Raw genomic sequence first — 72,089 nt, forward strand, 5'->3', positions numbered from 1 at the left:
TAAAGGTTCTTGATGTTGTGAGCAAATTAGGACTATGGTTGACATGAACGACTTTAGGTCATGAGGTATGGGCTCTGGATGCTATGTAAAGATTACAGCTGTTGATGACATGAACAACTCTAAGTCCTGAGCTCAAGGCCTTTGATGCTATAAGCAACTTAGGGTTATGGTTCAAATGAATTGATTACTACTCAAAAAGTGCTCTTTTATAGCTTGTTATAAACTCTTTCAAACACTTTTGAGTAGTATCTATTACCTTTAACTCAATTGGCACATTAAGGACTCTTGCAAGTGTTACTGATCAGTTTTTGGCAAGTTTTGGTGTTTTGATAGCTTTTTTATCATTAAAACAAGCCAAGAATGAGGGAGAACTTTGTGTAGTCCATTGCAAAGCAAGTTAAAGCTCAAACACATGAAGACTCCAAGTTTTGGAGAGCCTCATAGCCTTTGACAAATCAATCAAGTATGCAAGGAAGAGAATCAAAAAAGAAATCTAGCAACCAGCAATTTCGCATGGCTATGTGAAATTTTCGCAAAACATGCGAAATGCCCAAAAGGAGTACAAGCTGCAGGACAGAGAGCAAGGCTATGAATAATGAATTTCGCACCCTTGCAAAATTTCGCAAGCCTTGCGAAACTGAGGAAAATGAATGTCGTACCTTGTGCGAAATTTCATAAACCTTGCGAAAATCCTCCTGTGTAATTTTCAGATATTTTTGCACCGACTTCGTTAGATTTTTATCTCTAGATATTTTATGTAATTACCAATTTTCTCCTTGTAATCAGCTAAAGATATTTTTAGATATTTAGGAAATCTAGATGAGGGGTTAAAAATATCTCTATATATGTCTTAAAATATCTCACTTGTAAATTATTTCAGAATCTCAAAAGAAATTCCGAATAACACTTGTAAATTCTTTTTAGTAAGAAATACACAGAGTTTTTGCTCTGCCTTACCTATTCATTTTGTTTTGTTTTTCTTTCTAGCCAAACAACCTCTGAGGATGTTTTCTCAGAGGATGAGTGGCTAGGTTTTTTCGTTTCTTGGATTGAAGGAAGCTAGGTAAGGGATCCGGATACAAAAGTGGGAGTTTTCCTTGTTTTTAATGAGGAAAGTTGTGACCCTTTAATGGTTTTTATTTTTTAGTTTAACTTAAAATCACTTGAGCCAACACTTGGTAAGCTTTTCGGACTCCTTGGAGGTCCATTAGTTATCTCTTGCGAGCCTTTGGGAGGTGGTTTAAAGGTAGGATTACCTAGAATGGCCCACACTTGGTAAGCTTTTTAGACTCCTTGGAGATCCATTAGTTATCTCTTACGAGCCTTTGAAGGGTAATCCAAGATTAGGATCACCTTGAATGACCAATACATGGTAAGCTTTTCGCAGTGAGAGGTGATTAGTTATCTCTTACGAGCCATTGAATGATGATTCACAGTGAGAGGTCTTTAGTGTTTGAAACCATTAATGGGAAGCAACTGCAGTCTTTCATGGACCAGTGGGATAAAAACTTGATTGCTAAATACACACTAGTTCAGGAGATAACCATTCTTTATGTTATTATCCCCAACGCGAGGAAAAGATCTGGAATCCCCCAATTTTGTCTAAGGAACCTGAACCTAGTGACCTAAAACTCCAAGAAACCTTTTCTTTATAATTAATCTCAGTTACTATTTTTGGTTAACTTAAAACCAACATTTTTCAACCAAAGATTATGTTTTCTTTTAAAGCTAAGTCATAAAATAAAAAGCACCATTTCAGTACTTTAACTAATATCACGTATGATATGAAAACCCATCCCTGTGGACAATCCTAGAACCACTATACTATGCTAGCTATGCTACCCTAGCATATGGTGAAATAGGTTTATAGATTTTGTTGATAACTCTCATATGAGGATTGAATTAAATAGAACACCAATTGGGGACAAATCAAATGGCGTCGTTGTCGGGGATGGTGCCACTTTACAGTGATATGATCTTTTCAAAACACTTGTGATCTTCATCACAAGTTTGGTGATTTTTCTTTTCTTTTACTAACTCTTTTTATTTGTTTCTATTTTTAGTTTATCTTTTATCTAGTTTTAGTTAACCTTATTTTTTTCTAGAATTGTTTTTCTTTTTGTTTTCTTTCTGTTTGTTTCAATTATTGCTAGTTGTGTATGCCCTATTGGATGCGAGACAGTGAGGGAAGACTTGTGAAAATCGAAACTCCTCACAAAACAGAGTTGGAGTTGTGCGTGGAATTTCAACGCATATCGATCCATAAGCGACCGCATGGATCCACCTCGTATGAGTAAGAATCTGGAGGAAGCCATGGATTTCTTGAGTTATGTGGCTGAAGTTTCAAGAGGATGGGATGAGCCGAATGCCAAAGAAGTGGGGAGAATGAAGTCTCAACCTAATGCTCCTAATGCTAAGGTTGGGATGTATACTGTGAATGAAGACATCGATATGAAAGCAAAAGTTGCAGCTATGGTAAGAAGATTGGAGGTGTTAGAAATAAAGAAGATACGAGAAGTGCAGGCCATTTCTGAAACACCAATGCAAGCTATGTCGTGTTCCATTTGTCAATCTTTTGAGCACTTGGTGAAGGAGTGTCTTACGATTCCAGATGTGAGAGAAATGTTTGGGGATCAAGCAAATGTTATTGGACAATTTAAGCCCAATAACAACGCTTCATATGACAACACCTACACTTCAAATTGGAGGAACCATCCAAATTTCTCTTGGAAACCAAGGGCACCTCAGTACACGCAACCTAGCCAAGCACTTCCGCAAGCCTCAAATCTTGAACAAGCCATTGTGAATCTTAGCAAGGTAGTGGGAGACTTTGTTGGAGACCAGAAATCCATCAATGCTCAGCTCAATCAAAAAATTGACAGTGTAGACAAAAGGATGGATAGGATGCAAAATGATCTATCTCAAAAGATAGATAATCTCTAGTACTTGATCTCAAGGCTCACCAATCTCAACACAGTGGAAGAGAAAGGAAATTTTCCTTTTCAGCCTCATCAGAATCCCAAGGGTATCCATGAAGTGGACGCTCAGGAGGGAGAATCTTTACATGTGAGGGAAGTCAAAGCAGTGATCACTCTAAGGAGTGGTAAAGAGGTTGATCTACCTACGTCCAAGAAAGAGCATGAACTAGAGAGTGAAGGAGAGAAAGAGAAGAAGGAGGAAATCAAAGGAAAGAGAAAAGGGAACAATGCAAAGAATGAGGACCTTGAATCTATTGTGAATGAAGTATCGGAGATGACCATCAAACAAGAAGATATGATGAAGAAACACATGCCTCCACTTTTCCCCCAAGCTTTGCATGGAAAAAAGGGAATCAATAATGCATCAGAAATTCTTGAAGTGTTGAGGCAAATGAAAGTTAACATCTCTTTGCTAGACATGATCAAACAAGTTTCGACTTATGCAAAATTCCTGAAGAACTTATGCACTATAAAAAGAGGGTTGAATGTGAATAAGAAAGCCTTCTTGACTTAGCAAGTAAGTGCCATTATACAGTGCAAGTCTCCGGTGAAATACAAAGATCCGGAATCTCCCCCTTTTGTCTAAGGAACCTGAACCTGGTGACCTAAAACTCCAAAAAACCTTTTTTTTGTAATTAATCTCAGTTACTATTTTTGGTTAACTTAAAACCAACCTTTTTCAACCAAAGATTATGTTTTCTTTTAAAGCTAACTCATAAAATAAAAAACACCATTTCAGTACTTTAACTAATATCACGTGTGATATGAAAACCCATCCCTGTGGACAATCTTAGAACCACTATACTATGCTAGCCATGCTACCCTAGTATATGGTGAAATGGGTTTATAAATTTTGTTGATAAATCCTGTCTGAGAACCGAATTAAATAGAACACCAATTGGAAGTAAGTGTGAATTTGCTACCCTACTCTGTCTACCAGCAATTGGGACTAGGAGAGTTAAAGCCAACATCAATCACTTGATCTCTAGCAGATAGATTTGTGAAGATTTCAAGAGGCATGGTTGAAAATGTCCTAGTTCAAGTTGAGAAATTCTACTACCCAGTGGATTTTGTTGTTATTAATACGGACCCAATTGCCAAAGGAACTAACTGTGTTCCTATTATACTTGGAAGACCATTCCTAGCTACATCAAATGTTATCATCAATTGTAGGAATGAAGTCATGCAACTTATGTTTGGCAACATGACGATAGAGCTCAACATCTTTTATTTATGCAAGAAACAATTCTATCCGAGAGAAAAAAAAGGACCAGAAGAGGTGTACATGATTGACAACTTAGTGGAGGAGCATTGTGATCAGAAAAGGCTCAAAGATTTGAACGAGAGTCTTGGGGATCTTGATGAAGGGTTACTTGAACCCTCATATTTGCTCGCTACTCTACTGATTACTACTCAAAAAGTGTTATTTTATAGCTTGTAATTAACTCTTTTAAACACTTTTGAGTAGTAGTTATTGCCTTTTAACCCAATTGGCATGTTAAGGACCCTTGTAATCAATTCTAATCAAATTGTGTTAAGTTTTGGTATTTTGATAGCTTTTTTATCACCAAAGCAATCCAAGATTGAGGAGAGTTCTTTGGAATCCATGGCAAAGCAATGGAAAGCTCAGAAAAATGAAGAACAGAAGCTTTAAAGTCCTTTGCCATAAGCAAATCCAGAATGCAAGGAGGGGAAGCAAAGAGAAATCTGCCATGAAGCATTCTTGATGACAGTTGTGTAAGCCACTTTTGGAGCACTTCCTGAAGTCCAATTTATGCATTCTATATGTTTTTTTGAAGCTCAGGAAGTCAAAAATCCACTGCTTCAAACGGTACACGATTCGGAGTTGAAATGAAGGAGTTACAGCCATTGCAAGCAGATCACTACAAGTTAAAGGCAGAATGTTGCACGGTTGCGAAATCAGCCTTTGCCATGGCTCATGCTTCTTACTTAGCATTTGCCATTCAAGGTGATCTTTAACCTTGGATTACCCATCAAAAGCTCATAAGAGATAACTAATGGATGTCTCCTTGGAGTCCAAAAGCTTACCAAGTGTTGGCTATTCTAGAAAATCCTACCTCTAAACCACCTCCCAAAGGCTCGCAAGAGATAAACAAGTGCATCTCAATGGATGGAGATCACTTGCTTTATCAAGTGTTGGCCCAGGTGAGTTAAAGGTGTTTTAAGTTAACTAAAAAGATAAAAACCATTAACTGGTCACACTTTCTCTTCATTCAAAACTAAAACAACAAAACTTCCAATTTATGCATGAGGAAACTTACCCGGCTTTCTTTACTCCAAGAGACAAAGAACCTAGCCTCTCATTCTCTGAGGAAAAATCCTCAGAGTTTGATTGGCTAGAAAAAAAACTAACAAGAAAACAAAAATATGAAGGAAAAATAGAGCAAGTGCTCTGTTCATCGATTTCATATATATTATGATCGATTATCTTCGATGTTTTCTGTAAAGGAAATTACAAACTATATATAAGGGGATATTCACCCTTTGTTCTTGCTTAAAGAATAAGAAATCCTATTATAGGTGGGTTACAAGGAGAGTTTGGGGATTTAGATATCAAATATCTAGAGCAAAATATCTCAAAATGTCTGTCGGAAATATTGGGAAGCTTCAGGAGAACATCGCAGCACTGTGCAAAATGGCTCCGGGTAAGCTGAAATGTCGGCCGCGGATGCTCTCCGGGTAAGCGCTTATCAGAGGATCCGGATGTGTCTAACCAGACAGGATTCCGGATGTGAGTTATCCGGAGAAGGTGAAACGTCGCTCATCTCCCATCCTGCGTCAGGCGCCGAATGTGAAATATCCGATCAGAGGATCCAGACATGTCTGACCGGACAGGATTCTGGATGTGAGTTATCCGAAGAAGGTGAAACGTCGCACGTCGTAAGGGGGACTGTATGCGTGTGCAAGGTGTAAGGACCCTTCCCCCTGATGACATAGAGCACGCATTGCTATCCAACGCAACTCCATCCGGATTCCCTAAGAGGACATGCGCTGCAATGCTATCCAGAGCAACTTCATCCGGATTCTCTCGGAGAGGACATGCGCCGCAATGCTATCCGGAGCAACTTCATCTGGATTCCCTCGGGGAGGACATGCGCCACAATGCTATCCGGACTCTCTCAGGGAGAAGCACACGGCACTCGTGAACATCACACTCTAGATGATAGCATATCCTATCCCGATATGTTGTCCGAATGGAAAATATTGACTAAAATGAGCAAGCCTTGCTACCTCATTCCGAAAGCCGGCCACAGCTCACATTCCGCCGCCCTCCGATGGTGTGTCCGGACACCCTGTCCGGACATCTTTTGCCATGGATTCCTAAAGAACTCTCCTCAATCTCGGATTGCTTTGGTGATCAAAAGGTTATCAAAACACCAAAACTTAACACAATTTTATTAGAATTGATTGCAAGGGTCCTTAATATGTTAATTGGGTTAAAAGGTGATAACTACTACTCAAAAGTATTTAAAAGAGTTAATTACAAGCTATGAAATAACACTTTTTGAGTAGTAATCAAATAACCTCTTATATATAGTTTTGTAATTTTATTTACAAAAAAAATCGATCTCAGGAGCTTGTTCTCAGAGACAACCTTTTGTATAAGTAATATATCTACAGAGCACTTGCTCTGATTTTCATATATATTTGTTAAGTTTTGGTGTTTTGATAGCTTTTTGATCACCAAAGCAATCCAAGATTGAGGAGAGTTCTTTGGAATCCATGGAAAAGCAATGGAAAGCTCAGAAACATGAAGAACTGAAGCTTTAAAGTCCTTTGCCATAAGCAAATCCGGAATGCAAGGAGGGGAAGCAAAGAGAAATCTGCCATGAAGCATTCTTGATGATAGTCATGTAAGCCACTTTTAGAGCACTTCCTGAATTCTAATTTATGCATACTATATGTCGTTTCGAAGCTCAGGAATTCAACAATCCAATGCTTGAAACGGTACATGATTCGGAGTCGAAATGAAGGAGTTACAACCACTGCAAGCAGATCACTCCAAGTTGAAGGTAGAATGTTGCATGGCTGCGAAATCAGCCTTTGGCTGCTAAAATGTTGTCTTTTGCTGCGAAATTTTCGCAACCATTTTCCACAGTGCCGCGGTGTTCTCCTGAAGCTTTCCGACCGACATTTTGAGATTTTTTGCTTTAGATATTTGATGTCTAAATCCCCAAACTCTCCTTGTAACCCACCTATCACAAGATTCCTTAGTCTTTAAGTAAGAACAAAGGGTGAATAACCTCTTATATATAGTTTTGTAATTTTCTTTACAAAAAAAATCTATCTCGGGAGCTTGTTCTCAGAGACAACCTTTTGTATAAGTAATATATCTACAGAGCACTTGCTCTGCTTTTCATATATATTTGTTAAGTTTTAGTGTTTTGATAGCTTTTTGATCACCAAAGCAATCCAAGATTGAGGAGAGTTCTTTGGAATCCTTGGAAAAGCAATGGAAAGCTCAGAAACATGAAGAACTGAAGCTTTAAAGTCCTTTGCCATAAGCAAATCCGGAATGCAAGGAGGGGAAGCAAAGAGAAATATGCCATGAAGCATTCTTGATGATAGTCGTGTAAGCCACTTTTGGAGCACTTCTTGAAGTCCAATTTATGCATGATATATGTCGTTTCAAAGCTCAGGAAGTCAACAATCCAATGCTTCAAATGGTGCATGATTTGGAGTTGAAATGAAGGAGTTACAGCCATTGTAAGCAGATCACTCCAAGCTGAAGGCACAATGTTGCACAACTGCGAAATCAGCCTTTGGCTGCGAAAATGTTGTCCTTTTGTTACGAAATTTTCGTAGCCATTTTGCAAAGTGCCTTAGTGTTCTCTTGAAGCTTCCCGACCGACATTTTGAGATTTTTTGCTTTAGATATTTGATGTCTAAATCCCCAAACCCTCCTTGTAACCCTCCTATCATAGGATTCCTTAGTCTTTAAGTAAGAACAAAGGGTGAATAACCTCTTATATATAGTTTTGTAATTTTCTTTACAAAATGAATCGATCTCAGGAGCTTGTTCTCAGAGACAACCTTTTGTATAAGTAATATATCTACAGAGCACTTACTCTGCTTTTCATATATATATATTTGTTTTCTTGTTATTTTTCTTTCTAGCCAATCAAACTCTGAGGATTTTTCCTCAGAGGATGAGAGGCTAGGCTCTTCGTCTCTTGGAGTGAAGAAAGCCGGGTAAGTTCCCTCATGCATAAATTGGAAGTTTTGTTGTTTTAGTTTTTAATGAAGAGAAAGTGTGACCCCTTAATGGTTTTTATCTTTTTAGTTAACTTAAAACGCCCTTAAATCACCTGGGCCAACACTAGGTAAGGCAAGTGATCTCCATCCATTGAGATGCACTTGTTTATCTCTTGCGAGCCTTTGGGAAGTGGTTTGAAGGTAGGATTTTCTAGAATAGCCAACACTTGGTAAGCTTTTGGACTCCACGGAGACATCCATTAGTTATCTCTTGCGAGCTTTTGACGGGTAATCCAAGGTTAAGGATCACCTTGAATGGCAAATGCTAGGTGAGAGGCATGAGCCATTGCAAGGTGCATTAGTGAGAGGGAATTAGTGTTTGAACCCATTAAGGGGAAGCATTTGTACCACACCGATTCGGGAAATAACTATATGTTAAATCCCCAATGCGAGGAAAAGAAACAAGTGACCGGAACTCTCCTTTTTGCATGAAGAACCTGAGCCTAGTGATATAAACTCCAAGAAACACTTTTCTTTGTAAGTAAAATTAGTTACTGTTTTTGGTTAGCTTAAGACCAACCTTTTCCACCAAAGATTATGTTTTCTTTTAAAGCTAACCTTGAAATGAAAAGGCACCAATTCAACTTTGAATTAATATCAATTGTGGAGTGAAAACCCATCCCAATGAACCACCCTAGAGCCACTATGCTATGCTAGCTAAGGCTATCTTAGTACATGGTGTAATAGGTTATAAATTTGTTGATCACTCCCTGAGGACCAAAATCAAGGGACATTAGTTGGACATGAATCGGCTGAGACACCAATTGGGAACGAATCAAATGGCGACGTTGCCGGGGATGGTGCCACTTTACAGTGATATCACCTTTTTAGAGTACTTGTGATCTTCATCACAAGTTTGGTGACTTTTCTTTTCTTTTTACTAACTCTTTTTATTTGTTTCTTTTTCTTTATTCATATTTTAGTATAGCTTTTAGTTAATCTTAATGATTTTTTTTCTTCTCTAGAATTTTTGTTTTCTTTTGTTTTCTTTTGCTTTCTCTATTTTTAATTCACAAATTGCTAGTTGTGCATGTCATGTTGAATACGAGATAGCAGAGAAAGCCATGAACTTCATGAGTTATGTGGCTGAAGTTTCAAGAGGATGGGATGAACCAAATGCTAGAGATATGGGAAGAATGACATCTCAATCTAATGCTAAGGGTGAAATGTATATTTTGAATGACGGCATAGACATGAAGGCAAAGATTGCAGCTATGGCAAGGAGATTGAAAGAGCTAGAAATGAAGAAGATGCAAGAAGTGCAAGCCATCTCTCAGACACCATTGCAAGCTATGCCTTGTGCCATTTGTCTATCTTATGAGCACTTGGTAGAAGAGTGTCCTACCATTCCAACGGTGAGAGAAATGTTTGGTGATTGCAACACCTACAATTCTAATTGGAGGGACCATCCAAATTTCCCTTGGAAACCACAGCCACCTCAGTATCAGTAACCTGCTCAAGCACCTCAGCAAGCCTCAAACCTTGAACAAGCTATGGTGAATCTTAGCAAGGTCGTGGGAGACTTTGTTGGAGCTAAAAAATCCATCAATGCTCAGCTCAGTCAAAGAATTGACAATGTAGAGAGTTCATTGAACAAAAAGATGGATGAAGTGCAAAATGATCTATCTCAGAAGATAGATAATCTCCAATATTCAATCTCAAGGTTTGCCAACCTCAAGAAAGTGCAAAAGAAAGGAAACTTTCCTTCTCAACACAGTGCAAGAGAAAGAAAACTCTCCTTCTCAACCTTATCAAAATTCCAAGGGTATCCATCAAGTGGAAGCTCAAAAGGGAGAATCTTCAATGGTGAAGGAAGTTAAAACGGTTATCACTTTGAGGAGTGGTAAAGAGGTTGATCTGCCCACATGCAAGCTAGAGCATAAGGTTGAGAGTGAAACAGAGAAAGAAACGAGGGAGGAAATCAAAGGAAAGAAAAATGGGAAAAGTATAGAGAAAGATGACTATGATGTTAATGTAGATGAAAAACCACAAAAGATAGTCACCAAGGAAGAATTGATGAAGAAACACATGCCTCCACCTTTCCCCCAAGCTTTGTATAGGAAAATCACACAAAGCAAATCTCAAGTGAGAGATGCAAACTTCATATGGGATCCGAGCAAGCTAAATCAGGATCAAATTTTTTTGATGGACTTAGTCTTTCTAGTCCATACCTTTTTGTTTTGTTTATTACTTATTTTAATTTTGATTTCAATGCTTTAATTTTGATTTCAAATGCTTTAATTTTGATTTCAATGCTTTAATTCAAATTTGTTTTTATGTAATATAGTTTTTTGGATGATCAAAATCAATAGGAATGTCAAAAGAGTTGAAAGAAGGAAGTTGGGAATCAAGAGGAACTCAAAAAGCAAGGAGAGAGCATGGCCTACGAAATTTCGCAGTAAAAGTGAGCCACTGCGAAAATCGCCCCTCTCGCTGTGAAATGGTTTCGCAGCCTCCAAGTGCCCTCTGCGAAAATTTTTGCAGCTGCGTAAAGGTCCATTGGCACACAAGTGCCTTTTCGCAAGCCTGTACACCCGTTTCGCAGCTGTGAAATGGCTGTGAAACTTTCCACGCCTTGAGATCCACCGTTTTGCAGCCGAGAAGCCATTTCGAAGGGTGTTTCGCAGCTGTGAAACCACCCTTTGGCACACGAGTGCCATTTCGAAGCTGATTACTACTCAAAACATGCTATTTTGTAGCTTGTAATTAGCTCTTTTAAGCACCCTTGAGTAGGAATTATTACCTTTTAACTCAATTGGCATGTTAGGGACCCTTGCAATCGTTTCTAATCAAATTGTGTTAAGTTTTGGTGTTTTTGATAGCTTTTGCTCACCAAAGCAATTTAAGAATGAGGGAGAGTTGTATATAGTTCATGGCAAAGCTTTTGGAAGCTCAAATTCATGAAAAAAAACCAAGCTTTGGAGCCTCATAGTCCTTTGCCTTAGTCTTTCAAAGTATGCAAGGAAAGAGCAATGGAGAGAGGAAAACAGAGTAAAGAAAACAGAGAATAGCAGCTACAGTCTTCCTTCGCACTTTTGGAGCACTTCCCGAAGTCCATTTTCTACATGCTATATACCATTTCAAAGCTCAGGAAGTTAAGAATCCAACTCTTCAAACCGTGTATGATTTGGAGCTGAAAAAGGGAAGATATGGTCTTCGGAAGACAACTGCATCAAGCTGAGGGACAATTTCGCACCTTGCGAAATTGGAACTTCAACGTGCAAAATTTAAAGTGGAGAGCAGCTGTGTAATCGCGGTGAAGCCCAACATTCGAAAGTGATTTTTCAACTTGTGAACTTGGATCTCAACGTGCAAAAGTGGATTCTAAGTTGCCGAAATCAACTTGCGAAATTTTCGCAAGTCACCATGCATTGTGCGAAACTGGATATTTGTGCCGACTCTTTTTCTTCTGATATTTTGTGTCCAAATCTCCATTTCTCCTTGTATTCAGCCACTCATGTAATTCCTTAGCTAGGAAGTATTCAAGGAAGGTAAATTACATTCCTATATAAACTCTCTTGTAAACACTTAAAAGACACTCGCTGGGGAGCTTTTTCCAGGAGACCAACGATTGTATGTTTTACACTTAGTGAAATTACAGAGCTCTTTTTGTTTTCCTTTTCTCTTTTCTATTTTCTTTTTCTCGGAAGCCAAACAACCTTTGAGGATGTTTTCCCAGAGGATGAAAGGCTAAACCTTTGGTTTCTTGGAGTGAAGGAAGCTAGGTGAAAAGTTCAGATGCTAAAGTGGAAAACTCTCGTGCATTAAATACAGGTAGTTGGAGTTCATAAATGGCTTTTAAATCTAAAGTTTTGCTTTAAATCCATTAGAATCACTTTGAATGGCCAATACATGATAAGCTTTAGGTCTCTGTGGATACTTATTGCTAGATCCACATCAGACCATTAATTAGCATGTACGAGCCATTGGAAAGTGGCTCAAGGTGAAGACCCATAGTGTCTAAAGCCGTTAATGGAACTTGACTACCATTTCTATTGACTTTTTATGGATAAAATCTTCATTGTTAAACCTATACCGGTTCGGGAAACAACCATCCTTTATTGTTGTCCCCAACACGAGGAGAAAAATCCGAAATTTCCCACTTTGCATTCTGAACTTGATCCTAGCAACCTTTAGCTCCGGGAGACTTTCTTTCTTCCATTTTCACCTAGTTCTATATTAGTTTAGTTCCAAACACCATTTTCAAAACAAATTTATTTTCTTTTAAACTTTAAGTTTTAGACAAAGGAAATCATCAGATTCAATTTCTAATCTTGAGGCTATCACTGGTAGAATGAAAACCCATCCCAGAGTTCGACCCTAAAGCTGCTATACTATAGCAGCTTTGCTACGCTAGTATGAGGTCATAGGATTTATAAATATTTTTTTTGATTAAAATACCCAACTAGGCATGAATCAAATGGCGCCGCTACTGGGGATGGTGCCACAATACAGTGATACAACTTTTTAGAGGCTACTTGCGATTTCCATCACAAGTTTGGTGAATTCCTTTTTCACTAACTTCATTTCCTTTCTTTTAATTGTAGAATTCCTTTTGTTATGTTTACTTTTATTTTCTTTCTAACCTTAACTTTCTTCTAGCTTTCTTTTGTTTTTGTTGTCTTTGTTTTGTTTTCAGGTAAGTTGTAACTTTTGCATGCCCTATTGGATTAGGGACCAAGAGGGAAGACTAGTAAGGATAAAGAATCCTCAAGACATAGAGTTGGATATCTGTGTAAACATCATGGACCCTCCACAAGAGGATCAGAATTCTCAACACGGTCAAGGGGGTAATCCAAATGCATATCTATCCATGAGGAATAGAATGCACCCACCAAGGATGAGTGCACCCTCATGCATCATACCTCCTCTTAAGCAGCTGATTATAAGGCCCTATATTGTGCCCTTCCTACCAAATTTCCATGGAATGGAGAGTGAGAACCTATATGCCCACATCAAGGAGTTTGAGGAGGTGTGCAATACTTTTAGAGAGGGAGGAGCTTCAATAGACTTGATGAGACTCAAGTTATTCCCTTTTACTTTGAAGGACAAGGCAAAAATATGGCTTAACTCTTTAAGGCCAAGAAGCATAAGGTATTGGGTTGATCTTCAAGCTGAATTTTTGAAGAAAATTTTCCCCACCCATAGGACCAATGGGTTGAAGAGACAAATCTCAAACTTTTCTGCCAGAGAAGTTCCATGAATGTTGGGAAAGGTATATGGAGGCCATCAATGCTTGTCCTCATCATGGCTTTAATACATGGCTCTTGGTGAGCTATTTTTATGATGGGATGTCTTCCTCCGTGAAGCAAATTCTTGAAACCATGTGTGGGGGAGATTTTATGAGTAAGAATCCGGAAGAAGCCATGGACTTTTTAAGTTATGTATCAGAGGTATCAAGAGGATGGGATGAGCCCAACTCAAGAGAAATGGGAAGGATGAAAGCTCCTGTAAATCCAAATGGTGGAATGTACATGTTAAGTGAGGACATGGACATGGAAGCTAAGGTGGCAACAATGACAAGGAGGTTGGAAGAACTTGAGTTGAAAAAAATGCATGAAGTCCAAGCCATTTCCGAGACACAAGCCCATGTCATGCCATGCACCATTTGCCAATCATGTGATCATGTGGTAGATGAGTGCCCAACCATCCCAACTATGAGGGAGATGTTAGGTGATCAAACCAATGTTGTGGGGCAATTTAGGCCCAACAACAATGCACCTTATGGAAACACCTATAATTCAAGCTGGAGAAACCATCCAAATTTTTCTTGGAAACCAAGGCCACCTCCATACCAACCACAAACCCAAACCCAAGCACCTCAACAAACCTCTTTAGTGGAGCAAGCCATTGTGAACCTAAGTAAAGTCATGGGTGACTTTGTGGGTGAACAAAAGGCAATCAACTCCCAATTGCACCAAAAGATTGAAAATGTTGAGACTTCTCAAATTAAGAGAATGGATGGGATGCAAAATGATCTATCTCAGAAGATAGATAATATTCAATACTCCATCTCTAGGCTTACCAACCTCAACATAGTGAATGAGAAAGGAAGTTTCCCTCTCAACCAAGCCAAAATCCAAAGGGTGTTCATGAAGTTGAAACCCAAGATGGGGAGTCTTCAAAGTTGAGGGAGGTCAAAGCTGTGTTCACTTTGAGGAGTGGGAAGGAGGTTGATCAACCCTTGCCTAAGGAGAGGCAAGATGAAGAACTCATGTCAAAGAGAACCTTGGTTAAATAGAGCAATAACCAAGAAGAGAAGAGTGGGAAGAAAAATGCATCTAAATCAAGCATTGAAGAAGAGCCAAGGATAGTGATTAAAGAGGATAAATGAAGAAACATATGCCGCCCCCTTTTCCTCAAGCTTTACATGGAAAGAAGGGAATCAAGAATTCATTAGAAATTCTTGAAGTTTTGAGACAAGTGAAGGTGAATATACCCTTACTTGATATGATCAAGCAAGTCCGCACATATGCAAAATTTTTAAAGGACTTGTGCACGGTCAAGAGAGGGTTAAATGTGACAAAGAAGGCATTCCTCACTGAGCAAGTAAGTGCCATCATTTAGTGTAAGTCTCCAGTTAAGTACAAAGATCTGGGATGTCCCACCATTTCAGTCAACATTAGAGGGACACATGTGGAGAAGACATTACTAGACTTGGGGGCAAGTGTGAATTTGCTCCCATACTCTGTGTACAAGCAACTGGGACTTGGAGGATTGAAGCCCACAACCATAACTCTCTCCTTAGCTTATAAGTCAGTCAAAATCCCAAGGGGGGTGATAGAGGATGTTCTAGTTCAAGTGGACAAATTCTACTATCTCGTGGATTTTGTGGTGCTTGATACTGATCCCACTGTTAAGGAAGCAAATTATGTGCCCAATCATCCTTGGGAGACCTTTCCTAGCTACCTCCAATGCCATCATCAATTGTAGGAATGGGGTGATGCAGCTCACATTTGGAAACATGACCTTGGAATTAAACGTATTCCACCTATGCAAGAGGCATCTTCACCCAGAAGAGGAGGAAGGATTGGAAGAGGTGTGCTTGATCAACACTTTGGTTGAAGAGCATTGTGACAAGAATTTAAAAGAAAGCTTGAATGAAAGCCTTGGAGTGCTTGAAGAAGGGTTACTTGAACCCTCTGATTTGTTAGCCATCATGTCTCCTTGGAGGAGACGGGAAGAGATCTTACCACTGTTCAATAAGGAGGACTCACAAGGAGCAGCTATAGAGGACCCTCCAAAGCTTGTTTTGAAGCCACTTCCTGTTGATTTGAAGTATGCATATTTGGAGGAAGATGAGAAATGTCCAGTGGTGGTTTCTTCAACTCTCACAAGTGATCAAGAGGATAGTCTTTTGGGAGTCCTCAGAAAATGCAAAAAAGCCATTGGATGGAGAATTTCTGATCTGAAAGGGATTAGCCCCTTTGGTATGCACCCACCATATCTACATGGAGGAAGATGCAAAACCAGTGAGGCAACCCCAGAGGAGGTTGAATCCTCACATGCAAGAGGTGGTAAGGGGTGAAGTTCTGAAGCTACTTCAAGTAGGGATCATATATCCATTTCAGATAGCTTGTGGGTGAGCCCAACCCAAGTAGTCCCAAAGAAATCTAGAATTACTGTGATCCAGAATGAGAAAGGGGAGGAAGTCTCTACACGTCTTACCTCAGGATGGAGGGTGTGTATAGACTACAGGAGGTTGAATTCAGTGACTAGGAAGGACCATTTCCCATTGCCTTTCATGGACCAAGTCCTTGAGAGAGTCTCAGGGCATCCTTTCTACTGTTTTTTAGATGGTTACTCGGGGTACTTCCAAATAGAGATTGATTTGGAAGATCAAGAAAAGACAACCTTCACTTGCCCCTTTGGTACTTTTCCTTATAGGAGGATGCCCTTTGGTCTATGTAATGCACCTGCAACTTTCCAAAGATGTATGCTAAGCATCTTCAGTGATATAGTGGAGTGCATCATGGAAGTGTTCATGGATGACATCACTGTATATGGAGGTTCTTATGAGGAGTGTTTGTTGCATTTAGAAGCTGTTCTCCAAAGATGTATTGAGAAAGACCTAGTGCTAAATTGGAAGAAGTGCCATTTTATGGTACAACAAGGAATTGTCTTAGGACATATAATCTCCAAGAATTCCATTGAGGTAGATAAGGCAAAAGTGGAGCTAATTGTTAAGTTGCCAGCTCCCACAAATGTTAAAGGAATTAGGCAATTCCTAGGTCATGCCGGGTTCTATAGGAGGCTCATTAAGGATTTCTCAAAAATCTCAAAACCTCTTTGTGAACTCTTGGTAAAGGATGCCAAGTTTGTGTGGGATGATAAATGTCAGAAGAGTTTTGAGGAACTGAAGCAATTCCTCACAACTGCACCAATAGTGAGAGCCCCAAATTGGAAATTGCCTTTTGAGGTAATGTGTGATGCAAGTGATCTTGCTATGGGGGCTGTTTTGGGGCAAAAAGAAGATGGAAAGCCCTATGTGATTTATTATGCAGGCAAAACTTTGAATGAGGCTTAAAGGAACTACACAACTATTGAGAAGGAGTTGTTGGCAATAGTTTTTGCCTTGGATAAGTTTTGTGCCTATTTGCTAGGGTCTTTTATAGTGGTGTTCACTGACCATTCTGCTTTGAAGTACTTGCTAACCAAGCAAGATGCCAAGGCAAGATTGATAAGATGGATCCTTTTGCTTCAAGAATTCAATCCAAATCCGGGATAAAAATGGAGTTGAAATGTGGTAGCTGACCACTTGTCAAGACTTGTGATAGCACATGACTCACATGGTCTACCTATCAATGATGACTTCCCTAGGGAGTCTCTCATGTCAATAGAGGTAGCTCCATGGTATTCTCACATTGCAAATTACTTGGTTACTGGAGAAGTTCCGAGTGAGTGGAGTGCCCAAGACAAGAAGCATTTCTTTGCTAAGATCCATGCCTATTATTGGGAGGAGCCTTTTCTCTTCAAATATTGTGCAGATCAAATCATAAGGAAATGTGTTCCTGAACAAGAGCAATCAGGAATTCTATCCCATTGTCATGATAGTGCATGTGGAGGTCATTTTGCTTCCCAGAAAATAGCCATGAAAGTGGTCCAATAAGGTTTTTGGTGGCCCTTTCTTTTCAAGGATGCCCACTCTATGTGCAAGGGATGTGATCGGTGTCAAAGGCTTGGGAAGCTAACACGCCGGAATATGATGCCCTTGAACCCCATCTTGATAGTGGATGTCTTTGATGTTTGGGGGATAGACTTCATGGTACCATTTCCAATGTCATTTGGACACTCCTACATTTTGGTGGGAGTGGATTGTGTCTCTCAGTGGGTAGAAGTAATCCCATGTAGGAGCAATGATCATAAGGTGGTTCTCAAATTTCTCAAGGAGAACATCTTTTCAAGATTTGGAGTGCCTAAGGCCATTATCAGTGATGGAGGAACCCACTTTTGCAACAAGCCTTTTGAGACTCTTCTAGCCAAATATGGGGTCAAGCACAAGGTAGCTACACCTTATCACCCTCAAACAAGTGGCCAAGTTGAGTTAGCCAACCGGGAAATCAAGAATATACTGATGAAGGTGGTGAATGTGAATAGGAAGGATTGGTCTATTAAGCTCCTGGATTCATTATGGGCTTATAGGATGATTACTACTCAAAAAGTGCTATTTCATAGCTTGTAATTAACTCTTTTAAACACTTTTGAGTAGTAGTTATTTCCTTTTAACCCAATTAACATGTTAAGGACCCTTGCAATCAATTCTAATCAAATTGTGTTAAGTTTTGGTGTTTTGATAGCTTTTTGATCACCAAAGCAATCCAAGATTGAGGAGAGTTATTTGGAATCCATGGAAAAGCAATGGAAAGCTCAGAAACATGAAGAACCAAAGCTTTGAAGTCCTTTGCCATAAGCAAATCTGGAATGCAAGGAGAGAAGCAAAGAGGAGAAAAGCAAAGAAGAAAACAGAGGACAGTAGATGCAGTCTTCCTTCGCACTTTTGGAGCACTTCCCGAAGTCCATTTTATACATGCTATATACCATTTCAAAGCTCAGGAAGTCAAGAATCCAACACTTCAAACCGTGTACGATTTGGAGCTGAAATGAGGAAGTTACAGCCATTGGAAGCCGATCACTCCAAGTTGAAGGAAGAATTTTGCACAGCATTGCGAAATCACCCTTTTGTTGCGAAATGATTTCGCAGCCTTTTTGCACAGTGCTATGGAATTCCTCCTGAAGTTTCACGAAAAGTTGGAAGCCGATCACCGCAAGCTGAAAGACCATTTTGCAGCGGTGCGAAATCAGCCGTTTGCTGCAAAGTAATTTCGCAGCCCTTTTTGTACATCTGCGAAATGGTCCTTAGTGCATCCCGATATTTGTAACCGACACTTTTGGATATTTTGCTTCAGATTTTTGATGTCTAAATCCCCATTTTCTCCTTGTAACCCACCAATTATAGGATTCCTTAGTTATTAAGTTTGGAAAAGGGGTGAATAACCTCAGATATTTTGTTTTGTAATTTTCTTTATATATATATCTCTTAGGACCTTGTTCTTGAGGGGTGGTGATGAAGGATCCTTTGTACAAATTTGCAAGGAAGTAAAATACAGAGCACTTGCTTTGCTTTTCATATATATTTTTGTTTTCTCTTTCATTTTCATTTTCTTGCTAGCCAAACATTCTCTGAGATGTTTTCTCAGAGGATGAGAGGCTAGGCTCTTCGTCTCTTGGAGCTAAGGTAACCGGGTAAGTTTCCACATGCATAAATTGGAAGTTTTGTTGTTTTAGTTTTTAATGAAGAGAAAGAGTGACCCGTTAATGGTTTTTATCTTTTTAGTTAACTTAAAACGCCTTTAAATCACCTGGGCCAACACTTGGTAAGGCAAGTGATCTCCGTCCATGGAGATTCACTAGTTTACCTCTTGCGAGCCTCTGGGAGGTGACTTGAAGGTAGGATTTTCTAGAATTGCCAACACTTGGTAAGCTTTTGGACTCCAAGGAGACATCCATTAGTTATCTCTTGCGAGTTTGTGAAGGGAAATCCAAGGTTAAAGATCACCTTGAATGGCAAGTGCTAGGTGAAAGGTATGAGCCATTGCAAGATGCATCAGTGAGAGGGATTTAGTGTTTGAACCCATTAAGGGGAAGCATCTGTACAACACCGGTTGGAGAAGGAACTATATGTTAATTCTTTAATGCGAGGAAAAGAAACAAGTGACCGGAACTCCTTTTTGTATGATGAATCTGAGCCTAGTGATCTGAAACTCCAAGAAACACTTTTCTTTGTAAGTAAAATCAGTTACTATTTTTTGTTAGCTTAAAACTAACCTTTTCCACCAAAGATTATGTTTTCTTTTAAAGCTAACCTTGAAATGAAAAGCCACCAATTCAGCTTTGAATTAATATCATTTGTGAAGGGAAAACCCATCCCAGTGAACGATCCTAGAACCACTATGCTATAGTAGCTTTGTCTTTGCTACCCTAGTATATGGTGTAATAGGTTATAAATTTTGTTGATTAATCCCTCAATCAAGGAGCACCAGCTGGACACAAATCAGCTGAGACACCAATTAGGCATGAATCATAGGACCGCTTATAAGACCATTCTTGGAATGTCTCCTTATCACCTTGTTTGTGGCAAAGCGTGCCATCTCCCTGTGGAGGTTGAATATAAAGCATGGTGGGCAATCAAGAAGCTCAACATGGATTTGACAAGAGCCGGGTTAAAGAGATGTTTGGATTTGAATGAATTGGAGGAAATGAGGAATGATGCTTACCTCAATTCAAAAATTGTAAAAGAGAGGTTGAAGAAATGGCATGATCAGTTGGTAAATCAGAAGCATTTTACCAAGGGACAAAGAGTCTTGCTTTATGACTCTAAACTTCATCTTTTTTCGGGAAAATTGAAATTAAGGTAGACGGGTCCTTTCATAATTCATGATGTGCAATCAAATGGAGTAGTGGAACTACTCAACTTCAAGAGCAATCAAACCTTCAAAGTCAATGGCCATCGTCTCAAGCCATTCATAGAGCCTTACAATGCAGACAAGGAGGAGATCAACCTCCTTGAACCACAACAACTTTGAGGGAGAGCAGGGTTTCATGGACTATATAAGTCTATGAATTTTATAGTTTTATAGTTTTATTGTTATTTTTATTTCTATTTCTTTTTATTTTAATTCTTGCTCAAATTTGATTTATTTTGTCTTAATTCGAGTCAATTTTGATGTTAAATTTCAGGAAAAAATCAAGAAAAATGTGGAGAAGCCTTCAAAAGCAAAACAGGGAGCAAAACAAAGGGAACAGAGCACTACATTTCAAGGTGCGAAAATCTCGCACAGTGGAATCCAACATGCGAAAATGCATTTCAAGGTGCGAAATTCCAAAAGAAAAATTTTGCACACCTCAATCCAAGGTGCGAAAATTTTCGCACCGTGGGAAACACCCTCCTGGCACACGAGTGGCATTTCGCACAGCCCAAACCAATTTCACACAGTGCGAATCAAGGTGTGAAAATTTCGCACACCTCAATCCAAGGTGCGAAAATTCATTCCAACGTGCGAAACAAGGTGCGAATTCTCTAAATGTCAATTTCACACACCACTATTCAAGGTGCGAAAATTTTCGCACCGTGCGAAACGCCTCTCTGGCACACGAGTGCCATCACATTAAGTATCGAAATGGTTTCGCACGGTGCGAAACAAGGTGCGAAAATTTCGCACAGTGCGAAATTGGGCGCGAAACTCGATTTAAGGTGCGAAGTTCTCAGTTTAAGGTGCAAAATTTTCGCACGGTAAAATTCAAGGTGCGAAATTTACATTTGAAGGTGCGAAAATTTCACACGGTGAAATTTTAAGCTACGAAAACTCCTAACTAACTTTTAAACCCCTGGACTTTGCCTAACTTTCAAAAACGACTTTTCGGTTGCCATGGGAATTTTTAAACATTAAACCACTCCAAATTAGTTTCCCCCATCTCTATTTAAACCCTTGAAGTAGAGAAGTCGAAGAGAACAGCCCCGCGCACCAGCTGAGTACCCTCTGGAACTCACGAACAGCCACCTCTCTCCATTTCGGCCATGGCAAAGACTAGGGGAGGCCTTTCCGCATCCCCATCCTCGCAGATGCCTCGACCAGCACAGTCCGCCATCAGAGGCGCCACTTCATCACCTGCTCAGGACTCCACCGTTCCCCCATCTGAGGGTGGAACGCCTTCTCAGCGCCGGTATCCCACCAGGAGGCCGCCCACTGACCCTGTGTCGTCCACCACCAAAGCCAAGAGGCCTGCTTCTCGGCCATCCGCGAAGAGGGCTGAGTTCTCGGGTCCTGAAGAGCCATCCCAGCCACCTCAGACAGAGACACCTACTAAGGACTCTCAGGTTCTAATGGGGATTGATCTCGAGACCATTATCATGCATCCTATGATCGCAGGGCCGCCTATAAAGGGCAACCTGGATTGCAGAGATCGATCATTCCACTCAGAGACCTGGTTCAACATTCATGCTCTCAAACAGTAGCCAGAGCTCAAGGATTCATTCCATTTGCTATAGAGGTATCACATGAAGCATCTCCTCACCCCTAGGCAGTTCTATTATCCCAGAGTAGTTCTAGACTTTTATCAGTCTATGACTACTCGAGGCGTCCGGAATCCTACTCTCATCTATTTTACCATAGATGGACGTTAGGGTATTATTGGAGCTCACCACATTGCTGAGGCCCTCCATATACCTTATGAGCCTGTGAGTTAAGTAGACTTCAGGGAGCGGTCCCCATTCTCTCCGAGGGACATGGTTCGTATCTTGTCCAGGAGGACTTCCATCTGGGATGCTCCTCATTGATGTGCTCCTACGCGCCAACATCTTCCCACTTCAGCATAAAGTTCAGAGGAGAGGAGCTATTCTTGAGGCATTATTTAGGATTTCTGAGGGATATTACTTCGGCCCTCGTCACTTGATTATGACTTCTCTTCTTTACTTTGAAGAGAAAGTCCACCAGAGAAAGCTTCAAAGAGCAGATGCCATTCCGTTATTGTTTCCGAGGCTCCTCTGCCAGATTTTAGAGCACCTGGGCTATCCTGCAGGGCCCCACCTTGAGAGGCGCTGCCATTGCCGAGAGGACTTCTCTCTTGACAAATGGCATCACTTGGCAGCCTACTTTGCACCTCAGGGAGCCCCAGATGTGCCTCCACCTGAGGGAGCCCCAGATGTGCCCCCACCTCCAGAGCTACACCAAGATGAGTAGCCACCCTAGGCCTAGTAGGATGAGATTCTCACTGACATAGCACCTCTTGCCCCTGTTGCATACACCTCAGTGCACATGCCTGAGGCTACACTTCCTGCTTCTCCTATCACTCAGGACGCTCCACCAGTCGTGCCAGCTACCTCAACACCTCCTCCTTCATCTGAGCCCACTGTCACCATTTCCCTTACGGAATTCAGAGGCTTAGTGCACTCATTGCAGACACTGAGCACCACTCAGGATTCTCTTTTCCAGCAGATGGCCACTATTTGTGCACACCAGGATCAAATCATTGCTACTCAGACCCAGCATACCACGTTCCTTCATCAGATCCAGCAACATCTAAGTATGCATACACTTCCTGGGCATGATAGGTCTGGACCATCCGAGCCTCCAGTACCAGATGAGGGGACCATACCAGCTGAGCAGCCCATATCAAATGAGGAGATCATAGCAGAGCCATCACATGATCCTACTACTATTTGATCTCTTTATGTTATTTTTTTTACTTAATTTTTATATTAGACTTGTGAATCCCAACTTTTTGATGTTTTATATACTGGGATTGGATGTATTACTTGAACATCATGCATATTGTATTTCTTTTCCAAGTAATACATATATATATAATTTTTTATTATATTCCCTTTTCTCATTACTCTTTTATCTTTGAAACATGTGGTTTCTCCTATACGACTCAGACTCTGTATCACTCAGGAGGTACCACTTCCTCCCTTGATTTCCTAATCGCTCTTCAAACATTGAGGACAATGTTCAGCTTGGTTGGGGGGAGAGTTGAGGAAGGAAGTTTTGTTATTAATGCTAAGTTATTTTGGTAATTTAGTTTCTTTTTGCTTAATTTTTAAAATTTTTTAAAATTTTTTTGAATACTCTCCATGGTTATTAAGGAAAAAATTTCAAAATGAAATGGGAGAAATTAAATGTTTGTCTTTTTACTTGAAACTTAGAGTTTGTATTATGTTTATTAAAGTTGACGAATTATTGAACTCCTATTGGTTTCAACCTTATTTCTTCCACTTTAAGCTTATCAGACACCGTGCACACTAGGTTCCGTTTATAAGATGAAAAACTATTTTCCCCCTTGACTTAGGAAAATTTAGACTTGGTACCTTTGACCTCATTTTAATAGTCTTGAGACACCTTATAAAAGGCTAATGAGCCTTTGGAAAAAGAAAGAAAAAGAAAAATGTTTTACTTGCCTTGAAACCCGAGCAAGGTTTGAGGGGTATATGGTGAAAATCTTTAAAACCTGGTGCCCTAAGCCTTCAATGGTTGGGAGTCATCGACCTCAATGCTTGTTACATGGGTGAATAGGTGGAGTTTAACATATTGTAGGTGCTTGGGTATTAAAAATTCATTCTCAAAAGTCCGGGGTGAAATCCGAGGAGTTAGTGGTTGAAAAATCCTTAAAGCTTGATGCCCTAAACCTTGATTGGTTGGGAGTCATCGATGGACCCCTGTTACATGGACAATTTAGAAAAGAATGCCTTTAAGCTTTGCACTCCTACAAGAAAAAAATTGTGAAAGAAAAGAGGTGCGTTCTTAGCCTATTGGAGGTTGATTAATTTGCTAAGCTTTGAAAAGAACTAGGTTGAGGGGAGAGATTAGTTTGACATACTGATTACTACCAAAAAGTGCTATTTTGTAGACCTAATTATAATGGTTTTAAGCACCTTTGCGTAGTAATCATATTCATTTAACCCAATTAATTCATTAAGGTCCTTAGTAATTGGTTTTAACCATTTTGTGGCAAGTTTACATGTTTTTATCAACTTATGAATCAATTCAAGCATGACAAATGATGGAGGAGCTACTTGGACAAGTTAAAGCAGGGATTTTGGAAGTTTACAGGCTTGAATTTCAAGTGGAAACACGAGCACAAGCAAGAACAATGGAGAAGAGGAAAATAGAGGACAGCAGCTGCAGTCTTCTTTCGCACTTTTGGGGCACTTCCCGAAGTCCATTTTCTACATACTATATACCATTTCAAAGCTTAGGAAGTCAAGAATCTAACACTTCAAACCGTGTACAATTTGGAGCTGAAATGAGGAAGATATGGCCTTCGGAAGACAACTGCATCAAACCTTGCGGGAATTTCGCAAGGTGAATTTCTCCTTGCGAAATTTCGCAAAGGGATTTTCCTCATGATGCGAAATTTTGCCATTTCGCAACATTGCGAAATTTCACAAGGAGAAATTCACCTTGCGAAAATGCCAAATTTCCTCTGTTTCTCCACGCACGCACCACCGACTTCCCATATATTTTTAGCTTGATATTTTCTCGTGTAAATTCCTTTTGTAACCTTGTATTCAGCCGACATAAGGCTTTATCTTGTAATTTTGCTATATATAGAGGTGCACAACGCCTCCAAGATATAGATGGTTGGGGGATCGATCCTCTGTACATTAACTTAGAAATATATAAAGCTCTGTTTTTCTCTCTTCTCTTGTTCTTCCCCATTTCTATTTTCTTAGTAGCCAAACAGCCTCTGAGGACTTTTCCTCAGAGGATGATTAGCTAAAACCTTTAAGTTTCTCAAAGTATGGATGTTATGTGATGCCTTGGATGCAATCCTATGGAAATTTCTCGCACTTGGAAGGTAAGGTAGTCGTTTTTCATTAATGGTTCATTAATGCAAAGTTTGGTTTTTATTTCCTTTGGACAACTTCCAACGGCCAATACTTGATAAGCTTTTGGATTTCTATCCATTAGTTATCTCCTACGAGCTATTGGAAGGTGAGGTTTTCAATTCCAAGTTTTGCATTAATCCGTTAGAACCAATTTCAATGGCCATTGAAAGGTGAGTTTATCACCTGGAATGACTTTGAGTTGCCAATATTTGGTAAGCTTTTGGCTTTAGACCATTAGTTATCTCTTACGAGCCATTCAAAGGAAGTTTAAGGTGAATAACCATTGATGAAATTCACTACCATCTGTTTTGCCATTTTAAAGGATTAAAACTTGATTTGCTAAATCCATACCGGTTTGGGAAGCAAGCATCACCATAGTTGCAACCCCAACGCGAGGAGCCTATCCTGAGATTTCCAATTTGCATAAGAGCCAGAGCATAGCTATCCTATCTTTGAGAAACTTGTTTTTACACCCTTTCATTTTAGTCTTTAATGTTAGCTTAAGTTAGTTTAAATCTCTTTAAAACATTTTCATCTTCTTTTAAAGTAACATCCATAAGAAAATCACCTATTTTCCTAATTTGAATATCACTAGTGTTTGCAAAAACCCTTCCCAGTGAACGATCCTAGAACCACTATGCTATAGTAGCTTGGCTACTTTAGTAATAGTATTTAAGGTATAAATTTTGTTGATACGCCTTTAAAGCTAAGCTACCATGAGTCGCATCACATACTATATCCGGAAACTAATAAATAACACATAGATTTTTGTGGAAGAGTAAGGATTGGACCTTTGGGAGTGGAAATTATTTTGAAGCTTGAATATGCATAATGCCTACTCTTTATGAATTGTGACTAGGCAAATTATTTGATAGCTCCTATTGAAGTTTGAGTTTTATTTCTTTCATGTTCCATGTGAGAGTTTGATCAGTCATGCCACTTAAACATTTTTTGGAGTGATCAACATGATTTTGTAAATTTATTACTTTTATTTTTATTTTTTCTCTCCTTCATTGCTAAGGGACTAGCAATATGTCGGTTGGGGGGAGTGATTACTACTCAAAACATTCTATTTTTTAGCTTGTAATTAGCTCTTTTAAGCACCCTTGAGTATGAATTATTACCTTTTAACTCAATTGGCATGTTAGGGACCCTTGCAATCATTTCTAATCAAATTGTGTTAAGTTTTGGTGTTTTTGATAGCTTTTTGCTAACCAAAGCAATTTAAGAATGAGGGAGAGCTGTATATAGTTCATGGCAAAGCTTTTGGAAGCTCAAATTCATGAAAAAAAAACCAAGCTTTGGAGCCTCATAGTCCTTTGCCTTAGTCTTTCAAAGTATGCAAGGAAAGAGCAATGGAGAGAGGAAAACAGAGTAAAGAAAACAGAGAATAGCAGCTACAGTCTTCCTTTGCACTTTTGGAGCACTTCCCGTAGTCCATTTTCTACATGCTATATACCATTTCAAAGCTCAGGAAGTTAAGAATCCAACTCTTCAAACCGTGTATGATTTGGAGCTGAAAAAGGGAAGATATGGTCTTCGGAAGACAACTGCATCAAGCTGAGGGACAATTTCGCACCTTGCGAAATTGGAACTTCAACGTGCGAAATTTAAGGTGGAGAGCAGCTGTGCAATCGCGGTGAAGCCCAACATTCGAAAGTGATTTTTCAACTTGTGAACTTGGATCTCAACGTGCAAAAGTGGATTCTAAGTTGCGAAATCAACTTGCGAAATTTTCGCAAGTCACCATGCATCGTGCGAAACTGGGATATTTGTGCCGACTCTTTTTCTTCTGATATTTTGTGTCCAAATCTCCATTTTCTCCTTGTATTCAGCCACTCATGTAATTCCTTAGCTAGGAAGTATTCAAGGAAGGGTAAATTACCTTCCTATATAAACTCTCTTGTAAACACTTAAAAGACACTCGCTGGGGAGCTTTTTCCAGGAGACCAACGATTGTATGTTTTACACTTAGTGAAATACAGAGCTCTTTTTGTTTTCCTTTTCTCTTTTCTATTTTCTTTTTCTCGGAAGCCAAACAACCTCTGAGGATGTTTTCCCAGAGGATGAGAGGCTAAACCTTTGGTTTCTTGGAGTGAAGGAAGCTAGGTGAAAAGTTCAGATGCTAAAGTGGAAAACTCTCGTGCATTAAATACAGGTAGTTGGAGTTCATAAATGGCTTTTAAATCTAAAGTTTTGCTTAAATCCCTTAGAATAACTTTTAATGGCCAATACATGATAAGCTTTAGGTCTCTATGGATACTTATTGCTAGATCCACATCAGACCATTAGTTATCATGTACGAGCCATTGGAAAGTGGCTTAAGGTGAAGACCTATAGTGTCTAAAGCCGTTAATGGAACTTGACTACCATTTCTATTTACTTTTTATGGATTAAATCTTCATTGTTAAACCTATACCGGTTTGGGAAACAACCATCCTTTATGTTGTTGTCCCCAATATGAGGAGAAAAATCCGGAATTTCCCACTTTGCATTCTGAACTTGATCCTAGCAACCTTTAGCTCCGGGAGACTTTCTTTCTTCCATTTTCACCTAGTTCTATATTAGTTTAGTTCCAAACACCATTTTCAAAACAAATTTTATTTCCTTTTAAACTTTAAGTTTTAGACAAAGGAAATCATCAGATTCAATTTCTAATCTTGAGTCTATCACTGGTAGAATGAAAACCCATCCCAGAGTTCGACCCTAGAGCTGCTATACTATAGTAGCTTTGCTACACTAGTATGAGGTCATAGGATTTATAAATATTTTTTTGATTAAAATACCCAACTGGGCATGAATCAGAAGCCCCGTACACTCATTTCGCAGCTGTGAAATGGTTGCGAAATCTCCCACGCCTTAAAATCCTTCAGCGCGCACACCATGAGCTGAAATGTTGCAGCTGCACCCCTGTTGGACACATTTCAAAGTACTTACCGAGGTTCATTTCATGCATACCATATCTTGTTTCAAATATTGGGAATTCAGGATTCCAATGCTTCAAACGGTGCTCGATTTGGAGTTGAAACGAAGAAGTTATGGCCATTTGAAGATGACTAACCACACCATGAACGGAAATGTTGCATTTTGCTACTGTAGGACACATTTTTGAAGCACTTAATGGAGCTCAAATTATGTATACTATATCTCTTTTTGAAGCTTGGGAATTCAGGAGTCCAGAGCTTCAAATGGTGCTCAATTTGGAGTTGAAATGAAGAAGTTATGGCCATTTGAAGACGACAGTGCAAAGCTGAACGGAAATGTTGCAACCGCACCCCATTTTGCTACTGTTGGACACGTTTTTGGAGCACTTTATGGACCTCAAATTATGCATACCATATGTCATTTCAAAGCTTGGTAAGTCAGAAGTCCATTTCTTCAAATGGTGCATGATTTGGATTTGAAACGAAAAAGTTATGGCCGTTTGAAGACGAACCGCGCAAAGCCAAAGCGGGATTTTTTTTATTTCGCAGTCGAGGAGCCATTTCGAAGGGTGTTTCGCAGCTGCGAAACCACCCTTTGGCACACGAGTGCCACTTCGCAGCACCGTATGCCCATTTCGCAGCTGTGAAATGGGCTGCAAAAATTGCCTTCCTCCGCGAAATCCACCCCCCACTGCGAAAATGCTCCAAGCTTCAAAAATGGGCTACGAAATTCCCATTTTGTTGCCAAATGATTTCTAAACTTCCAAATAGCTGTGAAATGATCTCCAAGCTTCAAAATGGCTACGATATGATCTTCAAGCTTCAAAATGGCTACGAAACGATTTCCAAGCTTAAAAATGGCTGCGAAAATGTTTCTATTTTCTCCATGAGCTGCGAAACTCCCCTTTGGCTACGAAATGATTTCGCAGCCCCATAGCTACCCCCTGTGAAATCCTCCATTTGCTGTGAAAATGGCCTTTTGATTGCGAAATGATTTTCCAAACTTCAAAATGGTTGTGAAATGATTTCCAAACTTCGAAATGGGCTGCAAAAATGTTTTTCTTTTTTCCTTTTGGCTTCGAAATGGCTATGAAATGGCCTCCAAGCTATGAAATGATTTGCAAAAACACCTTACAAAGCCAAGGGAGGTTGCAAAAATGCCAAAAAAAGTCTCACAACCATGCATCTAAAGAGAAGAGCCCTCTCACTGAGATCACACACACCAAGTCTCTCACTTCATTTCTTACCTCCTTAAACCATCAAAGCCCATAGCTCCAACTGAGAGCTCCAGTTGAGGAGACTATGCCATCTAAGGAGACTACCATAACAGAGGTCAAAGTCCTGATCCAACCTACTCAAGAGGCCACCACAGATGCATCAGTTCCATAGGACCTTACCATTACTTGATCATCTCTTTACTTTTTGTCTTTATATATTATACATAGCTCCATGTTTTGATGTCTTATATTTTGGGATTGGATGTATTACTGATGATGCATCATATATAGACATCAATTCTTGTTTAAAACTTGGCATTTTTCTATTTCCTCTATTCACTAACTCTATTGTTTTTTTTTTTTTTTTGAGACATGTGGTTTCTCCTATACGACTCAAACTCCATGTCACTCAGGAGGTATCACTTCCTCCCTATTTTTCAATCGCTTTTGTCACATTGAGGACAATGTTCAGCTTGGTTGTGGGTAGAGTTGAGGAAGTAAGTTTTGTTATTAATGCTAAGTTATTTTGGTAATTTAGTTGCTTTTTGCTTAATTTTTAAAATTTTTTAAAGTTTTTATTCTACTCTCCATGGTTATTAAGGAAATATTCTCAAAATGAAAAGGGAGAAATTGAATTTTTGTCTTTTTACTTGACTTAGAGTTTGTATTATGCTTACTAAAGTTGATGAATTGTTGAAACTTCTATTGAATTCAACCTTAGTTCTTCCACTTCAAGCTATCCACACACTGTGCACACTAGGTTTCAATTATAAGATGAAAAACTATTTCCCTCTTGACTTAGGAAAATTTTAGACTTGGTACCTTTGACCTCATTTAATAGTGTTGGGACACCTTGTAAAAGGCCAATAAGTCTTTGAAAAAGAAAAAAAAGAAAGAAAGAAAAATGTTTGCTTGCCTTGAAACCCGAGCAAGGTCTGAGGGGTATACGGTGAAAATATTTAAAACTTGGTGCCCTAAGCCTTCATTGGTTGGGAGTCACCGACCTCAATGCTCATTACAAGGGTGAATAGGTGGAGTGAGTTTAACATATTGTAGGTGCTTTGGTATTAAAAATTCATTCTCAAAAGTCTGGGGTAAAATCCGAGGAGTTAGTGGTTGAAAGATCCTTAAAGCTTGATGCCCTAAACCTTAATTGGTTGGGAGTCATCGATGGACCCCCGTTACATGGACAATTTAGAAAAGAATACCTTTAAGCCTTGTACTCCTACAATGAAAAAAATTGTGAAACAAGAGGTGCGTTCTTAGCCTATTGGAGGTTGATCAGTTTGTTAAGCTTTGAAAATGAACTAGGTTGGGGGGAAAGATTAGTTCAACATACTATATTTGGAAACTAATAAGTAACACTTAGATTTTTGTGGAAGAGTAAGGTTTGGCCCTTTGGGAGTGGAAACTCTTTTAAAGCTTAAATTTGCATAATGCCTTCTCTTTAAGAATTGTGATTAGACAAGTTATTTGATAACTCTTGTTGAAGTTTGAGTTTTATTTCTTTAATGTTCCATGAGAGAGTTAGATCATCATGCCACTTGAAATTTGTTTTTTGATCAGCATGATGTTGTAAATTATAGCACTTTTTATTTTTCTTTTTTCTCTCCTTTATTGCTAAGGGACTAGCAATATGTCGGTTGGGGGGAGTGATTACTACTAAAAAAAATGTTATTTTATAGCTTGTAATTAACTCTTTTAAACACTTTTGAGTAGTAGTTATTGCCTTTTAACCCAATTGGCATGTTGATAACTCGACTCTTGGTAGCTTGGCATGTAAAGGTATCAACAAAATTTATACCTAAGGTCCTTACACTAAAGTAGCAAAGCTACTATAGCATAGTGGCTCTAGGATCGAACACTAGGAAGGGTTTTTACTTTAACTGGTGAAGTTCGAAGGATGGAGTGAACTTTTCTTAATAAAAGTTAGGTTAAGATGAAAACATAAAAAGATGAAGGTGTTGTAAACTAAACTAACATGAAAATAGGTTAAAAGATGGAAAAAGAAGTTTCTCAAAGCTTTGGATAGCCATGCTTAACTCACTGTGTAAAAATGGAGATTTTGGGACTTTTCACCTCGAGTTGGGAAAGCAACTAAGGTGATGCTTACTTCCCGAACCGGTATGAGTTTAACAACTGAGTTTTAGTCCTTGAAAACTTACAAAAAGGGTAGCTGAACCTCATAACTGTTCTTTTATTGGTATAGGTCAATGGCTCATAGGAGATAACTAATGAACGTTAGTGGATCTAACAATAAGAATCCACTGAGACTAAAAGGTTATCAAGTATTGGCCATTCAAAGCAAGTCAGAGGGATTAAAAGCTTTACTTTGAATGAAAACATTTATGACGCTCAGCTACTTACATTTATGGCTTGGAAATCTCCATCCTGACACGGGAGCTTCACATGGCATCCATTACTTCAAGAAACTAAAAGGTTTTAGCCTCTCATCCTTGGGGATTTCATCCTCCAAGGATGTTTGGCTACTAAGAAAATGAGAAAGAAAAGAGAAAAGAAGCATATGAACAAAAGTGCTCTTATAACTTATAAAGTTACAGGTTACAAGATGATCGTGTCTGAGGCACTTCACCTCTATTTAAAGACAATAAAAAGCTAAATTACAAGAGCTATTACAAAAGCAACCTTTTCATTGGTTGATTACAAGGGTAAAATAGGTATTTACGAAGCTAAAAGTCAAGCAAAATATCTTGGAGAACGGGCAGTGGAATATCATCAACAGCGTCTCAAAACAAGGGATTTCAAAGGCATTTCGCAATGGGGAAGATGAAAGGTCCAAATTTCGCAAGGTAAAAAGCCACCTTGCGAAATTTCGCAAGGTGGTTTCTTCATGGTGCGAAATGGCCAAATTTCGCACCATGAGGAAAATCCCCTTGCGAAATTTTGGCAAGGTGAAATTCACTTTGCGAAATTTGTCATTTGACAAGTGAATTGCCTCCCCTTGCGAAATGGTGTTCCCATTGCTTGTGCTCGTGTTTCCACTTGAAATTCAAGCCTGTAAACGTCCAAAATCCTTGCTTAACTCGCCCAAGTAGCTCCTCCATCAATTGGCATGCTTGAATTGGTTCATAAGCTGATGAAAAACATGTAAACTTGCCACTAAAAATGGTTAGAACTAATTACTAAGGAGCTTAATGAATTAATTAGATTAAATGAATATGATTACTACTCAAAGGTGCTTAAAACCCTTATAATTAGGTCTACAAAATAGCACTTTTCAGTAGTAATCACATGTTAAGGATCCTTGCAATCAATTCTAATCAAATTGTGTTAAGTTTTGATGTTTTGATAGCTTTTTGATCACCAAAGCAATCTAAGATCGAGGAGAGTTCTTTGGAATCCATGGCAAAGCAATGGAAAGCTCAGAAACATGAAGAACCGAAGCTTTAAAGTCCTTTGCCATAAGCAAATCCGGAATGCAAGGAGGGGAAGCAAAGAGAAATCTGCCATGAAGCATTCTTGATGACAGTCGTGTAAGCCACTTTTGGAGCACTTTCTGAAGTCCAATTTATGTATGCTATATGTTGTTTCGAAGCTCAGGAAGTCAACAATCAAATGCTTCAAACAGTACATGATTCAGAGTTGAAATGAAGGAGTTACAGCCATTGCAAGCAGATCACTCCAAGCTGAAGGCAGAATGTTGCATGGCTGCGAAATCAGCCTTTGGCTGCAAAAATGTTGTCCTTTTGCTGCGAAATTTTTGCAGCCATTTTGCACAGTGCCGCGGTGTTCTCCTAAAGCTTCTCGACCAACATTTTGAGATTTTTTGCTTTAGATATTTGATGTCTAAATCCCCAAACCCTCCTTGTAACCCACCTATCATAGGATTCCTTAGTCTTTAAGTAAGAACAAAGGGTGAATAACCTCTTATATATAGTTTTGTAATTTTCTTTACAAAATGAATCGATCTCGGGAGCTTGTTTTCAGAGACAACCTTTTGTATAAGTAATATATCTACAGAGCACTTGCTCTGCTTTTCATATATATATTTGTTTTCTCGTTATTTTTCTTTCTAGCCAATCAAACTCTGAGGATTTTTCCTCAGAGGATGAGAGGCTAGGCTCTTCGTCTCTTGGAGTGAAGAAAGCCGGGTAAGTTTCCTCATGCATAAATTGGAAGTTTTGTTGTTTTATTTTTAATGAAGAGAAAGTGTGACCCCTTAATGGTTTTTATCTTTTTAGTTAACTTAAAACGCCCTTAAATCACCTGGGCCAACACTTGGTAAGGCAAGTGATCTCCATCCATTGAGATGCACTTGTTTATCTCTTGCGAGCCTTTGGGAGGTGGTTTGAAGGTAGGATTTTCTAGAATAGCCAACACTTGGTAAGCTTTTGGACTCCACGGAGACATCCATTAGTTATCTCTTGCGAGCTTTTGACGGGTAATCCAAGGTTAAGGATCACCTTGAATGGAAAATGCTAGGTGAGAGGCATGAGCCATTGCAAGGTGCATCAGTGAAAGGGAATTAGTGTTTGAACCCATTAAGGGGAAGCATCTGTACCACACCGATTCGGGAAATAACTATATGTTAAATCCCCAATGCGAGGAAAAGAAACAAGTGACTAGAACTCTCCTTTTTGTATGAAGAACCTGAGCCTAGTGATCTAAACTCCAAGCAACACTTTTCTTTGTAAGTAAAATTAGTTACTATTTTTGGTTAGCTTAAAACCAACCTTTTCCACCAAAGATTATGTTTTCTTTTAAAGCTAACCTTCAAATGAAAAGGCACTAATTCAACTTTGAATTAATATCAATTGTGGAGTGAAAACCCATCCCAGTGAACGACCCTAGTGCCACTATGCTATGCTAGCTAAGGCTATCCTAGTACATGGTGTAATAGGTTATAAATTTTTTTGATTACTCCCTGAGGACCAAAATCAAGGGACACCAGCTGGAGATGAATCAGCTGAGACACTAATTTGGAACGAATCATCTACCCCCTTGGAAGAGAAGGGAGGAAATTATGCCTTTATTCAATGGGGAGGAGACACAAGAAGCCATTAAGGAGGAGCCCCCAAAGCTTATTCTGAAGCCATTACCCACGCAGTTGAAGTATGCAGACTTGGAAGAAAACAAGCAGAGCCCTGTTGTTATTTCTTCATCTCTTACCACTACTTAGGAGGATCGTCTACTTGAAGTCCTCAGGAGTTGTAAAAAGGCGATAGGGTGGCAAATTTCAGATCTAAAAGGGATTAGCCCTTTAGTCTGTACCCATCATATATACATTGAAGAAGAAGCTAAGACAGTTCGTCAACCTCAAAGAAGGTTGAACCCTCACATGCAAGAGGTGGTGCAAGCTGAAGTGCTTAAGCTACTTCAAGCCGGTATTATCTACCTTATATCAGATAGCCCATGGGTGGGTCCTATGCAAGTCGTGCCAAAGAAATCAGGGATCACGATGGTGCAAAATGATAAGGGAGAAGAAGTCTCTACACACCTCACTTTAGGTTGGAGGATGTGTAATGATTATAGAAAATTGAATGTTGTAACAAGGAAGGACCACTTCCCGTTACCATTTATTGATCAAGTGCTTGAGAGGGCCTCTGGCCATCCATTCTACTGTTTCTTGGATGGCTACTCCGGGTATTTTCAAATAGAAATTGATGTTGAAGACCAGGAGAAGACCACTTTCACATGTCCATTTGGAACTTACGCATACAGAAGAATGCCTTTCGGCTTATGCAATGCACCTGCAACATTCCAAAGATGCATGTTAAGCATTCTCAATGATATGGTGGAGTGTATTATGAAAGTCTTTATGGACGACATCACCATATATGGAAGTACGTTTGACAAATGCTTAATCAACTTGGAAGTTGTTCTGAACCGATGCATTGAGAAAGACTTGGTGCTTAACTGGGAGATATGCCATTTCATGGTACACCAAGGGATTGTCATTGGGCATATTATCTCAAAGCAAGGCATTGAAGTGGACAAATCAAAGGTTAAACTTATGTCAAGTTGCCATCGCTAACAACTATCAAAGGAGTAAGGCAATTCCTTTGCCATGTTGGGTTCTATAGGAGGTTTATCAAAGATTTTTCTAAACTTGCAAGACCTCTTTGTGAACTATTGGTAAAGGATGCTAAATTCGTATGGGATGATCGATGTCAACAGAGTTTTGAAGAACTGAAGCTATTTTTGATGACCACTCCAATAGTGAGAGCTTCTAACTGGCAATTTCCCTTTGAAGTGATGTGCGATGCTAGTGACTTTGCTATAGGAGTTGTTCTTAGGCAAAGAGAAGATGGAAAGCCTTATGTGATCTACTATGCGATCAAAACGTTGAATGAAGCATAAAGAAACTACACAACCACAGAGAAAGAATTGTTGGTTGTAGTTTTTGCCTTAGACAAATTTCGCGCTTACTTGGTGGGGTCTTTCATTGTGGTTTTCACTGACCACTCACCTTGAAATATCTACCGACTAAGCAGGATGCAAAAGCGAGGCTGATTAGATGGATTATCTTACTTCAAGAGTTCAATCTTCAAATCAAAGACAAGAAATGAGTGGAGAATGTTGTAGCCGACCATCTGTCAAGGCTATCCATTGCACATAATTCCCATAGTTTGCCAATTCATAATGATTTTCCAGAGGAGTCACTCATGTTGATAGAAGCCGCTCCTTGGTATGCTCATATTGCTAACTATTTAGTTACCGGAGAAGTTCCAAGTGAGTGGAAAGCATAAGATAAGAAGCACTTCTTTGCAAAAATTCATGTCTACTATTGGGAAGAGCCATTTCTATTCAAATATTGTGCGGATCAAATAATACGAAAGTGCGTCCCTGAATAAGAGCAACAGGTGATCCTCAGTCATTGCCACGAAAGCGCATGTGGAGGCCACTTTGCTTCTCAGAAGACAGCTATGAAGGTACTGCAATCGGGTTTCTGCTGGTCATCACTTTTCAAAGATGCCCACACCATGTGCAGAAGCTGTGATAAATGCCAAAGGCTTGGGAAGTTAAAACATAGGAACATGATGCCTTTGAACCCCATTTTAATTGTTGATCTTTTTTATGTCTGGGGCATTGACTTCATGAGACCTTTTCCCATGTCCTTTGGCTACTGCTACATCTTGGTGGGAGTAGATTATGTTTCTAAATGGGTTGAAGCGATCCCATGCAAAAGTAATGATCACAGAGTTGTTATCAAATTTCTCAAAGAGGACATCTTCTCTAGATTTGGAGTACCCAAGGCCATAATCAGTGATGAGGGTACTCATTTTTGTAACAAGTCGTGTTCGAAACTCTTTTAGCTAAGTACAGGGTGAAGCATAAGGTAGCTACACCTTACCATCCTCAAACTTCTGGGCAAGTTGAGTTAGCAAATCGGGAGATAAAAAACATATTGATGAAGGTGGTGAATACGAATAGAAGAGATTGGTCTATTAAGCTTCATAATTCACTATAGGCATATAGAACAACTTACAAAACCATTCTTGGAATGTCTCCTTATCACCTAGTCTACGAAAAAGTGTGCCATCTCCCCGTGGAAGTGGAATACAAAGCTTGGTGGGCAATCAAAAAGCTCAACATGAATTTGAGCCAAGTCGGCATGAAGAGGTTCTTAGACCTTAATGAGATGGAGGAACTGAGAAATGACGCCTACAATAATTCAAACATTGCAAAACAAAGATTGAAGAGGTGGCATGATCAGTTAATCTCCCGCAAAGAATTCTAGAAGGGATAAAGAGTCTTGCTATATGACTCTAAGCTCCACATCTTCCCAGGAAAGTTGAAGTCAAGGTGGATAGGTCCATTTACTATCCAACAAGTGCATTCAAATGGAGTAGTGGAACTACTCAATTCCAACAGCACCGGGAGTTTTAAAGTCAATGATCATCATCTCAAGCCATTCGTGGAGCCTTTTTCTCGAGACAAGGAAGACAACATCCTCCTTGAGCCACATCAAGCTTAACAAGACAAATGGTTAGATAGACTTAGTCTGTCGGAAGACATTAAGTCCATAATTTTTGTTTTAATGTTTATTTAAAGTTTTATTGATTTAATACTTGTTTTAATTGTGATTTCTTATTTTAATTTATTTTGTTGTGATTGAATTTAAATTTTTGATGATCAATTACAGGTGGATTCCAAAATAGATGGAGAAAAGCTTTAAACATTTTCTGGAGGATGGGAAATTCAGAAAAATAGAGCAATTCGCAAGGCTTGAAAAATCCAAAATCTCATTTCGCAAGGGTGTGAAAATTTCACAGGGCATGCAAAAAAAATTTGCAAACCGAAAATTGCCTTGCGAAATCCCATGCGAAATTGCTTTGCTTTGCGAAACTGCCTTGCAAAATCCCAAGTGAAACCTGAAAGGGTGTGCAAGCCCAGTTTGCAACCCTAAACTCCATTTCGCAAGCCTATGCGAATTACAAAAGCCTTTACAAAAACAAAAGGTCACTTAAAAGCCTATTTAAAGACCTCTAAGCCCTGATTTCATTTCGCACACCCCATTCCCCATTGCGAAACCCTCCACCACTTTGCAAGCTTCCATCGGTTTTCTCTCCATTTGACGCCTTGCGGCCAACCATTCGAAGAGGCAACCTACACCTCTCACCCCATTTTGGACATGGTGCGCATTAGAGGAGGCCATACCGACCCTTCATTGTCTCGCGAGCCGTGGCCAAGAGCCTCCCCTTTGTGGGATTTAACATCTCAGGCCCCCAAGGCCCTGACCGTTCCATCTTCTAAGGGTGGAGTGCCCTCTAGCCCTCCTCAGCACCGATTTGTGACACGGAGACCACCGACTTCTCCACCTCTTGGGAGCTTAGTACGCCGCACTCCAGCTAAGAGGGTCAGGACCTCAAGCCCCGGAGAGTCGTCTAGGCATGCAGAGATTGATCCTTGGGCCCCTACCGATTCTCAGTGTCCTTCCGGCATCTCACCGGAAGCCATCATCAAGAGGCTTATGGTCACCGTGCCGCCCATTGAGGGCAATTTAGATTGTAGAGCCAGACCATTCCATTCCGAGCTTTATTTTGACCTCAAGGCCATGCGATAGTAGTCGAAGCTTTGGGATTCATTTAGACTGCTCCAGAGGTACTATCTCGAGCGCCTTATGACTCCTAGGAAGTTCTTCTACCCCAGAGTGGCAATGGACTTCTATCAGTCCATGACTACTCAGGGTACCCAGAGTCCTACCGCCATTCATTTTAGCATTGATGGGGGCTAGGGTATCCTTAAGGCTAGGCATGTGGCAAAGGCTCTACATATTCCATACGAGCTAGTAGATCCAACACATTTCCATGAGTGGTCCCATGTATCTCAGCGGGACATGGTCCACATCCTATCTAGGGGAACCTTTGGAGATTCAGTCCTTTTATGTAAGGAGCTTCCACTTGGGATGCTCCTAGTAAATGTATTGTTGCGGTCCAATATTTTTCCTCTTCAGCATCTAGTGCAGAGGTAAGGAGCCATTCTTGACGCTTTATTCAGGATATATGAGGGCTTCTATTTCAGGCCACATCACCTGATTATGGCCGCTCTCCTCCACTTTGAGGAGAAAGTTCACAAGAAGAAGCTACAAAGAGCCAACACTATTCCACTGTTGTTTCTAAGGTTGCTCTATCACATATTGGAGCACACGGGCTATTCTACTGAGCCCCACCTTGAGCGTCACCACCATTTTCGAGAGCAATTCACTCTCGACAAATGGACACAGTTAGCGGGATATTCAGCACCTCTAGGAGCTCCACCCAGGCCAGCTGATTACTACTCAAAAAGTGTTATTTTATATCTTGTAATTAACTATTTTAAACACTTTTGAGTAGTAGTTATTACCTTTTAACTCAATTGGCATGTTAAGGACCCTTATAATAATTTCTGATCAAATTATGTTAAGTTTTGGTGTTTTTGATAGCTTTTTAATCACCAAAGCAATCTAAGATGAGGGAGAGTTCTATATGATCCATGGAAAAGCAAATGGAATCTCATTTACAAGAAGAATCCAAGCTTTGGAGCTTCGTAGTCTTTTTCCAAAGCCAAATCAATAATGCAAGGGGGAAAAATAGAGAAATCTAACATGAAGAAATTCAAGAAGACAACAATTGATGGAAACAGTTCAAGTACTTTCTGGAGTCCATTTTATTCATACTATATGTCGTTTCGAAGCTTGGGAAGTTAGGAGTCCAATTCCTTAAAGGGTGTGCAAATCGGAGCTGAAACGAAGAAGTTATGGCCATTTAAAGACAATGGCATCAATCTATGCGAAAATTTCGCAGCTGCGAAATCAACCTTTTGTTGAGAAAATTTCGCAGCCCAAAGCCCATTTCGCAGTTGTGAAATGAGCTGCGAAATGAAATCCACTTGCAAAAATTTTACAAGGTGTTTCGCAGCTGCGAAACCACCTGCAAGCACATGTGTGCCACTTCACAAGTTGAAACTCCATCTTCGCAACTGCGAACCACATTGCGAAATCACCTCCAAGTTGCGAATCAAGTTGCAAATCATCTCCAAGTTGCGAGATCACCTCCAAGTTGTGAAATCACAAATTCAACTTGCAAAATCAAAGTTCAAACTTGCAAAATGGACAATTCAAACTTGCGAAATCCACTTCTGTAAACTCAGATATTTGCAACCGACTCAGTTAGATTTTTTTCTCAAGATATTTTGTGTAAATTTCTATTTTCTCCTTGTAATAAGCTAAAGATATTATTGGGATATTTCTTAGAAAATATCTTCTATATATATCTCTGAATCAATGTAAAGAAATATATCATAGATCATATATGTAATCCACGAGAGAAGGATCATAGTAAGATATATATCTACAGAGCACTTGCTCTGTTTTTCTTTCATATTTTTGTTTTCTCGTTATTTTTATTTCTAGAAAATCAAACTCTGAGGATGTTTCCTCAGAGGATGAGTGGCTAGGCTCTTTGTCTCTTGGAGTGAAGAAAGTCGAGTAAGTTTCCACATGCAAAAATTAGAAGTTTTGTTGTTTCAGCTTTTAATGAAGAAAAAGTGTGACCCGTTAATGGTTTTTATCTTTTTAGTTAACTTAAAATGCCTTTAAATCACCTAGGCCAACACTTGGTAACGCAAGTGATCTTCGTTCATTGAGATGCACTAGTTTATCTCTTGCGAGCCTTTGGGAGGTGACTTGAAGGTTTTTCTGGAATTGCCCACACTTGGTAAGCTTTTGGACTCTAAGGAGACATCCATTAGTTATCTCTTGCGAGCTTTTGATGGGTAATCCAAGGTTAAGGATCACCTTGAATGGCAAATGCTAGGTGAGAGGTATAAGCCATTACAAGATGATTAAGTGACAGGGAATTAGTGTCTGAACCCATTAAAGGCAAGCATCTGTACCACATCGATTCGGGAAATAACTATATGTTAAATCCCTAATGCGAGGAAAAGATTCAAGTGACCGAAACTCCCTTTTTGTATAAAGAACCTGAGCCTAGTGATCTGAAACTCCAAGAAACACTTTTCTTTGTAATTAAAATCAATTACTATTTTTAGTTAGCTTAAAACCAACCTTTTCAAGCATCTTTATGTTTTCTTTTAAAGCTAACCTTGAAATGAAAAAGCATCAATTTAGCTTTGAATCAATATCAATTGTGAAGTGAAAACCCATCCCAGTGAACGATCCTACAGCCACTATGATATGCTAGCTAAGGCTATCCTAGTACATGGTGTAATAGGTTATAAATTTTGTTGATTACTCCCGTCTGAGGACCGAAATCAAGGTACACTAGTTGATTGAGCACCAATCAATAGGACATACACCAGCTGGGCATGAATCAAATGGCGTCGTTGTCGGGGACCATTGAGAGGACATAAATCAGTTGATATACTAATTGGGAACGAATCACCAGCACCTCCAGTGCCACCATAGGCTGAGCATGCATAGTAGGATGAGCTTCCCACGGAGTCTATACCACTTGCACCTGCACCACCTATGCCTGAGGCCACCTCTATTGATCCTCCCGCTACTCCTCCTGTTCCACCGGTTGCATCATCTACATCAGAGGCTTCCATCACCATTTCTATCGTAGATTTTTATGCCATGGTACATATGCTCCAGACACACATTGCATTATTATGGCAGATGGCTGACATACGTGCTCAGCAGGACTAGCATACTGCTATCCTTCGTCAGATTCAGCAGCATCTAGGACTCCTGCCACCACCTCAGCCTGACATTCTTGGACCATCAGAGCCCATAGCTCCAACTAAGGAGACCACTAGAGCCGATGTCCCGCTCCAGGCCACTCATGAGGCAGCCACAAAGCCATCATCTCCACCAGAGGCCCCCACTACTTGATCATCTCTTTATTACCTTGTATTTACTTATTATATTAGTAAACATAATTACTTGTTTTCATGTTTTATATTATGGGATTGGATGTATTTCATGATCATATCTCACATTATACTTTCTCAGAGTAATATATATACATCATATTTCATTATATTTGCCATTCTTTATTTCCTTTACTCATTACTCTTTTATTTTTTGAATCATGTGGTTTCTCCTATACGACTTAGACTCCATGTCACTCAGTAGGTACCACTTCCTCCCTTTATTTGCAATCGCTCTTGCCACATTGAGGGCAATGTTGATCTTGGTTGGGGGGAGAGTTAAGGAAGGAAGCTTTGTTAATATTGCTAAGTTATTTTGTTAATTTAGTACTTTTTGCTTAATTTTAAATTTTTTGCTTAATATTAAAAGTTTTTACTCTACTCTCCATGATTATTAAGGAAAAATTCTCAAAATAAAATGGGAGAAGTTGAATTCTTACTTTTTTACTTGAATTTTAGAGTTTGTATTATGCTTGTTGAGATTGATGAATTATTGAAACTCCTATTGATTTCAGCCTTATTTCTTCCACTTTAATCTTACCACACATTGTGCACATTAGGTTCTGATTATAAGATGAAAAACTATCTCACCCCCTAAACTTAGGAAAATTTAGACTTGGTACCTTTGACCTCGTTTAATAGTGTTGGGACACCTTATAAAAGGCAAATGAGCCTTTGAAAAAAAAAAAGAAAGAACAAAGTGTTTTACTTGCCTTGAAACCCGAGCAAGGTCTGAGGGATATATGGTGAAAATCTTTAAAACCTGGTGCCCTAAGCCTTGATTGGTTGGGAGCCACCGACCTCAATGCTCATTACAAGGGTGAATAGGTGGAGTTTAACATATTGTAGGTGCTTAGGTATTAAATTTCAGTTTCAAAAGTCCAGGATAAAATCTGAGGAGTTAGTGGCTGAAAGATGCTTAAAGCTTGATGCCCTAAACCTTGATTGGTTGGGAGTCATCGATGGATCCCCGTTACATGGACACTTTAGAAAACAATACCTTAAGCATTGCACACCTATAATGAAAAATTGTGAAATAAAAGAGATGTGTTCTTAGCCTATTGGGGGTTGGCCAGTTGCTAAAGTTTGAGAAAGAACTAGGTTGGGGGGAGAGATTAGTTCAGCATACTATATTCGGAAACTAATAAGCTTAACACATATTTTTATGGAAGAGTAATGATTGAGCCTATGAGAGTGGAAATCCTTTTAATAATTAAATTTGCACAATGCCTACTCTTTATGAATTGTGATAAGGCAAGATAGTTGATAAACTCTTGTTGAAGGTCGAGTTTTGCTTCTTTAATATCCCATGATTTTGTAAATTATATTACTGTCTATTTGGTTTTTTTTCTCTCTCTCCTTCATTGCTAAGGGACTAGCAATATGTCGGTTGAGGGGAGTGATTACTACTCAAAAAGTGCTCTTTTATTGCTTGTTATAAGCTCTTTTAAACACTTTTGAGTAGTACTTATTACCTTTGAACTCAATTGGCACATTAAGGACCCTTGCAAGTGTTACTGATCAGTTTTTGGATAGATTTGGTGTTTTGATAGCTTTTTTATCATTAAAACAAACCAAGAATGAGGGAAAACTTTGTGTAGTCCATGGAAAAGCAAGTTAAAGCTCAAACACATGAAGAATCCAAGTTTTGGAGAGTCTCGTAGCCTTTACCAAATCAATCAAGTATGCAAGGAAGAGAATCAGAGAAGAAATCTAGCAACCAGCAATTTCGCATGGCTATGCGAAATTTTCGCAAAGCATGTGAAATGCCTAAAAGGAGTACAAGCTATAAGACAGAGAGCAAGGTTGTGAAGAATGAATTTCGCACCCTTACGAAATTTCACAACCCTTGAAAAACTGAGGAAAATGAATTTCGCACCTTGTGCAAAATTTCGCAAACCTTGCGAAAATCCTCCTGTGTAATTTTCAGATATTTTTGCACCGACTCCGTTAGATTTTTATCTCGAGATATTTTGTGTAATTACCAATTTTCTCCTTATAATCAACTAAAGACATTTTTAGATATTTTGGATATCTAGATGAGGGGTTAAAAATATCTCTCTCTATATGTCTTAAAATATCTCACTTGTAAATTATCTCGAAATCTCGAAAGAAATTCTAGAGAACACTTGTAAATTCTTTTTAGTAAGAAATACACAGAGCTTTTGCTTTGCCTTACCTATTCATTTTGTTTTTATTTTCTTTATAGCCAAACAATCTCTGAGAATGTTTTCTCAGAGGATGAGTGGTTAGGTTTTTCGTTTCTTGGATTGAAGGAAGTTAGGTAAGGGATCCGGATACAAAAGTGGGAGTTTTCCTTGTTTTTAATGAGGAAAGTTGTGACCCTTTAATGGTTTTTATTTTTTAGTTGAACTTAAAATCCCTTAAAATCACCTGGGCCAACACTTAGTAAGCTTTTCGGACTTCTTGGAGATCCATTAGTTATCTCTTGTGAGCCTCTGGGAGGTGGTTTAAAGGTAGGATTACCTAGAATGGCTAACACTTGGTAAGCTTTTCGGACTCCCTGGAGATCCAGTAGTTATCTCTTGCGAGCCTTTGAAGGGTAATTCAAGGTTAGGATTACCTTGAATGGCCAATACTTGGTAAGCTTTTCGCAGTGAGAGGTGATTAGTTATCTCTTACAAGCCATTGAAAGATGATTCACAGTGAGAGGTCTTTAGTGTTTGAAACCATTAATGGGAAGCAACTACAATCTTTCTTGGACCAGTGGGATCAAAACTTGATTGCTAAATACACACCGGTTGGAGAGATAACCATTCTTTATGTTATTATCCCCAACGTGAGGAAAATATCTGGAATATCCCCCTTTTGTCTAAGGAACCTGAACCTAGTGACCTAAAACTCCAAGAAACCTTTTCTTTGTAATTAATCTCAATTACTATTTTTGGTTAACTTAAAACCAACCTTTTTCAGCCAAACATTATGTTTTCTTTTAAAGCTAACTCATAAAAGAAAAAACACAATTTCAATGCTTTAACTAATATCATGTGTGATATGAAAACCCACCCCTGTGGACGATCCTAGAGCCACTATACTATGCTAGCTATGCTACCCTAATATATGGTGAAATAGGTTTATAAATTTTGTTGATAACTCCCGTCTAAGGACTGAATTAAATAGAACACTAATTGGGGACGAATCATGAATGACTCTAGGTCTTAAGCTCAGGGCTTTAGATGTTATGAACAACTTAGAACTATGGTTGAGAGGAACAACTCTAGGTCATGAGCTCAGGGCTCTAGATGTAATGAACAACTCAAGGCTATGGATGACATGGGCTATTCTACATCGTTAGCTTAAGGCTCTGGATGGTATGAATAACTCAAGGGTGTGGATGATAGGAATGATTCATGGTCTTGGGCCTGTAGCTCTAAATTCTATGAATAGCTTAAGGCTTTAGATCCTACATACAACTCAAGGCTCTAGTTGTAATAAATAGCTTAGGGTTGTTGTTTACATGAACAACTCTAGGTCATGAGCTTAGGGTTCTAGATGTTATGAACAACTCAGGGTTGTAGATGAAATCAATGACTTCATGTATTGAGCTTAGGTCTCTAGATGCTATGAACAACCAGGGCTTTTGATAACATGAACGACTTTGGGCCATGAGCTTAAGGTGCTAGATTTTACGAACAAAAGAAAAAAAAAAAGCTTATGGATGACATGAATGACTTTGGTTCATGAGCTCAAGGTTCTAGATGATATGAACAACTTGGGGTTGTCGTTGACATGACAAACTCCAGGTCATGAGCTCAAGGATCTAGATGCTAAGAAATGATTAAGACTATGGATGACATGAATGAGTCCAGGTTGTGAGCTCAAGGCTCTAGATCCTACATACAACTCAGGTTTGTCATTGACATAAACAACTCCTAACCATGAGCTCTTGGCTCTAAAACCTAAGAATAGCTTAAGGCTATTGATGACATGAATGAATTTGGGTTATGACCTCAGGGCTCTAAATGCTATGAAAAACTCAGGGTTGTGGATGACATGAACGACTTTAGGCTTACAATTGAGGGCTCTTTTTGCTATGAACAACTCAGGGTTGTGGTTGACATGAACGACTCTATGTCGTGAGTTGAGGGCTCTAGATGCTATGAATAGCTTAGGGTTATGGATGAGATGAACGACTTCGAGTCATGAGCTTAAGGCTTTAGATGCTATAAACATCTCCAAGTTGTCGTTGACATGAATGACTATGGTTTGTGAGCTGAGGGATCTAGATGCTACGAACAGCCCAGGGGTGTGGTTGAAAGGAATGATTATAGGTTGTAATCTCAGGGCTCTCGATGCTATGAACAGCTCAGGGCTCTGAATGACATAAGCTGCTCTTGATTGTTAGCTCAGCACTTTGGATGTTGTAAATAGGTTAGGGTTGTGGATGATCTATAGGACTTGGGATGCCTTGTGCTTAGGCCTTTAGATGTTATGAATAGGTGAGGGGTGTAGTTGGTATGAACGATTCTTGGTCATGATCCCTTGGTTTTAAATCCAATGAACAACTCAGGGTTGTAGATGACATTAATAACTGTGGGTAGTGAGAGCTCAAGGCTCTAGATGCTATAAACAACTTAAGGCTATGGTTGACATGAATGAATTTGAGTCGTGAGTTCATGACTATAAATGTTGTGAACAACTTAGTGCTATGGTTGACATGAATGTCTTCGGGTCATGAGCTTAGAGCTTTATATGTTATGAAAATGTTAGGACTAGGATGACATGAATGAATCTTAGTCATGAGCTCAGGGGTGTGGTTTACATGATTGAGTTGAGGTCGCGACCTTAGGGCTCTAGATGCTATTAAAAGCTTAGGGTTGTGGATGATATGAATGACTTCATGTCTGATCGCTCGGATTTTTTCGTTTATTGGATCAAAACAAAATTTATAACCTAATTCACTATTCTATAGCAATTTATACCCGATCAAAAAGAGGTTTTAGTACAAACTACTGTAGTATAGTGGTTTTTAGGTATCGTCCACAAGGATGGATTATTCTCAGTAATTAAGGCTTGAATGAGATGATAAGAAATGATGGTGATCAAGTGAAATTTACTTGAAATTGCATGATAAAATCTCAAGATAGCAATGTATTCAAATTGAGAGGAAAATGAAGTGTAAAAGAGAAGAAAATTAATAAGATGTGAGACTCTCGGAGTTAGGATTTTCTAGAAAGCAATTTCCATGGTGAATAGATGTTGAGATCTAATTTTCATCAAGTTAGATTGAAAACCTAAATTTTCATCTAAATCGATTTTTTATTTAGCTTTAGGTCTAGATCTAATTTCTCTTCAAATTAGATAATCTAATCCAAGAGATCAATTCAAATCATATATTCAATTCATCTTAAATTATCTTCCAATGATTCACACAATGCAACTATTCAATCTCATCAAATCTAGCATTAAGAATTTGATGAATCTACCTAGCTTGCATTGTAGTAATCATCCAAGATAATTTGAAGAGAAAAATCCCCAAATTTCAATTAATTAATCAATTGGATCAAATTACCTTTGCAAATCAAGCTCAATTCTCTAATTCACCACAGATCTTATCTTTAGATCTTCCTTCCTCCGAGAAAAACGAGATTTAGCCACTCATGCTTGGAGATTTGATCTCACAAGACATGTTTGGCTACCGAGAAAATGACGGAAAATGAAGGAAAGTAGAGAATTATATAGAGAAAAGAAATCTAAAAAGTTCTACAATTAGAAAATGTATCAAAAGTAAAAGTTCTTAAATGAGTCCATCTCATTTCTATTTATAAGCCAAGGTAAAAAGGACACTTGGCAACTTTTTAGAGGTCTTCCGGATGCTTCTTCATCAAGGAATCTGGAGAAAATGCATTTTTGCACAAGCCCCTAGCAATCTCGCATGATGATGCAAAGTGGAAAATCCATCAGCTCTAATTTCGTTCTTCTGGAGCGATTCGCATGACTATGCGAAAATTTCGCATGGTCATGCGAAATCACTTTTTCACAATTTCCTTATGTGCTGCAGCCAACATCTTTCCTGTTTCATTTCGCATGACTATACGAAAATTTCGCATGGTCATGCGAAATCGAAAATCATGCTATTCCGACTCCTCTTTGCAATTTCTCTCATTTCTTCATTTTTAATCCATCTCCACCACCTTCAATTAATCTCCAAAGCTTGGTCCAAGTGCATTTCATTGCTTCTTTCATTATGCATTTGGATCATCATCAACTTTATTTGTTTTCTTCAATTTGATTCATCTCTTTTGTCACAAATTTATCAAAAACATACCTTGAAATGACTCCAAAACTTCATAAAACTTGTTAGTAACTCTTGCAAGGGCAACAACATGTTAATTGAGTGTTTTAGGTATAATTACTACTCAAAAGACATGAAACTCATGAGAATTATTATCTAAAATATGCTCTTTTTGAGTAGTAATCATTCCCCCAACCAACACATTGCTAGTCCCTTAGCAATGGTATAACAAAAGGAAAGAAAAACAATACCAAACAAAAGAAATCATAAGTCACATAAGCAAATCATTTGAAAAAATATATTTCAAATTTCCATAGCATAAATGGTTGGTAAACAAGCACACCCTACTATCCATAGGTATCAACAAAATCCCAACTTATTTACTATCTCTAATAGAAAGAATATCATGTAAGTTAAGGTATCAAAAACATATCCATCTTCATTTCCCAAACAATTTTTCCAAACAAGTCTTGAGTGTAATTAAGCTAGCCCCCAAATATAGTACTCAAAACTAATCCTCCCCCCAACCTAGCTCAAATTATCTCAAACAACAAAAATCACTCTCTCATAGGTCAAGAACACACCTATCTTTATTTTATTATTTTTTTTTTTTCAAAGGACTTATTGTAGGAGTGCAATGCTAAAGGTATCTCCAAGTATATGGTCCATGTAGCGGGGATTCATCGATGACTCCCAACCATAAGGCATAGGGCACCAAGTTTATAGGACTATTTAACTAGCCACTAACTCCTCGGACTTCACCCCGGACTCCTCAAATCAGGATCCAATACCTTAGCACCTACAATTGAGCTCATACTCCACCTATCCACCCATGTAACAAGCATTGAGGTCGGTGGCTCCCAACCAAAATGGCTTAGGGCACCAGGCTTTAAAGACCTTTGGGCCATTTACCCCTCGGACCTTGCTCAGGTTTCAAGGCAAGCATAACTCAACATTTTTATTCATCAACTTTTTTTTTTTTTTTCAATTGGGCACATTGACCTCTTTTTAAGGTGTCTCAACTCAATTCAAGAGTAATCAATGTTATAAGACAATTAAGTCCAAGTCTTAAGGTTAGAATAGTTTTTCATCTTACATCCGGGGTCTAGAGTGCACAGTATGTGTCAAGACTCAAATAGAAATGACCATTTGGAAAATGAAGACTTCAAAGTCAAATCAACTTTAATTCACATAACAAATCTTCTAAGATCAAGCAAATAAGCTAGTACTCTAAATCAACTTTTTTCAAGTTAGGTTTGCTCATTCATTAATCACAAATGCTATAGTCATCTCAAAAAAATCTCACCAAATAAGTCACAAATGTGATTTATGAAAAAGAAATCTAGAGAAACTAACAAAACTAACAACATATTTCCTTCTCTTCCTTTCTAACCCTCCCCCCAACCTAACTTGTACATTGTCCTCAATGTGTAATGAAAATATACAAAGAAAGGAAGGGAAGATACCTCAATCTCTCATGAATTTCAGCTTCAATAGCAAAAACAAAAATAAGACCACAAATGAGAATTGTCGGATATAAATGACATAAGAGAAGAAAATATGAAAACAAATCTATTAAAAACAAAAAAAAAAACTATGTTAGAGACACAATGTATGGAGTAAAATCAAGGTATAGATGATGACAATGTCTAAAGAAAACATGATTTCAATGATAAGTCAATGATTCTCATGGAGTTTTTGAAAATTTCACACAAGTGTGCAAACTAGACAAGAAGGTGAAATGCCTTGCAACTATTTTCTTCTTTTGAAAGAATTTGGCACAATCATGTGAAAATTCGCATGCACATGTGAATTGGTCAAGAGAGTTCTATCTTATTGTGGCCTTCAGCATAATTTTCGCATAGTCATGCGAAAATTCGCATGCTGATGCGAAATGGTCCAGATGCATGAAATTTCTGCAGTCATCCACATTAGTTTCGCATAGTCATGCAAAAATTTCGCATGAGTGTGCGAAGTGGTCCAGATGGCTCATTTTACTGCAGTCTTTAAGATGGATTTCGCATAGTCATGCGAAATGTTCGCATGGTCATGCGAAATGGTCCAGAGGGTTAAAAATTTTTGCACTGCCCTTATTAGTTTCGCACAATCATGCGAGAATTTCGCATGATCATGCCAACTGGGATAGAGACTCGTTTTGCACATTTCTGAAGTTATGAAAACTCCTTTATTTTAGCATGAAGACTCCCCTATTTTGGCATGAAGACACAAATTGGTGATGGGCCATTAAAACTCCTTTTTCCTTTGCTTCATGCATTCCATCCATCCGGAAAATCCTTCAAAACACAAATCAAAGAATTGAGATGGATTTATTTAATGGAAACTAAAAGAAAAAAAATCAAAATTCAAAGGAAAGTAGAGAAATGAGAAACCATTGGGCTAGCTAGCTGATTACTACTCAAAAAGTGCTATTTGATAGCTTGTAATTAATCCTTTTAAACACTTTTGAGTAGTAGTTTTTGCCTTTTAACCCAATTAACATGTTAAGGCCCCTTTCAATCAATTCTAATCAAATTGCCTTAAGTTTTGGTGTTTTGATAGCTTTTTGATCACCAAAGCAATATGAGATAGAGGAGAGTTATTTGGAATCCTTGTCAAAGCAATGGGAAGCTCAGAGGTATGAAGAACCAAAGCTTTGAAGTCCTTTGCCATAAGCAAAGTGGAAATGCAAGGAGGGGAAGCAAAGAGAATCCAGCCATGAAGCATTCTTGATGACAGTCATTTCAGCCACTTTTGGAGCACTTCCTAATGTCCAAATTATGCATGCTATATGTCATGTGAAAGCTTAGGAAGTCCACAATCCAATGCTTCAAACCGTGTTAGATTTGGAGCTGAAATAAGGAAGTTACAGCCTTTTGAAGACAACTGCTCCAAAGTGAAGGAAGGCTTCAGAAAAGTGCTGCGAAATCACCATTTTGTTGCGGAATGATTTCGCAGCCTTTTTGCACAGTGCTATGGATTTCCCCTGAAGCTTCACGACGCGATGGAAGCCAAACACCACAAGATGTAAGCCAACTTTGCAGCAGTGCGAAATCAGTTGGTTGCTATGAAGAAATTTCGCAGCCCTTGTGGTTCATCTGCGAAATTTCGCAGACCTCATTTTTCACCTGCGAAATGGTCCTTAGTGCTTCCTGATATTTGTAACTGACACTTGGAGATATTTTTCATTATAATTTTGTTGCCTGAATCCCCAAATTATCCTTGTCAGCCACCAATTATAGGATTCCTTAGCTTTTAAGTTAGGAAAATGGCAAAATATCCATGTAATAGCTGTTAAAGTAATTTTGGTATAAATATTGCCCGAGGAGCTTGTTCTGAGGGTGTTGAACCTTTTGTAAGTTTGAAAGAAAGTAATATACAGAGCTTGAGCTCTATTCTACCTTACCTTCTCACTTTGATTGTATTTTTTATTTACTAAGTTATGCACTCTCTGAGGAGCTTTCCCCAGAGAATGAGTAACTAAACCTTTTAGTTCCTTAGAGTTAAGGTTGCCGAGAAAGGTTCCAAGTGCAAGAATCAGAAGCTTTGTGATTTCAGCTATGAATGAAGAGAAGGTGTGTCCCATGAATGGTTTCTACGTTTTTAGTTAACTTAAAACGCCTTGGAGTCACCTGGGCCAACACTTGGTAAGGCAAGTGATCTCTAACCATGGAGATGCACTAGTTTACCCCTTGCGAGCCTCTGGTAGGTGACTTGAAGGTAGGATTTTCTAGAATTGCCAACACTTGGTAAGCTTTTGGACTCTAAGGAGACATCCATTAGTTATCTCTTGCGAGCTTGTGAAAGGAAGTCCAAGGTTAAAGATCACCTTGAATGGTAAAGGCTAGCGAGAGGCTTAAACCATTGCAAGTTGCATCAGTTAGAGAATTAAAGTTGAAATCCAATTGAGGGATGCATTTGTGCAGCACCTGTTAGAGAATTGACTTTATGTTAATTCTCTAATGTTAGGAATTGAACCAACTGACCGGAGCTATGCTATTGCATGAGGAACCTCCCCTGTAAACCTGAATCTCCAAGGAATGCTTTTCTTCTTAAGTAATTTTCATCACTTGATGTGTTGTTAATCTAAGTCCAAACCTTTTCCAACTAAAGTTTGTGTTTTATTTCTTAAGCTATTCTTAAAATGAAACAGCACCAATTCACTTTGAATTGGTATCATTTTCAGCTTGGAAACCCTTCCCAGTGAACGATCCTAGAGCCACTATGCTATAGTAGCTTTTTCTTTGCTACCCTAGTTCATGGTGTTATAGGTTATAAATTTTGTTGATTACTCCCGCTATCAAGGAGCACCAGCTGGACACAAATCAGCCGAGACACCAATTAGGCATGAACCAAATGGCGCCGTTGTCGGGGAAGGTGTCAAGTTTATAGTGATACTATTTCAGTGTACTTGTGATTTTCATCACAAGTGTGGTAACGTTTCTTTTGATTTATTAATTCTTTTTCTTTCTTTTCTACCTACTCATAATCTAAATTTAGCTTTTAAATTCAGCTTAGTTTTATTTTGTATTTGTAGCCCTGTTTTCTTTTGTTGTCCTGTATTTTCATTTTAGTTTTAGCTAGATACTAGTTGTATATGCCAAAGTGGATACGAGGCAGTGGAGGAAGGCTTGTTAAAAGTGATACACCTCATACTAAGGAATTGGAATTGAGCTTGAATATCATGGAAACTACACCTGAAGATCAGCATAGTCACCAAGGTCGTCAAGACAATCTCAATGAATTCAGATCAATGAGGGACCGTATGCATCCACCTCGTATGAGTGCACCGTCATGTATAATACCTCCTACAGAGTAGCTAGTGATCAGACCATATATTGTTCCACTTCTACCAACTTTCCATGGGATGGAAAGTGAGAATCCCTATGCACATATTAAGGAATTTGAAGATGTTTGTAATACATTCCAAGAGGGAGGAGCTTCAATTGATTTGATGATGCTTAAGTTATTTCCTTTTACTTTAAAGGATAAAGCCAAAATTTGGCTTAATTCTTTAAGGCCAAGGAGTATCCGTACTTGGACTAACTTACAAGCTGAATTCCTTAAGAAATTCTTTCCCACTCATAGAACAAATGGCTTGAAAAGGCAAATTTCAAATTTCTCAGCTAAAGAGAATGAGAAATTCTATGAGTGTTGGGAAAGATATATGGAAGCTATAAATGCATGTCCTCACCACGGTTGACTGTAAATAAGAAAGCCTTCTTTACTGAGCAAGTAAGTGCAATCTTACAGTGTAAGTCTCCTTTGAAGTATAAAGATCCGGGAAGTCCTACCATTTCAGTCATGATTGGAGGAAAGGTAGTGGAGAAAGCTTTATTAGACTTGGGAACTAGTGTGAATTTGCTTCCATATACTGTCTATAAGCAATTGGGACTTGGTGAGTTGAAGCCAACAGCAATCACTCTATCTCTAGCAGATAGATCAGTAAAAATTCCCAGGGGAGTAATTGAGGATGTCTTGGTTCAAGTTGATAATTTCTACTATCCAGTGGATTTTATTGTTCTTGATATGGATCCTACTGTAAAGGAATCTGATTTAGTTCCTATCATCTTGGGAAGGCCATTCCTTGCTACCTCAAATGCAATTATCAACTGTAGGAATGGGCTCATGCAACTCACTTTTGGCAATATGACACTTGATCTCAACATTTTTTATATGTCTAAAAAGCAAATCACTCCGGAAGAAGAAGAGGGTCCAGAGGAAGTGTGTATTATTGACACTCTGGTAGAGGAGCACTGCAATCAGAATATGCAAGATAAGCTGAATGAAAGTTTTGCGGATTGTGAGGAAGGTTTGCCTGAACCTCCTAATGAGCTTGCTACTTTACAAAGTTGGAGGAGGATAGAAGAGATTCTACCTTTGTTCAATGAAGAAGAGGGAGCAGATGCTGAAAAAGAGGTTCCAAAACTCAATTTGAAGCCTCTACCTGCAAAGCTGAAATATACATACCTTGAAGACAATAATCAATGTCCTGTTGTAATATCTTCATCTCTGACCAGTCATCAAGAGAAGTGTTTACTGGAAGTTCTCAAGAGGTGTAAGAAAGCAATAGGATGGCAAATATCTGATTTGAAAGGCATTAGTCCTTTAGTTTGCACGCATCATATATATATGGAGGAGGCAGCTAAGCCAATTCGTCAATTTCAAAGAAGATTGAATCCTCATTTACAAGAGGTTGTGCGAGCTGAGGTGCTGAAGCTACTTCAAGCAGGTATTATCTACCCTATATCTGATAGCTCTTGGGTGAGTCCTACTCAAGTGGTTCCAAAGAAGTCAGGGATTACTGTGGTTCAGAATGAAGAGGGAGAAGAAATCACTACGCGTCTCACTTCAGGGTGGAGGGTGTGTATTGATTATAGGAAGTTGAATGCAGTAACCAGGAAAGATCATTTTCCATTGCCATTTATCGATCAAGTGTTAGAGAGAGTCTTTGGCCATCCGTTCTTCTGTTTTTGGACGGGTATTCAGGATATTTTCAGATTGAGATTGTTGTGGAAGATCAGGAAAAGACCACTTTTACATGTCCATTTGGAACATATGCTTATAGAAGAATGCCTTTTGGTTTATGCAATGCACCTGCAACATTTCAAAGGTGTATGTTGAGTATCTTCAGTGATATGGTGGAGCGAATTATGGAGGTTTTCATGGATGACATCACCGTATATGGAGGTACACTTGAGGAATGCTTAGTCAATTTGGAAGCAGTTCTTCACAGATGCATTGAAAAAGACTTGGTGCTCAATTGGGAGAAATGTCATTTTATGGTACATCAAGGAATTGTCCTTGGCCATATCATCTCCGAAAAGGGCATTGAAGTTGATAAAGCAAAGGTGGAGCTCATTTCTAAATTGCCATCCCCAACAACTGTAAAAGGAGTAAGATAGTTCCTTAGCCATGCAGGCTTCTATAGGAGGTTCATAAAAGACTTTTCAAAGCTTTCAAAACCTCTTTGTGAGCTGTTAGCTAAGGATGCTAAGTTTATATGGGATGAAAGATGTCAAGATAGCTTTGATCAATTGAAGAAATTTTTTACAACAACTCCAATAGTGAGGGCCCCTAACTGGCAATTACCTTTTGAACTAATGTGTGATGCCAGTGACTTTGCTATAGGAGCTGTGCTTGGTCAAAGAGAAGATGGGAAGCCCTATGTGATCTACTATGCAAGCAAAACATTGAACGAAGCCCAAAGGAATTACACAACTACAGAGAAAGAATTGTTAGTTGTGGTATTTGCCTTGGACAAATTTTGTGCTTATTTAGTAGGGTCTTTCATCATTGTTTTTACTGACCATTCAGCCTTGAAGTATTTATTGACAAAGCAAGATACAAAAGCAAGGTTGATAAGATGGATTCTTTTGTTACAAGAATTCGATCTCCAAATCAGAGATAAGAAAGGAGTGGAAAATGTGGTAGCTGACCACCTCTCAAGGTTAGCTATAGCACATAATTCTCATGCTTTGCCTATTAATGATGATTTTCCTGAGGAATCACTTATGTTCCTAGTCAAAACTCCTTGGTATGCTCACATTGCTAATTATCTAGTTACTGGTGAAATTCCAAGTGAGTGGAATGCACAGGACAGGAAGCACTTCTTTGCAAAAATTCATGCTTATTATTGGGAAGAGCCTTTCCTTTTTAAATATTGTGCAGATCAGATCATAAGGAAATGTGTGCCTGAGGAAGAGCAATAGGGAATTCTAAACCATTGTCATGAGAATGCATGTGGAGGCCACTTTGCCTCTCAGAAAACAGCTATGAAGGTGTTGCAATCAGGGTTTACTTGGCTATCTCTGTTCAAAGATGCCCACATCATGTGTAGAAGTTGTGATAGATGCCAAAGGCTTGGCAAGCTGACAAAAAGGAATCAAATGCCAATGAACCCCATACTAATAGTTGAGCTATTTAATGTATGGGGCATTGACTTCATGGGACCTTTTCCAATGTCTTTTGGTAATTCCTATATCTTGGTGGGGGTGGATTATGTTTCTAAATGGGTTGAGGCAGTCCCTTGTAAACAAAATGATCATAGAGTGGTTCTCAAGTTTCTGAAAGAGAACATTTTTGCAAGATTCGGGGTGCCCAAAGCTATAATCAGTGATGGAGGTTCTCATTTTTGCAACAAGCCTTTTGAAAGTTTGTTAGCCAAGTATGGAGTGAAGCATAAGGTAGCTACACCTTATCATCCACAGACTTCCGGGCAAGTTGAGCTAGCAAACAGGGAGATAAAGAACATACTGATGAAAGTGGTGAGTACAAACAGGAAAGATTGGTCTGTTAAGCTTCATGACTCATTATGGGCATATAGAACAGCTTATAAGACTATTCTTAGTATGTCCCCCTATCGTCTTGTTTATGGCAAAGCATGTCATCTCCCTGTGGAAGTTGAATACAAAGCTTGGTGGGCAATTAAAAAGTTGAATATGGACTTGATCAGAGCAGGAGCAAAGAGGAGCTTAGACCTTAATGAGATGGAGGAATTAAGAAATGATGCTTACATCAATTCCAAAGTTGCAAAACAGAGGATGAAGAGGTGGCATGATCAACTAATTTCCAACAAGGAATTTCAGAAAGGCCAAAGAGTTTTACTCTATGACACAAGACTCCATATCTTTCCTGGAAAGCTCAAGTCTAGGTGGATCGGTCCATTCATTATCCATCAAGTACTTAACCATGGGGTAGTGGAATTATTGAATTCCAATGGCAAGGACACTTTTAAAGTCAATGGATATCGTCTCAAGCCATTCATGGAGCAGTTCAAACCAGACAAGGAGGAGATCAACCTCCTTGAGCCTCAAAAAGCCTAAGCAAATAAGGGTTTGATGGACTTGGTTTTACCAAAGTCCAAAATTTTTGTAAATTTTGTAAATTTTAAAGTTTTATTTCCACTTTTGATCATAGTTTTTAATCTTAAATCGTGTGTTTTTATGTAATTTCATCTTTTTGAATGATCCCAGGTGGGAGAAAAGGCAAAGAAAGAAATCGGGAAGAAATCGGAGCGAAACAGAGCAAAAACAGAGCACAAACAAGGGAGAAGAAAAGCTCTGCGAGATTTCGCAGCCAAAGAGGATTTCGCTGCGAAAACGAGCATTTGTTGCGAAATCAGTTCGCAACACTTTTGAGTCATCTGCCAAAGTTTTCGTAGCTGCAAATCCAAGAATGGCACACGAGTGCCACTTCGCAGCACAGGAGCCCCAATTTCGCAGCTGCGAAGTGGTCTGCGAACCACTAAGGCGTAAAAAGCCCCAATTCCGCAGCGATATCTCCATTTCGAAGGGTGTTTCGCAACTGCGAAACCGATTTTTGGCACACGAGCGCCATTCTGCAGCATAGTGACTCCAATTTCGCAGCTGCGAAGTGAGTTACGAAAGCGATTTTCTTCTGCGAATAGCCCAATCTTGCTGCGAAAGTGATTTTCTTCTGCGAAACCTAAAAATGACCTTTAATATTCCTCTAGTCTTTATAAATACCGGTCATTTGGGCTGCGAAACCATTTCAGAAAGAGGAAAAGTCGTAGCAACCGCCTCTTCACCTCCTCTCCATCGCCCGACACCGCTAGCACCTCCGTTCGTCCCCTCCGTTCATCACCGCAGTCCAAACCTCGTCAGTTTGTAATGGCACGAACCAAAGGCGCTAAGTCTTCCTCTCCCTCCGCCCGAAAGCCAGCGCCGTGCGAGGTGCCTGTTCGAGCTTCAACCTCTAAGCCGCCGCGGCCAGAAGTTGCTTCGCCTCTTCAGAAGCCCGCTCCAAAGAAGCGCTCAGCCAAACCCGTAGTTCAGACACCTTCGGCGAGGCGCTACCTTACCAGGTCAGGGGCTCGTCCCCTGCAAAAGCGAGCTAGAGTGGAAAGGTCGGAACCCATCGACTTGACAGGGCAATCCCCTGTTCCATCTCCAGAGCCATCTCCGGTGCCATCTCCGGCACCGCCGGCGAAGCCTCAAGCAAGCCAGCCGCCGCCTTCTGAGCCCCAAATTCCGTCTGGGCCAGCTCTAGAAGCTATAATCAAGCGTCCAATGCTCACTCAGCCACTAATTGAAGGCAATTTGGACTGCTGAGCTAGGCCATTCCATTCTGAGCTGTGTTTTGACACAGCCGCCTTCCAATTGCGACCAGAACTTGAAGGATCATTCCAATTGCTGCGCAGATATCGAATGGAGCAGCTTCTGACCCCGCGAGACTTCTTTTACCCCAGAGTAGCATTGGATTTTTATCAATCCATGACCACTCAACAGGTCAGAGATCCCATCTTAATTCATTTTACCATTAATGGTAGACATGACATCCTAGGAGCTCGTCACATAACTGAGACCCTGCATATCCCATATGAGCCGCCATTTTGATGATTTTCGAGCTTGGGCCAGTCCATCTCAGCTGGAGATGGTGCATATCCTGTCTGGAGGAGCTTCCAGAAATCCATATCTGTTGAGGGGGGAACTTCCTCCAAGGATGTTCCTCATTGATGCACTTTTGCGTCATAATATTTATCCCCTCCAGCATTGGACCCAGAGAAGAGGAATTCTGTTGGAGGCTTTGTTCAGAATGTCAGAGGGGTACTTTTTTGGTCCTCACCACTTGATCATGGCAGCCATTCTCTATTTTGAAGAGAAGGTGCATAAGAAGAAGTTGCCAAGAGCTAATGCCATCCCACTTCTCTTCTCGAGGCTGCTTTGTCAAATTCTCGAGCATCTGGGATATCCAGTAGAGCCTCAGCTGGAGCGCAAGAGGATTTGTAGAGAGGTGTTTACTTTCGAAAAATGGAGCAACATGATAGCTTATAGGATGGAGTAGCCAGAGCTTCCACAGCCAGCTTAGGTTCCAGCTGCTAGGAGAGCATCTCCACGTCTTATACTTGAGGGTATACCTGTTGCCTCTCCTTCCATAGCCAGAGCCCCTTCAGTCCCTCCAGTTGCCCCAGCTTCAGCACAGCCTTCCACATCAGCCGAGCCTAGGATGGCCATCCCTATTTCTGAGTATAGGGATTTATGCCAGGCATTGGAGACATTGACAGCCTCTCAAAGCAGCCTTGGTCAGGAGATGGCAGCCTTGAGAGCTCGCCAGGAGCAGATGATGACCACTCAGGCTCAGCATACTACTATCTTGAGGCAGCTTCAGCAGCATCTTGGACTCCCAGCAGCTGATGAGCATCTCACTCCTACCACTGTAGAGCCACACTCTCAGGCACCTCCTGAGCTAGTTGAAGAGGCAGAGCCATCTGCCTAAGGCCATCAGCACCAGCATCACCCTCCTATCTGAACATATATATGTCTTTTATATATTGCTTTTATGTATTTCATTTTAGTTAGTTATATATGAAATCCCCCACATTTTGATAGCATATATGGGGATTACTTGGATTACTTGGATTACTTGTATTACTTCTTTTCCAGCTGTACTCAAATGATTAAAGTAATAGAAAGTCTAGTTTTTTTTTGTTAACTCTTAGCATTAATTTTTCTATTTCCTCTACTCACTAACCCTTTTATTCTTTTGAAACATGTGGTTTCTCCAATCAGTATTCGAAATTGATATCACTCAGGAGGTACCACTTCCTCCCTTCAATTTCAATCACCCATATCACATTGAGGACAATGCTCAGCTCGTTGGGGAGGGGGGGAGATATGAGAAAGGAAGTTTGCCAAGTTGAAGGAAGTATGCTAAGTTATTTTGATATTTTAGCCTTGTCTAGTAAAGTAGTTGTAGTTTTTTGCTTGTTACTTTAATCTCCATGGTTTATGAAGAAAAATTTTCAAATTAAAACAGGAGAAGCTAAACTTTTGCTTTGCATCTAACTTAGAGTTTGGATTATGCTTGCTAAAGTGGTTCAATTGTTGAAACTTCTATTGAATTCAAGTTTAATCCTTCCACTTTAAGCTATCCACACACTGTGCACAATAGATTCTGATTATAAGATGAAAAACTATTTCCCCCTTGACTTAGAAAATTTTGGGACTTGGTACCTTTGACCTCATTTTAATGATATTGAGACACCCTATGAAAGGCCAATGAGCCTTTGAAAAAGAAAAAGAGATAAAATAAAATGTTTGCTTGCCTTGAAACCCGAGCAAGGTCTGAGGGGTATATGGTGAAAACCTTTAAAACCTGGTGCCCTAAGCCTTAATTGGTTGGGAGTCACCGGTCTCAATGCTCATTACAAGGGTGGACAGGTGGAGTTAGCATATGGTAGGCAAAAAGGGTATATGAAAAAGTCCAGGGTAAAATCCGAGGAGTTAGTGGTTGAAAGATCCTTAAAGCTTGATGCCCTAAACCTTGATTGGTTGGGAGTCATCGATGGACCCCCGTTACATGGACAATTAAGAAAAGAATGCCCCTTAAGCCTGTTACCTTTAAAAAAAAAAAAAAAAAAAAAAAGTGTGTTCTCTGTCTATTGAATTTGGTCAGTTTGCTAAGTGTTGAAAAGAGATAGGTTGGGGGGAGAGATTAGTTTAGCATGCTATATTCGGAAACTATCATCTTACACTTAGATTTTTGTGGAAGAATAAAGTTTGGTTCTTTGGAAGTGAAAATGATTTTAAAACTTCAATTTGCATAATGCATTCCCTTGATCAATGGTATTTAGCAAAGTTTGTGGTAACTCTTGTTGAAATTTGAGATTATATTTCTTTAATGTTCCATGTGAGAGTTTTTCAGTCATGCCACTTAAATATTTTTTGGAAGTGATAAGCATGATGTTGTAAATTATGGTACTTTTATTTTATTTTTCTCTCCTTCATTGCTAAGGGACTAGCAATATGTCAGTTGGGGGGAGTGATTACTACTCAAAAAGTGCTATTTGATAGCTTGTAATTAATCCTTTTAAACACTTTTGAGTAGTAGTTTTTGCCTTTTAACCCAATTAACATGTTAAGACCCCTTTCAATCAATTCTAATCAAATTGCCTTAAGTTTTGGTGTTTTGATAGCTTTTTGATCACCAAAGCAATATGAGATAGAGGAGAGTTATTTGGAATCCTTGTCAAAGCAATGGGAAGCTCAGAGGTATGAAGAACCAAAGCTTTGAAGTCCTTTTCCATAAGCAAAGTGGAAATGCAAGGAGGGGAAGCAAAGAGAATCCAGCCATGAAGCATTCTTGATGACAGTCATTTCAGCCACTTTTGGAGCACTTCCTGATGTCCAAATTATTCATGCTATATGTCATGTGAAAGCTTAGGAAGTCAACAATCCAATGCTTTAAACAGTGTTAGATTTGGAGCTGAAATAAGGAAGTTACAGCCTTTTGAAGACAACTGCTCCAAAGTGAAGGAAGGCTTCAGAAAAGTACTGCGAAATCACCATTTTGTTGCGGAATGATTTCGCAGCCTTTTTGCACAGTGCTATGGATTTCCCCTGAAGCTTCACGACGCGATGGAAGCCAAACACCACAAGATGTAAGCCAACTTTGCAGCAGTGCGAAATCAGCTGGTTGCTATGAAGAAATTTCGCAGCCCTTGTGGTTCATCTGCGAAATTTCGCAGACCTCATTTTTCACCTGCGAAATGGTCCTTAGTGCTTCCTGATATTTGTAACTGACATTTGGAGATATTTTTCATTAGATTTTTGTTGCCTAAATCCCCAAATTCTCCTTGTCAGCCACCAATTATAGGATTCCTTAGCTTTTAAGTTAGGAAAATGGCAAAATATCCATGTAATAGCTGTTAAAGTAATTTTGGTATAAATATAGCCCGAGGAGCTTGTTTTGAGGGTGTTGAACCTTTTGTAAGTTTGAAAAAAAGTAATATGCAGAGCTTGAGCTCTATTCTACCTTACCTTCTCACTTTAATTGTGTTTTTTATTTACTAAGTTATGCACTCTCTGAGGAGCTTTCCCCAGAGAATGAGTAACTAAACCTTTTAGTTCCTTAGAGTTAAGGTTGCCGGGAAAGGTTCCAAGTGCAAGAATCAGAAGCTTTGTGGTTTCAGCTATGAATGAAGAGAAGGTGTGTCCCATGAATGGTTTCTACGTTTTTAGTTAACTTAAAACGCCTTGGAGTCACCTGGGCCAACACTTGGTAAGGCAAGTGATCTCTAACCATGGAGATGCACTAGTTTACCCCTTGCGAGCCTCTGGTAGGTGACTTGAAGGTAGGATTTTCTAGAATTGCCAACACTTGGTAAGCTTTTGGACTCTAAGGAGACATCCATTAGTTATCTCTTGCGAGCTTGTGAAAGGAAGTCCAAGGTTAAAGATCACCTTGAATGGTAAAGGCTAGTGAGAGGCTCAAACCATTGCAAGTTGCATCAGTGAGAGAATTAAAGCTGAAATCCAATTGAGGGATGCATTTGTGCAGCACCTGTTAGAGAATTGACTTTATGTTAATTCTCTAATGTGAGAAATTGAATCAACTAACCGGGGCTATGCTATTGCATGAGGAACCTCCCCTGTAAACCTGAATCTCCAAGGAATGCTTTTCTTCTTAAGTAATTTTCATCACTTGCTGTGTTGTTAATCTAAGTCCAAACCTTTTCCAACTAAAGTTTGTGTTTTATTTCTTAAGCTATTCTTAAAATGAAACAGCACCAATTCACTTTGAATTGGTATCATTTTCAGCTTGGAAACCCTTCCCAGTGAACGATCCTAGAGCCACTATGCTATAGTAGCTTTTTCTTTGCTACCCTAGTTCATGGTGTTATAGGTTATAAATTTTGTTGATTACTCCCGCCATCAAGGAGCACCAACTGGACACGAATCAGCTGAGACACCAATTAGGCATGAATCACTAGCCATTGACATGACTAAGCCCATTAACCTTTACATCAATACATCAATTTGGATATGGCTTGCAAACAATGAATGGACCAACTCCTTGGTACTTAAGCTTTCCTAAAAAAATATGTGGCTTGAAATAGCCTTCTTTGAACTTTTTCTTTTGAATAAGTTGGTCATGCCATTCCTTGAGCTTCTTTTTCATGGTCTTTGGATTATTTTTCACACCATGCTTCATTGTTTTCACTTTCTTGGAGCTGAAAGACCATTTCATTAACTTCAAAGGTTGAATTTCTTCTTTGATCCTCCAAACTTCAATCCGTTCATTGGAAATTGCTTCACCACGTTTTGAAAGTTTATCTTCAACATTTTCTTTCACTAGCTCTTTCATAGGCAATTCAATCAAATAAACCTCCTTAAGTTCCTCCTCCTCCTTGGTACCATGCTTCTTATATGAATGAAAAATGTTCAGCTCAATTGTCATGTTACCAAAGGTAAGTTGCATCACTCCACTTCGACAATTAATCAATGCATTTGCTGTGGCAAGAAAAGGTCGGCCAAGTATAATAGGAACACGGTTGAGTCCACTAGTTCCTTGTTCTGTATCAAGCACCACAAAATCAACCGGATAATAGAAGTTATCGATTTGGATCAACACATCTTCAATAATTCCTCTTGGAAACTTAACCGATCTATCCGCCAATGAAAGTGTGATGGAAGTAGACTTTAGTTCTCCAAACCCCAATTGCTTATATACCGAGTAAGGAAGAAGATTCACACTTGCCCCCAAGTCTAAAAGTGCTCTTTTTACAAAAGTGTTGCCAATATTCACCGAGATAGTTGGACATCCCAAATCCTTATACTTGATTGGAGTCTTACATTGGATGATTGCACTAACTTGTTCAGTCAAGAAAGTTTTCTTTTTCAAATGCATACCTCTTTTGATGGTACACAAATCATTAAGAAACTTGGCATAGGCTGGAACTTGTCTAATCATGTCAAGGAGTGGTATATTGACTTTGACTTGCTTGAGAACTTCAAAATTTTCTGGAGCATTATTTACCACTTTCTTGGATTGAAGAGCCATGGGAAAAGGTGGAGCTAAGAGCATATCTTTCTTCTTAACCTCGTCTTTAACAATCTCATCTTCCTTTGATCTATTATCATCATTCACCTCTTTCCCCTTTTCTTGTTCTTTCACATTTTCCTTTTGTTCCCTTTTTTCATTCTCTTTTGGTTTTGGCATAGGTTGATCAACTTGCTTACCACCTCTTAAGGTAATGACTGCTCTGACTTCATCCTTCTTAATAGAACTTTCACTTGTCTCTCCAATTTCATGGACTCCACTTGGATTTTGTTGGGGTTGTGAAGAGAATTTTCCTTTTTCTTACACCGTATGCATGCTTGTGAGTTTAGAAATAACAAGCTGCATATTATCAATCTTTTGTGTGAGATTGGTTTGCAAGCTATCAAATTTCTGATTGAAAGATGTCTCCACATGATCTATCCTTTGGTTTACTTGAGTATTGATATTCTTTTGATCACCAATAAAATCTCCTAAAATTTTACTCAAGTTTACAATAGCTTGCTCAACCAAAGAAACTTGTTGTGGAGAGTCTTCCATGAATTGTTGGCTTTGTGAGTATTGCCTTGAAGAAAATTGATCTTGTCCACAATTCCATGACATGTTCGGATGATTCTCAACAAGTCTTTCCCCCATGGCTGGTATTGTAGGACAACCACTCACTTCATGTTCTATAGATTGATAATTAGAACATTGCTCCATGTAAATTGGATTATCATATATTGCATTCACCTCATGAAATCCCTTAGTTCAAGTTCCTCTAGCCTTTTTGTCAAAGCTATCATTTTAGCTTGTAGATCAACATCTTCATTCAACATATACATTCCCCCTTTTGAATTGCTTTGAGACTTAGACTTGTGTAAATCCCTTTCATGTGGTTCATCCCATGACCTTGATATTTCAGCCACATAATTCAAAAATTCAAAAGCTTCATCGGGACTTTTGCTCATAAAGTCACCTCCACACATGGTTTCTAGCAATTGCTTCATAGTTGGCGACATGCCCTCATAGAAGTAACTCACCAACATCCATGTGTCAAAACCATGATGAGGACAAGCATTGATTACTTCCATATATCTTTCCCAACAAGCATAAAATTTGTCATTGTCCAATGCCACAAAGTTGGTAATTTGCCTCTTCAAGCCACTTGTGCGATGTATGGGGAAAAATTTCTTCAAGAAGGTTGTTTGTAGTTCCAACCATGACCTTATGCTTTGGGGCCTCAATGAGTTGAACCACAACTTAGCCTTATCCTTCAATGTGAATGGAAAAAGCTTCAATCTCATAAGCTCTATGGATGCAGTCCCTTCTTGAAAAGTATGACAAACTTCTTCAAAATCCTTGATGTGAGTATAAGGATTCTTATTCTCCATTCCATGAAATTGAGGTAGAAGGGGTACCAAGTGAGTTTTTATCACAATAGACTCATTAGGAAGAACTATACATGATCCCATGCCTATCCTTTGAGGATACAATATTCTCTCATTGATCTAGACATGTCAGAATTGCCATTGTTTGGTCCTTGTTGAGTTTGTTGATTTTCCCCTTGATTTTCCATTTCCTCAACAATTGGATCACAAACAAAAAATGATTAGCAATATAAGTCCTTTTCAATCCCTCCCTTGAGTTTTATTCTCAATGTAGCAAGTAATGAAGAGCCTACAAAACAAGCTAAGAAAAACCAAAACAAAACAAAAATGACAAAAAAGAAAAAAATAATAAAAAGAAAAATGAAATTTTGAAGAAAAATAAAATGAAAGCGGAGAATCGGTAAAGAGAACTTCACCAATCTTGTGATGTGGATCACAAGGGTTAATCCTCACCAAAGAAAATGCCTCAATCACCTTGGCACCATCCTCGGCAACGGTGCCATTTTTGATCGCTCGGATTTTGATGTTTATTGGATCAAAACAAAATTTATAACCTAATTCACGATTTGATTCATGCCTAATTGGTGTCTCAGCTGATTCGTGTCCAACTGGTGCTCCTTGATTGAGGGATTAATCAACAAAATTTATAACCTATTACACCATATACTAGGGTAGCAAAGACAAAGCTACTATAGTATAGTGGCTCTAGGATCGTTCACTGGGATGGGTTTTCACTTCACAAATGATATTAATTCAAAGCTGAATTGGTGCCTTTTCATTTCAAGGTTAGCTTTAAAAGAAAACAAAAAGATGTTTGAATGAAAAACAAAGGTTTGGTTTTAAACTAACCAAAAATAGTAACTGATTTTACTTACAAAGAAAAGTGTTTCTTGGAGTTTCAGATCACTAGGCTCAGATTCATCATACAAAAAGGAGAGTTCCGGTCACTTGTTTCTTTTCCTCACATTAGAGAATTAACATATAGTTAATTATCTAACCGGTGTTGTACAGATGCTTCCCTTTAATGGGTTCAAACACTAAATCCCTCTCACTGATGCAACTTGCAATGGCTCGTGCCTCTCACCTAGCACTTGCCATTCAAGGTGATCTTTAACCTTGGATTTCCCTTCACAAGTGATGCGACTCATGGTAGCTTAGCTTTAAAGGCGTATCAACAAAATTTATACCTTAAATACTATTACTAAAGTAGCCAAGCTACTATAGCATAGTGGTTCTAGGATCGTTCACTGGGAAGGGTTTTCGCAAACATTAGTGATATTCAAATTAGGAAAATAGGTGATTTTCTTATGGATGTTAGCTTTAAAAGAAGATGAAAATGTTTTAAAGAGATTTAAACTAACTTAAGCTAACATTAAAGACTAAAATGAAAGGGTGTAAAAACAAGTTTCTCAAAGATAGGATAGCTATGCTCTGGCTCTTATGCAAATTGGAAATCTCAGGATAGGCTCCTCGCGTTGGGGTTGCAACTATGGTGATGCTTGCTTCCCGAACCGGTATGGATTTAGCAAATCAAGTTTTAATCCTTTAAAATGGCAAAACATATGGTAGTGAATTTTATCAATGGTTATTCACCTTAGACTTCCTTTGAATGGCTCGTAAGAGATAACTAATGGTCTAAAGCCAAAAGCTTACCAAATATTGGCAACTCAAAGTCATTCCAGGTGATAAACTCACCTTTCAATGGCCATTGAAATTGGTTCTAACGGATTAATGCAAAACTTGGAATTGAAAACCTCACCTTCCAATAGCTCGTAGGAGATAACTAATGGATAGAAATCCAAAAGCTTATCAAGTATTGGCCGTTGGAAGTTGTCCAAAGGAAATAAAAACCAAAATTTACATTAATGAACCATTAATGAAAAACGACTACCTTACCTTCCGGGTGCGAGAAATTTCCATGGGATTGCATCCAAGCCATCACATAACATCCATACTTTGAGAAACTTAAAGGTTTTAGCCAATCATCCTCTGAGGAAAAGTCCTCAGAGGCTGTTTGGCTACTAAGAAAATGAGAAAGAAAAGAGAAAAGAAGAAAAACAGAGCTTTGTATTTCTAAGCTAATGTACAGAGGATCGATCTCCCCAATCCATCCATATTCCAATCCAATTTTGTTTGGAGGTGTTGTGCACCTCTATATATAGCAAAATTACAAGATAAAGCCTTATGATGGCTGAATACAAGGTTACAAAAGGAATTTACATGAGAAAATATCAAGCTAAAAATATCTGGGAAGTCGGTGGTGCGTGCGTGGAGAAACAGAGGAGATTTGGCATTTTCGCAATGTGAATTTCTCCTTGCGAAAATTTTGCAATGTTGTGAAATGGCAAAATTTCGCATCGTGAGGAAAATCCCCTTGCGAAATTTCGCAAGGAGAAATTCACCTTGCGAAATTCCCGCAAAGTTTGATGCAGTTGTCTTCCGATGGCCATATCTTCCTCATTTCAGCTCCAAATTGTACACGGTTTGAAGCATTGGATTCTTGACTTCCTGAGCTTTGAAATGGTATATAGAATGTAGAAAATAGACTTCGGAAAGTGCCCCAAAAGTGCGAAAGAAGACCGCAGTTGTTGTCCTCTGTTTTCTTCACTTTGCTTGTTTTTCCTCTTTGCATTCTCTTTGCTTGTGCTCGTGTTTCCACTTGAAATTCAAGCCTGTAAACTTCAAAATCCTTGCTTTAACTTGTCTAATTAGCTCCTCCATCATTTGGCATGCTTGAATTGATTCATAAGCTGATAAAAACATGTAAACTTGCCACAAAATGGTTAAAACCAATTACTAAGGACCTTAATGAATTAATTGGGTTAAATGAATATGATTACTACACAAAGGTGCTTAAAACCATTATAATTAGGTCTACAAAATAGCACTTTTTGGTAGTAATCACATCCCCCAACCGACTCATTGCTAGTCCCTTAGCAATAGAGGAGATAAAAACTAAGTAAACTATAATAATATACATAAAAGGGATCATGCAAATCACTCCAAAAAATGATATGGTGGCATGATGGACATCCATGGATCAATAAAGATGTGAAACTCAACCTATAATAAGAGTTGTCAAAGCATTCACTTGATCATAGAGTACAAAGAATGGATATTATGCAAGTTTAAGCATCAAAAGAATTTCCACTCTCAAAAGATCCAAATCAAATTCTTCCACTAAAAGCTAAGTGTTAATGTGATTAGCTTCCGAGTATAGTATAGATAACTATCATCTCCCCCCAACCTAAGTCTTTCTTTAAGCTTAGCAAAATTAACCATCTCTTGATAGGCTAGGAACGCACCTCTTATTCACAATTCTTTTCTCTTACTAAACTTAACCAATTCACCCATGTAACAAGCAGAGGATCGGTGACTCCCAACCAATAAAGGCTTAGGGCACCAGGCTTTAAAGGCTTTCGCCACCCCTTCGGACCATGCTCAGGTTTCAAGGCAAGCAAAGAAGTTTATTCTATTTTTTTTTCTTTTTCTTTTTCTTTTTTCTATTTTTTCAAAGACTCATTGGTCTTTATGAGGTGTCCCAACACTATTAAAGAGAGGTTAAAGGTGTCAAATTATGATTTCTCAAGCTTAGAGGGTGAGATAGTTTCACATCTTATAACCGGAATCTAACGTATGTGTGTGCGAATAGCTTAAGGTGGAAGAGATAAGTTTGCATGCAATGGGAGTTTCAACAATTCATCAACTTTTAGAAGAGCATAATACAAACTCTAAGACTCATGTAATCAAGTTGAAACTCGACTTCTCTCATTTAATTTTGAGAGTTAATCCTTAATATCCATGGATTTTAAAGCAAAAATTTTAAAAATTTAAAAAAGTAGCTATTTTAACTAAGTATGATAAAAATTTAAACTAATACTTACTTCCTCATCTCTCCCCCCAACCGAGATGAACATTGTCCTCAATGTTTGAATCGAAAATAAGGAGGAAGGAAGTGGTACCTCATGTGATGTGGACTTGGAGTTGAGAAGGTTGAACCACTTGTTTCAAAATTCAAAAATTGAATGAGAGAGGAATTTCTACTAAATATTTACAAAAATGATGAGTGGGCCCCACTTTGAGCAGCTGAGGACAAGGCTCAAAGGGTCCATGCCATGATGGTATACTCATATAAGTTGCAATGGCATTTGAATGTAGCTTGCAGGGGTGTTAAAATTGGAGATAAAAAAACATGAAGAAAAAATTTCGCAAGGTGAAAATTCACCTTGCCAAATTTTTGCACTGGTTACTCCCCTTGCGAAAGTGCAATCCCGAGAGGTTGCATTTTGCATCTTGCCAAAATGTGCATTTCGCAAGGTGAAATTCACCTTGCGAAATTTTCGCAACTCACTTGTTGAGTTGCGAAATGGGGTTTTAAGCTTGGACTTAGATATATTTCTCCCCTATTTCACCTTTTTCTCCACATTTGTGAGCTTGTGAGCTTTCGTACCTGCATGAACACTTCAAAACTCATCTTAAAAACATATTAAAACTACATTAAAGCTAAGAATTCAAACTAAAACATGCATAAATTCAAAGAAAGCATAGAATTTAAATGAAGCTGATAGCATGTACCCCAAAAAGAAGATGAACTATTTAGCTCATCCTCACTCACACACCCACTTCATGCTGAAATCCTCCTGGATCCCAAACAAAATTGGCATCCTTCCCATTTGGTCCAAGGGAATTTGTTTCTCTTCTCTTCCCTGGAGAAGTGGATGCTTTAAAGGGTTCAGGTAACCCTTTATCATCTTGAACCTTATGATTTTCAATGGAAGGTTAGTCCATAGAGTTGTCATAGCAATCCCCCACCAAAGTGTCGATCATCAACACTTTCCTTGATCTTTTTACATTGGTTCCTTGAAGGTTATGGTGGGGTTGAGGAGGAAGCTTCCTTTTCCCCCTTGCTATGTCGAGATTGGTGAGCTTCTCAATGGAGTCTTGAACTTTTTCTATCCTTAGTGATAGATCATTATAAACCTCCTCCATTCTTACATTTATTGAACTCTCCAAATTATCAATCTTTTCATTAAGATGAGAGTTGATCTTTTGTTGCTCACCTACAAAGTCCTCCATGACTTTGCTTATCTTCAAAATGGCTTGCTCCAATGAAGATGTACTCATTGATGGTTGAGGTTGAGGTTGGGTTGTAAGGTTGGGATGGTTATTCCAACTTGAGGTGTAGGATCTTTGGTAACCGCGCATTTCTCTCATAGTTGGAATGGTAGGGCACTCCCCTACCGTATGCTCATATGAATCATCTCCATTCAAAGCATACTTACTACCCCATTGGCTTTGTTGAACTTGCCTTTTCCCCAATTCAATCCGATCCCTCATGGATAGGTATGCGAATTTGTCATTCGGTTGATGTTGAGGTTGGCTTGTAAGGTTAGGATGGTTTACATACTCAAATGAAGTTGGCATGGCTTGTGGTTGTGCTTCAGTATGCACATTTCTCAATTCAAACTCTTCTATCGTTCTAGCCATAGATGCTAGCTTTGCCTTCATGCTCATGTCTTCATTCAAAGCATTCTTACTACCCCATTGGCTTTGTTGGACCTGCCTTTTCCCTAATTCAATCCGATCCCTCATGGATAAATATGCAACTTTGTCCTTCTCATGATCATAATGAGAGCTTTGATCTTCATGTGGAATTTCCATTTCTAAAAAATGATATTCAACTAAGGCTCTTTCCTTCAACTTGTACCAGGGTTCCTTTTTGGTCTCGAATCCAACAAGGAATGCACAAATTGAAATTAAAACAAAAATAAAAGAAAAGAGAATAAAAAATTTAACTAAATAAAAACTAAACTAAAAAAAAAAAAAAAAATTAGAAGAAAACTCACCAAACTTGTGATGAAGATCACAAGTTACCCTTAATGGTTGCTTCACTGTGCTTGTGGCACCTTCCCCGGCAACGGCGCCATTTGATGCGACTCATGGTAGCTTAGCTTTAAAGGCGTATCAACAAAATTTATACCTTAAATACTATTACTAAAGTAGCCAAGCTACTATAGCATAGTGGTTCTAGGATCGTTCACTGGGAAGGGTTTTCGCAAACACTAGTGATATTCAAATTAGGAAAATAGGTGATTTTCTTATGGATGTTAGCTTTAAAAGAAGATGAAAATGTTTTAAAGAGATTTAAACTAACTTAAGCTAACATTAAAGACTAAAATGAAAGGGTGTAAAAACAAGTTTCTCAAAGATAGGATAGCTATGCTCTGGCTCTTATGCAAATTGGAAATCTCATGATAGGCTCCTCGCGTTGGGGTTGCAACTATGGTGATGCTTGCTTCCCGAACCGGTATGGATTTAGCAAATCAAGTTTTAATCCTTTAAAATGGAAAAACATATGGTAGTGAATTTCATCAATGGTTATTCACCTTAGACTTCCTTTGAATGGCTCGTAAGAGATAACTAATGGTCTAAAGCCAAAAGCTTACCAAATATTGGCAACTCAAAGTCATTCCAGGTGATAAACTCACCTTTCAATGGCCATTGAAATTGATTCTAACGGATTAATGCAAAACTTGGAATTGAAAACCTCACCTTCCAATAGCTCGTAGGAGATAACTAATGGATAGAAATCCAAAAGCTTATCAAGTATTGGCCGTTGGAAGTTGTCCAAAGGAAATAAAAACCAAAATTTACATTAATGAACCATTAATGAAAAACGACTACCTTACCTTCCGGGTGCGAGAAATTTCCATGGGATTGCATCCAAGCCATCACATAACATCCATACTTTGAGAAACTTAAAGGTTTTAGCCAATCATCCTCTGAGGAAAAGTCCTCAGAGGCTGTTTGGCTACTAAGAAAATGAGAAAGAAAAGAGAAAAGAAGAAAAACAGAGCTTTATATTTCTAAGCTAATGTACAGAGGATCGATCTCCCCAATCCATCCATATTCCAATCCAATTTTGTTTGGAGGTGTTGTGCACCTCTATATATAGCAAAATTACAAGATAAAGCCTTATGATGGCTGAATACAAGGTTACAAAAGGAATTTACATGAGAAAATATCAAGCTAAAAATATCTGGGAAGT

At 38.9% G+C, this 72,089-nt stretch overlaps 2 protein-coding genes and 1 pseudogene across 2 annotated transcripts; 2 read left to right on the top strand and 1 right to left on the bottom strand.

Moving 5' to 3' along the window:
* The first annotated feature begins 2,385 nt into the window (after positions 1 to 2,385).
* On the top strand, positions 2,386 to 55,225 carry LOC117916999 (annotated as a pseudogene).
* Positions 55,226 to 57,502: 2,277 nt separating this feature from the next.
* LOC117917000 (extensin-like) lies at positions 57,503 to 57,943 on the top strand. The gene has a single exon (XM_034833238.1). It carries the CDS (start codon positions 57,503 to 57,505, stop codon positions 57,941 to 57,943), a length of 441 nt encoding a protein of 146 aa, XP_034689129.1.
* A 4,702-nt stretch (positions 57,944 to 62,645) lies between these two features.
* LOC117917001 lies at positions 62,646 to 63,674 on the bottom strand. Its single transcript, XM_034833239.1, has one exon. It carries the CDS (start codon positions 63,672 to 63,674, stop codon positions 62,646 to 62,648), a length of 1,029 nt encoding a protein of 342 aa, XP_034689130.1.
* Between the last annotated feature and the right edge of the window lie 8,415 nt (positions 63,675 to 72,089).

The sequence above is a fragment of the Vitis riparia genome, chromosome 6, assembly GCF_004353265.1.
Source record: "Vitis riparia cultivar Riparia Gloire de Montpellier isolate 1030 chromosome 6, EGFV_Vit.rip_1.0, whole genome shotgun sequence".
Classification (NCBI taxonomy): Eukaryota; Viridiplantae; Streptophyta; class Magnoliopsida; order Vitales; family Vitaceae; genus Vitis; species Vitis riparia.

What these genes read in the sequence shown, in the direction of transcription:
- LOC117917000 (XM_034833238.1), top strand. Translation starts at nt 57,503, where the DNA reads ATGGCACGAACCAAAGGCGCTAAGTCTTCCTCTCCCTCCGCCCGAAAG.
- LOC117917001 (XM_034833239.1), bottom strand. Translation starts at nt 63,674, where the DNA reads ATGGCTCTTCAATCCAAGAAAGTGGTAAATAATGCTCCAGAAAATTTT.